Below are 72,089 nucleotides of genomic sequence, written 5' to 3'. Positions count from 1 at the left end.
GAACTCTCACACAGCCTAATGCACACTGCATTTTATGTATATATGCACACCATTGTTACACCCACACATGGATGTCCAGAGGCAGAATAAATACAGCTGGAGGGCCAAACAAGAAGATACAATGTCACTTCCCTACCTCATATAAGGAATTGAGAGGAAAGATAACCCCAACCAAGACAAAAGAATTAATACAAAAAAAGCCCTCCTAAAATAATAAGCAATTGTACAGGGAGGAAGGGAAGTCCTGCATGCGTTGTTACTTGTGTAAGGGAACAAAACCAGAAGTTGTTTTAAGTGAACAAATGTTTTATTTAGTACAAGATACTTCAGTCTTTTTACCCAGGCTTTCCCTGACTCGAAAGATCAGACCCTGGTTCTGTTTCCCCCAGATTTTGGATTTTATTTGTTCTTACGCTTTTGTTTGCTTCTTGACTCTGTATTTTACTTTTCGATGCCATAGGTATTGCTTTTATGTTGCTTACAGTGCTGCTTTTCTTGAAAAAGAGGCGCCTCCTTTGCTCTCTTAGAATGGCAACGGTACCCACCTGAGAGATGCTGGAACTGAGTTCCAGTGAGTTCCAGCTGGAAAAACCCTGCACACACACACACACAGTTGTACCTTCACTTACTTATCCCTCTGGATACTTAATCTTTGCGATGTGAATGTAGCAAACCCGGAAGTACAGTATTTTCTCAGGTTTTGCTGCGCGCGCATGCGCAGAAGTACTAAACTGCACTGTGCACATGCGCAGAAGTGGTCCTCCGGTTGTGAATTCCTCAGGATGCAGCCGGACCTGTGTGTATGTGTGTGAGAGACATTACAATATTAAGCCATTTGTAAATATTTTAAAATAAATGAATTTCCACTGCTTTGCCACTGTCAGTCAGATTTACTGCTGCTGAAATGAGGTTTAACAAGTCCTCTTGCTCCAAATCTCCATTTTTCCTGTCAACAATGGATCCTAGAGCCAACTTTGGATCCTTCTGTATGGTGTGAGCAGTAATCTTTTGACACTTCCTGGCTGATAAAGTATATTTTGCCACTCTTCTGCACTCGGATCACATTACCTGTGCCACTACTGATGGCTTTGATGGAAGTGGGAATACACTGCTCTTAAAAAACCCACATAAACTTAGTGGCCTACATGATGTGGAACTTTAGACATCATTGATGCTGTATGGCAGGCTAATATAGGGTAGCAGGAACCACATCCCAAAGGTTTGAACTGGGTTGACATGTAAAGTGTTGATTCGCTCATATTTATAGATCACTTTCCCACTCAAGACCTTCAAAGTGGTTTATAAAGTAAAGAAAGGGTCAGGCCCAAAAACAGCAATAAAATGTCCCAATAAGACTCTGCAAATATAAATAAGCACAAACAGCAGCAGCAGGAGATTATTTCAAAGCAAAGCAACAGCAAATAAAAACAGTCAAGCTCTTTGGGGTAAAAAAATAAATAAATCGCGCAAGATTGTAAAGCTTTCGCACATTTCCAAATCTTACATACACGGCAGTGGCTACAAAAACAATACAGACTGCTGCGACCAAACAGCAGTTTAAATATATTTTAAACTAGTTTGCAAAGAGAGCTGTGCTATGAATAAAGTGTCGTGCACAATTTTTTTTTTTTAAAAAAAGATAATAAAACCCAGTCTAGTCAGGACGGGAATGTGATTAAGGAGAATAACAACCCTTGGCTTGGATTCAAAGAACCACGCAACTGTGGTTCTGTGTACTCAGTGGGCCTTTGGATTTATATTTCTCAAAGAACACACATAGCAAACTCGAAACCAGGAATGGAAGCAAAGTTGCATTCGGCTCACATTTAAAGGCAAACTTACCTAATGTGCACTTTTTGAAACAAGATATGAACTGAAACACAGCGGTCTTTTAAGAACTTTAAATTCATAAGAGGAGGGCAATAGCCCATCAAGTCCAACATCCTGTCTCTCAGCAGCCAATCAGATGCCTGCATCAAACCAGTACACAGAACCTGAGTGCAACATCACTCTCCCCTCCTGGTTTGGAGCAAGTGGTATTCCAAAGTTTATTGCCTCCAACTGTGGAGACAGAAGCATAACCATCACGGTTAATAGTCACTGATAACTTTATCCTCCATCTAAACTGGTGGGTATCACCAATTCTGGAAGTGAATCCCATAGTTTAACTACGTTGGAGGATGGATGGCGGCTAATGGATTGAGGTTGAATCCTGACAAGACAGAAGTACAGTTTTGGGGGGGACAGAGGGCGGGCAGGTGTGGAAGACTCCCTGGTCCTGAATGGGGTAACTGTGACCCTGAAGGACCAGGTGTGCAGCCTGGGAGTCATTTTGGACTCACAGCTGTCCATGGAGGAGCAGGTCAATTCTGTATCCAGGGCAGCTGTTTACCAACTCCCCCTGGTACACAGGCTGAGACCCTACCTGCCCGCGGACTGTCTCGCCAGAGTGGTGCATGCTCTAGTTATCTCCCGCTTGGACTACTGCAATGCGCTCTATGTGGGGCTACCTTTGAAGGTGACCTGGAAACTACAACTAATCCACAATGCGGCAGCTAGACTGGTGACTGGGGGCGGCCGCCGAGACCACATAACACCGGTCTTGAAAGACCTACATTGGCTCCCAGTATGTTTCTGGGCACAATTCAAAGTGTTGGTGTCGACCATTAAAGCCCTAAACGGCCTCGGCCCAGTATACCTGAAGGAGCGTCTCCACCCCCATTGTTCTGCCCGGATGCTGAGGTCCAGCGCCGAGGGCCTTCCGGCGGTTCCCTCATTGTGAGAAGCAAAGCTACAGGGAACCAGGCAGAGGGCCTTCTCAATAGTGATGTCCGCCCTGTGGAACGCCCTCCCATCAGATGTCAAAGAGATAAACAACTACCTGACATTCAGAAGACATCTTAAGGCAGCCCTGTTCAGGGAAGTTTTTAATGTGTGACATTTTAGTGTATTTTTGGTCTCTGTGGAAGCCACCCAGAGTGGCTGGGGAAACCGGGGTACAAATAATAAATTATTATTATTATTATTATTATTATTATTATTATTATTATTATTATTAGTGCTGTGTGCAGACGTACTTCTCATGGATGCCTTAGCTGAGATTCCTGCACAGGGCAGAATTTAGGTTTGATGAGGCCCTAAGCTACTGAAGGCAATGGGGCCCTTTATATGTCCAGCTGTCCTTTGTCAACAACAAATTGCTGCTGTTTTTTGTGTTGAATATATGCTATATGGTAATTTATGGACCTAATAGGTCCGTACACCACACAAAACACTGTTGCTCTAGGTTTTATTTTATTTGTTTTTTTATCTTATATTTTGGAAATGTACATCCAGTTTTTGTCCCCTTTAATCTTTTTTTTGGGGGGGGGGGCAAGAGAGTGGAGCCCTAAGCTATAACTTGCTTAGCTTATAGGTAAATCCGGCACTGTTCCTGCATTACAGGGGTTTGGACTAGATGGCCCATGGATCCCTTCCAACTCTATGATTCTTTTTTTAAAAAAATCTTCCCCAAATCTTCCAATGAATCTAAAACTTCACTGGATGTCCCTAAATTCTAATTTATTGGGGGGGGGGTTGCTTTGCAAAAATGTATATATTGGGCAAAACTGCACACAAGCGTGTCTGTATCCAGAGAAATTCACACTAAAATGCTGGTGCATTTGCATGGGGTGTTGTTGGGGTTTTTTTTTGGGGGGGGGGAATACACAGAAATGTGGAGAAGTGAAGTTGAGATTGGAAAAATAAGAAATTTGGAGAAACTGAAATTGACATAATTGCCCCCCCCCTTGCTTGAAACATAGGTGAGTTTCAAATTCAGTTTAGTGACATGGTGCAATGACCTGCCATTCAAAGGGAGGAAAGGCAAAAGCTCATTGGGCATATTTAAGCCAAATAGCCCCCCCCCCCCAGCCTTAAGCAGCAGTAAAATCAGAGGGCTGGAAACCACCAAAAACCATCTAGTCCAGCTTCCTGCCAAAAAGCAGGACCACACCAGCAATGCAAACTGGACCATCGTGTGCTAAAAACAGGTAGCAGGTACACCACGGAAAGCTACCGGGGGAGCAAACAGTTCCAGATAACTCATGGGCCAAGCCACATGTTGCAAGACAAAATAAAACAGGGTTGCCAGATGGGGAGAAAGCAGGCTCTTCGCTTCAGATATGTAAAACCGGGCAGGGTGCATTCGAGTTCAAGATTTCACAGAGGAAACGCTCCTGAGAAGTGATTCCAAGCAGTTCCTTGTTAGCTGTGGCATTCCTTGGCGACCAGAGACGAAGAAGAAGAGTTTGGATTTGATATCCTGCTTTATCACTACCCAAAGGAGTCTCAAAGCGGCTAACATTCTCCTTTCCCTTCCTCCCCCACAACAAACACTCTGTGAGGTGAGTGAGGCTGAGAGACTTCAGAGAAGTGTGACTAGCCCAAGGAAACCCAGCAGCTGCATGTGGAGGAAAGGAACACTTTTCACTGATGGCTCCTTTTATTATTTTTATTATTTATTGCTATTTTGTTAGTCACTTTCTCTCTCTCTCTCTCTCTCTCTCTCTCTCTCTCTCTCACACACACACACACACACACACACACACAGAGAGAGAGAGAGAGAGAGAGAGAGAGAGAGAGAGAGAGGGGGGGGGAAGGGAGAGAGAAACTCAATGTGACTTACTAAAATAAACAGTAAAAGCAGGGATAAAAGCAAGGATAAAAGAACTTTAAACACACAACTAACACACATAGATATATACTATAGGGAGTCTAATTCAAGAAAAGTTGCCAATACCACCTGCCTGGTTTTGGATCAGGCTGGTCAGTCCATCCTGCCCCCCTCACATTCTCTCATGCTAAAGACCTCTTTATTCTCAATGGACTATTCCATTGAGCCATTTATTTAAAATACTGACATTTGTAATCTCAGCCTGAAAATTTATATAAAGCAAAACGAGATTGTGGTGAAAACGTTTTCTGTGGTGCAAAATGACAGGTATGTTTTAGCAAAGGAATACTATTTTTTAAAAGGAGCCCAAAAAAATCGGTAACATTTACCCACATGGCTGCAGTTAAAGCAAACCTTTTTGACCACCCTGCTTCTCCACCCAACCCTGCATTTTAGTGAAAAGCAAAGGGAACAGTGCATTCAGAAAATATCAGGATTCACCCCACTTAAAGGATTTTAACATTGAAACACAACTAAGCAGGGTAGTTCATGTTCAGATTAGAAATGCCCCCGCTTTGTTGCTCTTTGCAGTTACTTTTACTACAAGAGCAAGATGGATTTGCAGCCTGAAAAAGGAAGATTAGCCTTTAGAACTGCAAGATAAAATTCAAATTTGTAACACTTCATTTAACAGAGTATGAGCCCCAGGAGAGAAGAATAGGAAGGCCAGAGGGAACAATACACCTGGCCCTGCCGCTTCAGGTAAAAATACATTTGCTGGTTTTGCCTCTGTGTTAAGAGTGGCCGGTGGGTTTATTTAACTCATTTGAAATTAATCGGGGGGCTCTGTGGAATAACATTGATTCAATCAGCCATCTTTTAGAGTGAATTAGAGGAGTGAATGCCATGAATATGTAAATCTGAAGTGATTAAGGGATTGAATTCTGCTTCTAAAAATGGAATAAAAACAGCCTGCAAATCTTTACCTAGGCAAGCCATGGCTGGGAGTTGCAACACCCGAGGCCTGTCGGGGCTGTGATAATTTCACTTCATTAAGTTCTAGGTATAAATAGAAGAGTATTTTCTCTGTGCGCCACCTTTGCTAGGCATAGTCAGAAAACACAGGGGTTATTGATTCCCTTGCACGGCTTCTGTGGGGAATACAACAGACGTCAAAGCAAGGCCAGCCCCACACCTTGTACCTGTTTGCTCAGACAGCAGCCAAAGACAATTAATTTCTGTCAAATAAATGCCAGTTTTTCCGCTCTCAGCCCCCCAGTATTTTAAAAGGGGGAAGGAGCTAGATGCAAGAATTAAGGCAGTCGGTTAACTAAGGTGTATTGTGTACATACTTTAATTCATCATTTGCCTCAGAGTATTTGTCTGAATAAAGGGACGTGGGTGGCGCTGTGGGTTAAAGCACAGAGCCTAGGACTTGCCGATCAGAAGGTTGGCGGTTCGAATCCCTGTGACGGGGTGAGCTCCCATTGCTCGGCCCCTGCTCCTGCCAACTAGCAGTTCGAAAGCACGTCAAAGTGCAAGTAGATAAATAGGTACCGCTCCAGTGGGAAGGTAAACGGTATTTCCGTGCACTGCTCTGGTTCGCCAGAAGCGGCTTAGTCATGCTAGCCACATAATCTGGAAGCTGTATGCCGGCTCCCTCGGCCAATAAAGCGAGATGAGCGCTGCAACCCCAGAGTCGGACACGACTGGACCTAATGGTCAGGGGTCCCTTTACCTTTACCTATTTGTCTGAATAAAAATGCCTTCCATCACTTCTGGAAAAGACACAGGCCTAGATGCCCTTAATTCTGGATACAACTAATGAATGTGGTGGGGAAGAGTGAGGTCACATTTTGTCTCCCACCTGATTTCCATGCATTGATTGGGTCTTCTTTTTTACATAAAACTCATCATATAACTCTAGAACCTCCAGCAAATTCTCAGCGGCCCCCAAATTGGGGGCTACAGTTGTTGTTTTTAAGGTTAATTCATACATCCATCTCAAGACTTCATCATCAAGTCATGCATGCGTAGGCTAACTAAGGCCCGAGGGACGGATCTGGCCCAATCACCTTCTAAATCTGGCCCACAGACAGTCCGGGAATCAGAGTGTTTTTATATGAGTAGAATGTGTCCTTTTATTTAAGATGCATCTCTGGGTTATTTGTGGGGCATAGGAATGTGTTCATTCCCCCCCCCAAAAAAAAAATATAGTCCAGCCCCCCACAAGGTCTGAGGGGCAGTGGACCGGCCCCCTGCTGAAAAAGTTTGCTGACCCCAGATCAATAGTTTATTTGCATGTCTGAAACAGCTATCACAGACCAGTCACAAAGTTTCATATCACAGACGCTTCAGACAGCATGCTTTTCAGTTAAAGCTACTAAGAACACTCATCTAACATTTAGACAAGGAATAAATCAGCATATATCTTCAGAACTAGTCATTCAGTGGACAGGATCAGACACCAACCAACAGATTTAACTAAGAAATATGAAACAGAGAAACATTTTTTTTTCATTGTTTGGAACCAATATTATCAGCTCTTAAATATACCCTCAAAATATTTGTCAAGTGTAATGCTCAAATATTTATGTATTGGCCAGGAAAGAAAGCTTCCATCACTTATGGGATTCACAAAGCAGCTCACAGTCTCTGTTATTATAAAACCAGTAAGATAAACTATCTAACTACCCAGGGACTCTGGAAGAGGGAGAGCAAAGGGTACATACCCCTCTTATTTATGTATCACCTTTTGCATATGTCTTGAGGTGATTTACACACATACCATACAAACAGTTACAAACAGTTTGAAAAACAGGACAAAAGGCAACTGAAGCAAATAATAATAATAATAATAATAATAATAATAATAATAATAATAATAAATAAACCTTTTCATGCCTGTTGTCTTTGTCCATGGAGTTTTCTTGGCAGGGATACTGGAGTGGCTTGCCGGTTCCTGCTCCAGGTGGATCACGTTTGGTCAAAACTCTCCACTATGACCTGTCCATCTTGGGTGGCCCTGCACAGCATAGCTCATAGCTTCTCTGAGTTATTCAAAGATTGAGGACACAAGGAGAAGGGGACGACAGAGGACGAGATGGTTGGACAGTGTTTTCGAAGCTACCAGCATGAGTTTGACCAAACTGCAGGAGGCAGTGAAAGACAGAAGTGCCTAGTATGCTCTGGTCCATAGGGTCATGAAGAGTCGGACACATGCCTTCAATTATTTCTGGAAAGTATGGATTTTGGGTGTTTGTTGTATCTTGGTGAGAATGCAGACACACGCAAAGCCCCACTGAAAGTTACTGTGACGTGGGGCCATTTCTTCCCATCACTGCAGTACTAGAATGGGAGAGTTCTTTCCTGCTTCATTTCTTCCTGCTGCCATGCTGCTGTTAAAGGTGTAGAAGCCTTCTCTGATAATGACTTGGCAACAGTCATATGATGATGTCACAAATTGTCAGGGACTGGGCAGAGGAGGAATGGTGGAGACCGCCTCCCGGGCCTGACCCTTCCAGAGAAGAAGAAGACAGTTCAGAATTACAACGGGGGTTTGAGGGAGATCACAGCTCAGAGGCAGATGAGGAGGAAAGCTGGGAAATAATGGGAGAGGAGAAAGAAGAAGCACTGGGGGGGGGCAGCTGATGAACACAGTGTCTTTAGAAAGCATTCCAGACCCCCCCCTCTCCCAGAACCCGGCAGGCAGTGAAAGTAGGAGAGCAGAGAGCTCAGATGCAGAGGTCACATCTCAATACCCATAGTGATGGCGCATAATGGGAGAGAGGGAGGGGGTGGAGACTCACTCGGAGCAACGCCATTGTGACGTTAACATGTGAGAGTGCTGGAGGTGAAATAGTTAAACAGGTTACCCATTCAGAACCCAGGGGTTGGAGTCAGAGGGACTATAAAACCAGCTCTGGGAGGGGTGAAGGGAGGAGTTCATTGGGAGTTGGGTGGTTGGTTGGAGTGGGAGTGAATTGGGATAGAGTCTGTGGGTAGGTTGAGTTAGTGTAGTGAAATAAGCTGAGTCAGGAACAGTTAGGAACTAGGAAGACAAGTAAATATCTGAGAGGTGGTTTAATGAATGAGAGCAGGTAGAGGAAGTTATAGGTCTGGATAGGCAACCCATGGTTGTATTGGACCGATACCATTTATGAAACCACATGCTTGTTAAACTGCAATAAATAAACAGAAGTTTATGTTCCAATTTAACCCTGACTGGACTCAGTATTGTACCAGGTAGGGCCTGGGTGATGGCAGTGAGAAATAAAGTGGTGGCACAGGGATCAATAGACGGTGAAATGTCCAGGGACCCTGTGTGATCGCCACAGCCATTACTCCAAGTGTCTGCATTTCTAAGCCTCTCTCTGTGAATATTGAATAAAAAGCATTGGTAAGAACTTTCCTTGTCTTATATGTTCCTGGCAACCTACCATGGGGGTTGGATCTTCTGACACCTGCCAGAAATACCAGAGAGGGTATAAATGGTGCTAACTGTGGCCGTAGGGCAACATAACTGTCTTGTACAACTCCCGTTCTTCCCTATTTTATCCGTTCTCCATTCATTCTGACAACTACCGCCTCACATTGCTGCATGCATCACCTCTTCTTCATCCTCCATATACACCCCTTCAATAAATTATAAAGGCATGACTAACCTGACCAACCCAAATCAACACAGGGCGTACATGTAAGCGAGACTCAATATGCTACCATCAGCAGTGCTACAGGGGAGAGTCTAGAAAACACCACTCACAGAGAGACTATGTTCCTGTGGACAGTGTCATAGGACTCAGCTACATTAGTAAAGAAAAAGCGCTTTAGATGTGTTATAACACTGTGACACTGGATGGCGCCGTGGAGTTCTATCTTTCAGCAAAGTGATTTCCAATTATGAGGTTTACAGTGCGTTTTCCTGTAACATTTTTTGGGGGATGTATATAAGCCATATATAAGCAGTTGTACATGTTATTTTGCATTGCCCCTTGAACCAGACAATTTGATCCAAGTTCATTAATCAGTGGGTTGTTAGCAGGGAGTGGCAGTCAGACAAATGCAAGGTCGCCTTCCTAATGTTTACCCAGGATGGGGATGAGATGAGGAAAGTGGCCAGGTTTCTACATGCACAATGAGGATCCATGAATGTTATAAAACAGTATTTTAATTGTTAGATGCGGATTTTGCTGAGTGATTTTATTGTACAGAACCTTTTGGAATTTTGTCTACGTGCCAATAAACGTTAGGAATTGAGATAAAGGCATGGGAGACAGGGGTTGGAATCCCTATTTGCCCTGAAGCTCACTTGGGCCACTCACTGCCTCTCAGCTTTACCTACCTCACAGGGTTGTTGTGAGGATAAAATAAGGAGGGGAGGACTATGCATGCCACCTATGAGGGTAGAGCTGTGGTCTAAACCACTGAGCCTCTTGGGCTTGCTGATCAGAAGGTCAGCAGTTCGAGTCTGCATGGCGGGGTGAGCTCCCATTGCTCTGTCCCAGCTCCTGCCAACCTAGCAGTTCGAAAGCACACCAGGGCAAGTAGATAAATAGGTAAGGTAAAGGCAAGGTAAGGTAAACAGTGTTTCCGTGCACTCTGGCTTCCATCAGGGTGTTCCATTGTGCAATAAGCGGTTTAATCAAGCTGGCCACATGACCCAGAAAGCTGTTTGAGGACAAATGCTGGCTCCCTTGGCCTGAAAGTGAGATGAGCACCGCAACCCCAGAGTCGCCTTTGACTGGACTTAACTGTCCAGGGGTCCTCAACCTTTACCTTTACCACCTATGAGCTCCTTGGAGGAAAAGATGGGACATAAATGTAATAACAATACAAAACAAAAAACAAAGCAAGCAAAATAGGGAGAGAGATTACAAGCATTGGGTGCTTGCACATCCTGACCTTTGAATGAAGAACCTGCATCACATGTCACAAATATAGTGGAAGTGAACCTAGTGGGCACCTTGCTAAAGAGTCATCTAAGACTAAATTCTAGCTCTTGAATCTGCTCTCATCTACAGGAATTCTCAAGGAGTACAACCAACACAACATAACCTTCTTGGCACAAAAATGGGAGGAGATTTCTTTCTTTCTGGATGGTTCCTTTCCAAACTGCTTTCTGGATGGTGTAATGGAGAACCAAAACTGCTGTGTATGTTCGGGAACAGATTTGCTTCAGACTCTTTAATTCCCCCTCCGCCTGCCCCTCCCCACCCTCCTCTGCACAACAATCTGGCTTAGAAATACTATATGTACAACCTTTCTCCTTGATGGCTGATAAATGGTTTCACCATTCTTTAAAGGTTGGGAAAAAGCAGCTACAGAAATAACAACTTAATATATTCCAGATTAGGCAGCATGCTATATTTGTAATAAAGACTCGTGTCCAGCATGGGTTGGCAGATTGCTCTTATGAACAATTATCCAAATAGCTATTAGGATATGATTGCACTCATTTCCAGGCAGTGCAGAATTGCCAGAGCTGAGCTTGGCTGGTGGCTGGATTTTGGTTTGACTTTTGGAGAAAACCACAAGAATTTGTCAGTCATCTTGGCTGTCAGGGAGGCTCCTTGTCTTGAGGCTGTGCTCTTTTTCCTCTTTTAGTTGAAAAGGCAAAGATGTTTCTGATTTGGTTTCAATTTGTGTGCGATTCCAATTACACCGGGAGGGAAGAGAGAAGCCTCTCCTCCCCAAGCGCTGCCTTCTTGATAAGGCTTATCCCCCATAATAAGAAGCAAAATGCATAAGGAAACTAATATAACTAACAGTAGTTGTAAATGAATACAGACAGACAACAAGAATTGTATAAGCACAAGGACTTATTTGTTTATGGATATACTATGGACAAATATGGAAAATGAATAACAATATACAAAATGGAAGAAAATAATGTGATGAAATTATATGTGATATTAAAAAAAACCAGAAGGAAGGAGGGAAGTCAGCTCTGAAGAGCAAGTGTAAATGTAAAATGTAATACAATATGTGTATGTTGAGTATCTAATTGAAAAACTAATAAAGATTATTTGGGGGGGAGATAAGGCTTATCCCCACATACACACACACCAAGGCCTGAAAATAAAGGGGGTGGGAATAGATACATGGCTGCAGGCTATTTATCTAACAAATGTCTAATCATGCCCTCTGACCATAAACAAAAAACCTGCTTGGCCCCATAGTGACCAGCTTTTCTCGTACAGCCATACCTCGGAAGTCAAATGCCTTGTGAGTCAAATGTTTTGGCTCCCGAATGTTGCAAACCTGGAAGTGAGTGTTCCGGTTTGCGAATGTTCTTTGGAATCTTCCTGCAGCCAATTGGAAGCTGCGCCTTGGTTTTTGAATGTGTTGGAAGTTGAGCAGACTTCCAGAATGGATTCCGTTGGACTTCTGAGATATGACTGAAAGCGCCAAGTGAGTGGGTTCTGTGAAACTGGCAACTGGAAACTGGAAACTGGAAAACCATGGTATCGTCACAAAGTGTACGCCCACTTTAGCCTCATCCCAAGGCTTGCTGCAAAGGCACCCCAACAGTAGAAAGAGTGGGATTCTCTGAGTTCTTCATATGTTTTCTCCATAATATCAGTCTGTATCTGCTTATCCCAAGGTTGTGATTGTACCCCAACCATAAGACCAGCTGGGAGAAACACCGAGTGCATAACCCCCCCCCCCAAAAAAAATTAAAATTGCTTCAAGATGAGAAAAGAAGCATGGGATTTCTCAGGTGTGGGCAACCCTCACGGCCTAAGGATGCCATGCATTGTTATAGCACAAAGCCACGTCCAGCCCAGGTTGGTAATAAATGCACATTTTGGTCACTAGAATGGCAGATGCGATTCAGGTTTTCTCTTTTGAGCAGACTCGAGCTGGGCTCACCTCCGAGGACTTTTCCAGGGGACTGAATAATGGAGAGTGTTTCTGTGTGGAAATTAGCTTTGTTGGCCCCCTTCCAAAGCAATGACTACACCAAGAATGGCTGAGGCATATCCTACCAGTGGAGCATAAAATTGCTTCAAGGCTAATAGCGGTAACACCTTGCTGAAGAAAACACTGTAATTAGCCATAAAGCAGCGCTTGTGCCCAATAGGCCTCTTGTACACCCCCCCCAAAAAACAGTCTCTCCCTCCCCCTTCCCATCAGACACATATTAACATCACCCTTGCATGGGAGCGTATGCCTGGGTGTTGGGAAGGGAGAAGGAGAGAGCAGTTTGCACACACACACAAGGGCAATCCCCATGATAATGATGAATGTGCCATAGTTGGCATAAACTGCAACACACACCAGTGTGAGGTCCCTTGATCATTCCAGTCCCCAACCTCGCTACCTGCCGACAGTCTCCCCAACACCACGTGTATATTTTTAGCGTTTTTATTTTCTTGGAAAATATATATAAACTCCGCCATTAGAAAGTGTGTTTAAACAAATGAAATGGAGCTAGCAGGTGGACAAAAAGTCCTAAAACACTTTCCACAGAATAGAAAGGCTTTTTATTATTATTATTTTAAAGTAAATGTAAACTGCTCCATTACTGGAGAGGGGAAGAGAAGCAGAGGGTGGGGGGAACCCTCCTTGTAGAATATAAATGTCATTTTCCATACCTCACAATCAGACCCATTTCAGGCTCTGCAAATGCATCAAGTGTCAAGGTTCAGCAATGCATTCAGGTGGTTTTTGTGTGTGTGTGTGGACAATCTCATTTCTCCTAGTCTCTCAAGTTAACTCCCTCAAGATCGCCAAGGGGAAACGGCACTCAGACAGACACCGTGATTCCCAATGACTGTTCTCCTGCCTCCAAAAGTGGAGGTAAAACATAGACATCATGTTTAGTAACTGTTGATGTGGCAGCCCTTCTAGGAATATAGCTTGAACCTCAAAATGGAAACTTGCAGTCTGGTGACTAACCCCTGCCCCGCGTTAATTGGTAATGGAAGGCAGTGTATGCAGACCTAGTACTCTATTACTGAACTATGATCTCTCCACCCTCCTTTCTGTTACAACGCTTGAAATTGTTGCTCCCTTTAATTTTTATCCAATCTGTCCAAAAAGCAAGACAAATAAGAATATAAGATGGATGTCAAATTATAACATTACTCAGTTTCTTCAAGGACAGGCAAGAGTTTCTTAATAGAATATATTCTTCATGCTGGTGGCATAGCAGTACCAACAAGTAAAAATTTATAAAATCATTACATATTTATAGGAATACTCTATTCATATATGTCTACTGAGAGTAATTGTCACACAGCAAACCCACTCAAAAATTTTACATTTCTCATTCCCTAACTGCTACATGCTCATTTCTTGATAATCTGCCTTTGACCATATTAAGCAAATTCTCTTTGGATGAATTCTCCTTTTCTCTGAAATGGATTTTAAAAAACAAAATGAAACACCAGTAACAAATCATGTAATGGATAAGCGCTTGTTCTCAACAACGTCGAGCAAAATTGTGGTTTGGTGGGTCTCCACACTCCTCCTAGCAGATGACATAATGAGGACACAGAGATCCAGAAAAAGAGAATCTAAGTATACCACACGCATATTTTTTTTTAATTGAACATTTAGTAATGATTTGTAGGAAAAATATTAAAGTGATATATTAAAGGTTGCTGGCATGCGCAGACAAATTGAAAGCACTTTTAAACAAACAGGGTGAAAATGCTTGGTTTTTTGGCTGGTGTGGTTTCTCCGGGTCTCGTCTTATTTCCAGGAGAATGTGGTTTGGGAGCCCCAGCCTGCTGCTGGCATTCCAGTTCAGCCTTTGCCTGCCACAGCTAGATTGAGTTTGCTGTTTCTGGATCTGAAAGTTGAACAGGATGCCGGTGCCTCAGGTAGGAGATGTTTTAACAGAAAGGAAGTAACCCCACCACCACCGACACACACACACACACACACACAGCCCTACTCCAGCCTCTAAACCTTATTTCCTTCCAGAATAAGAATTTCATGGTCAGGACTTGGCGAGTCGGCAGCATGGACAGCTTTTGTCAGATGGGCATGAAGTAGACATGTCAGATGTCTTTCTGGAGCTCATAAGCTGACACGGTAGGGAAATGAAATGAGCCCCGATGCAGCCCAAGTCGAAGCATGCTATTTGAGAAGTGTAAATTGAGGTTTCTAGGTAATTTGGAAGTGGCTCTGTGTATTTCCTTGCACATCTGGTGAAACAGCAAAATGACAAAAGGCCATGCAGAGGGCCTTCTTGGTAGTGGCACCCACCCTGTGGAACGCCCTCCCATCAGATGTCAAGGAGATGAGTAACTATATAACCTTTAGAAGACATAGGAAGGCAGCCCTGTATAGGGAAGCTTTTTAATGTGTAATGTTTTGTTATTATATATGTTGGAAGCTGCCAACAGTGGCCAGGAAACCCAGTCAGGTGGGTGGGATATAAATGATAAAATGATGGTGACGATGATGTCTGTGTTTTTCTCTCGGACCAAAGGTGGATTGAGGAGAATGCAGCCGATTCGGTTGCAGTGGGTGTGGAGGCATGTGGGCGCTGCAGGGGGCATCACAACTGGGATGTAGAATGGAAGACAAGAGGTGGGGGAGCCGTGAATTATGGCATTGCACAGGGTGCCACTGAAATTTGAGACCCCAAGGTCCACAATTGTTTGGACTCAGCTATAAGGTCATCTACAACTTACGAATATCCTTTGTGGATCAGAACTAAGGTCCATCTATTCTTGCACCCTGATCCCAGGAGTGGCCTGCTATATGTGTCCTGAAAGTTCCCGAGAAGGGCAGTAAGTCAACAGCCTTCACTCCACTATTCTTCTGCTTCCCGCTACCGCCAACTGGTATTCACGAGCCATTGATAGTTCTATCCTTTGTCTATTCCCCATTTAAAGCTGCTGAACACTATCTGTGTTTTATATCAGTGAATTCCATAAGCTAATGGCGAGTTTTGGGATAGATTGATCAGTCTGTTAATTGTAAATAGAAGTCATTATTCGCTTTTTGTGTGAAACAAATCTATATTTCATATATAGGAACATTTGTTTCTCAAAACTACAAGAGAACCTGAAATACCTTAGTAATCTCCACAAACAGAGCCTAATCTCATTTAATATCAATATCTCCATAAATCTTCTTAACCCTCCCCAGTCCTGTTCAACTCTCTTTCCATGCATGTAAGCACATAAATCATATTACTTTGGAGATCTGTGGATTGCCAGCCAAATAGTAACACCAAATAAATTAACTCCTATTGGATATCAGCAGCCCTGTGTGATTAATGGCTGCCTATGTGAACAAGGTCTAGGTAGCATTTTTATTCCGTCGTCTCCAACTAATTTCTACTCAGCGTAGACCCACTAACATTAATGGGCCTAGGTTAGTCATGCCTATTAATTTCAATGGGTCTACTTTGATTATAACTCACACTGGATACAACCCACTGTATTTAGTTTGATTGAATAATGTTCAAAATTAGCACACAGCCTAATTTCTTTAAAAAGAATTTTTGTGTTAGTGACACATTGTTCTTTATCAGTCAACTTAAACATATATTTATATATCTTTTTTAAAAACTAAAACTGCATTTGAAAAGAACTTCCATCCTTTTTCGAATAGTATGTTGGGAGGACAAATAGGCCTTTTTGCAGAAGGGCCCCCAAACTTAAAATTCCTGTCATCCAGCAGATATTCCAAATGTAGTATTAGAATGACACTTGGGAAATGATGGTTCGGTGAAAACATTCCCTTTTAGTTCACTGGGTTTATATGAATAGGGTCCAATCACATTGGGATTGAGAGTGATTGGTTCTTTTTGGTATATCGTCTCCTTAAAATGCAGAAAGCTGTGTTGGAGTCCTCAAGTTGGTCAACGCAAACTTTTTGTTGGCTGGGTACCAAATTAGGGACAACACCATACTCCTTCCACCAGTGTTATGCTTCATTTTCATCCAAGCTGTCCACAGAATATTAGATATTCTGGTGTGGTTATTTAATAAGGCAAGGAAGACAAGGAGCCCTTTAAGGCAAAAGTAAAACAATCTCTATTTTCTCTTCAGGAGATTTTTTGGCAAGCAGAAAAAGATGGGAAGGAGGCAATATTAAAATGGGGGGAGGGAGTGGACAAGAAACAAAAGGTAGAGCATTCGGTCTGACCAAATAGGTATAATTAGGTTTTAGTTTTAGCCCTTGAGGAACCCTGAGGAAGTTTGTGGCATCCCGGCCTGCATGCATCTTAAGTAGGAGATCATATAACTTGAAGGCAACAGTGGAAAGAAAATATATCCATTTAAAGGTAAAAGGGTTATGGGGTCGGATTCTGGTCTCATGTACACTGCTGTAAGACTAACATTCATTGAAGAACCTAAGTAATTCCATGTTCTTGCATGCTAAGTGCGGGGGGCAGGAGGTAGTCCACAATATATGTTTAAAAACATAAGCCGAAAGCTGACAAGGCTACCAGATTCAGTTCAGAATAATGCCGTCTGTAGCAAGTATCTCTCCCCACCCCAGCAGTACTCAAAATCTGAGAAAAGAGAAAACAGAGCAGGGTACATCACAATGGGCTGTACATTCAATGCTCCCATTTGCGGAAGAATCTTTCATCTAGGAAGGTTTCTACTAATCGAAGAGGAAGTGGAGGACTTTTGCCACCTTCCATGCTGTTCTGAAGGATCTGTAATCTTCTGGATAGCGAAGCTTCAACAAGAAGGGGGAATCAGCAAAACAAACCCTTCCGCTCCTTTTCTGTTATTGGTGGTGTCCACTGCATCAAATATCCTTCTGACAGATGAGCACAGTTGGATTCAACACAATGTATTTGCTGGGTGATACCATTGCTTATTATTTGATGATCAATGGGGTGATTAAGTGTAATATATAGCCTCTCTTACTCAAATGTCAACCCCCACCTACTGTCCGCTCTGGACTTGATATACCCTGTTTATGCAAATCAGACTCTGATGACCGAAGTGTAGTGGGATAACTGTTTCAGCTGGATCTATTGCCCTAAAGGAAGAAAGGTCCATTCCAACCCACAATCAGGCCAGCATAGAATGGTAAGGTCTAACACCCTCAATTATGAGACAACAAGGCCCTGAGTTCCCAGCACTCCTGGAGATCTCAATTCAGCAGCTGTCAGAAAGCTAAAGAGAAAGAGGGTACTAAGAATCACTGGGTCAGCAGAGGTTGCCATAAGACATGGGGCATGGGGAAAGAGACAACTTAAGCCAATGGAACAAGGCAGTGTTATTGTGGAGACTCTACATTTGTTAAAAATCAAGGGGATGGCCACCTATGAAATTTGGGTGAACAAACTAAAATTAACAACAGGTCTTAGGTTGATGCAGGAAGCAAACAACAGAATGCAATGGAGAAAAATTGGAGAGGCGTATATACAGAGATGGATGTCCAGACCTCCTGGATGAAACTTGTGGACCACAATTTGGAAACCTATGATTTAGCCAATACCCATCATCAACATTTGCATAGGAGATTTCTGGAGGAGCATTTTGGTGTGCTGATTCATTTCAGCTTTTAACCAAGGGCTGAGAAATACTTGGAGGGCTCAGCTGGTTAGAGCATGGTGCCGATAACACCAAGGTTACAGGTTTGATCCCCGTATGGGACAGCTACACACTCTTGCATTGCAGGAGGGAGTGGCCTAGATGATTCTCAGGGTCCCTTCCAACTCTACAATTCTATTATTCATATTGAAAAAATCCTGGGCGCGTCAGTTTTTGCTAAACAAAAATTTCTCAGTGCCAAAGAGCTATGCCCTTAACACTCACTGCTGTGGAACAGCTACAAGCAGGTGCAAATTCCCTGACATCCGTCTTTGATATAGTTATTGGCATTGGCCAGAAAAACAATAGATATAAGAGTAAATCTCTTGACAAAGGCAGCCTTGTCCAACCATTGTGTATGGCACATAAACCCCTTTTTTGGCTTCCACTAAATAGACTTATTATCTGCCCAATCTTAATACCAACACACTTTAAGCACCCCTTTGCTTAGAATGCAGAGGGTACCCTACACCCACATCCTGCCTTTATGAAAAGACTTAAAACTATCCACTTACACTAAAATATTTTGTTCAGTTCTGCTGTACCCTCAAATGGTCTCTTGCAGAGGGGTCACATTTCCCTTGAATTCAGTACATTTATGACCATCACCACCCATTTGGGATTTGGGCCTTTCAGAATGTTCTTGGCATCTTGAAACTTTTAACCTAGATTGCTCCCCAAATTTCGTTCCTGACTGCCATTTGGGCAGCTTTTGAGGAACAATAACCCCCTTTGCACCTTGACACCTTTTCAGTTTCGGAAACAGAGTGGGCAGAGTGGGATGAAATACACCATTTTTCTTTTGTGTGTTTTTTGTTTTTTCTCTGTTGAAAAAACAGAGAAAAAACTGAAAAAAGAAAAATTACAAACATCAACTTCAACATCCATATTCTAACATAAACCTATTACATAATGAACGAAATTAAACTATACCTAATTACTCTAAACTTCTCTTTGCTGTATACAAATACAACACAGTTAGAAATTTTATATTAAAGCTTTTATATTATAAATAATATTTCAAGTTCCCCTTCACCCATGTGTGATCTCATTATTTCTTTTTTACTTCTTCTGTCTTGTTGTGTTGGTATAATTTCATCATTGTTCAGCTGATTCTTTTATTATTTCCTTGCTTACCCCTGCACGTTTTACACGTTATCTATTAATATTCCAGTTCCGGAACCATATTTTTTCATATATTCCTTCACTCCCTCCCACTCTTTAATTATTCTCTGATTTGAATGGCCTCTAAGAGTTGCCATCAATTTTGCCATTTCCAGAAACTCACAGAGTTTAGAAATACACCATTTTTCATTGCCCCTTTGAGCTTGTCTGGAAGAGAGACCTACCTCTGTCCCTAACTGCATGCAAAGTGAACAGATCTAAATCTAAAAATCTGGCAGGTGGGTAATGAAGAGTCTCCCTGCTCCATTTTAATTTCAGCATGCTTGGTTGCAATCCTGAATAGAGACTAAAACTTTCCCTGATAGCTGTCGGTGAGTTTAAAACCACAAGGCCCACAAGCATATGGTTTAGATCAGGTTTTGCTCTTTCCCCTCCCTTTTTACCAGGATTTCTGTCTCTCCTTTAGATGCTTATTCCCGCTGTGGATCCCCCCAGGGTGCTTCCAAATGATCAGTATTTCACAGGAGGGACTCAAGCATAATACTGGAACTAGGAATGGGAAAACCAAAATCAGTTTCGATTCCTCATTTTTCCAATCTTGAATTCTGTTCTCCTTATTTCTGCAGCAATTCACAAATGTGCTAATATACATATTTTTGGAAGCAAAAATTCCTAATATAATGCATTTCTATATGTTGTTTCCACCAATTTCCGTGTACACTTTTCCCGAATACATGAATTCGTGTGCACATTAGTTGGAGAACTGCGTAGCAAAATTCACAGAATCGCGAATTTTGAAAGAGGGCAGTCCTTTAATTCGTGTATTGGTTCAATTAATATGAATTAGGTAGTTCCTCATGAAAATACAGATCAAATCATTTGTTCACCCCACACTTTTCAATGCATCACTTTTAAACCGCAAAAGGTCCAATCCTTTGAAAAAAGTGGGTTGCTGTTCTAGGCCAGGGCAACAGAGTCTTTTACTCTAACAGCACAAACCTAAAGTTCTGGTATTCCCTCAAATTCCCCCTGCAAAATAGTGACAGTCTGTAGTCTGGCTTGCACAAGCTTGGTGCAAGCAAATCAGGATGCTCGCTGAATAAATGAGTGGACCAGAGGCAGAGACATGGGGTGGGGGGATAAGGGTGGCCCTGGGCACAACATGACAGGCTCTCTGCTGAGCTTCTGCCTCCCTCTAGAGTTGTGAGGAGGCAAGCCACACCCATGCTGGGACTTCTTTGAACATCTTAACAGGGCTTATGTTTCGGTTATTTATGCTGCTGCTGCTGGTGGTGTGTGTGTGTGTGTTTTGTTTTGTTTTTTACTATTACTTTTGATAAGATCTAGGCCAGGGGTTGGCAACGTGTGGTCCATGGGCCGGATGTGGCCCACGAAGACCGTTTTACCGACCCACAAGCCACCCCCGAACCAAGCCACCCACTTGGTGAGTCCCCTGCACACTGCACTAAACCAACACAGCATGGCATGGGGACTCACTGAGCAGCACTGGAAATCGCGTCTGCGCATGCGCAGATACCGGAAATCGCTTCTGTGCATGTCCAGACACTGAAAATTGCTTCTGCACAGAGGCGATTTTCAGCATCTGGGCATGCGCAGAAGCAATTTCTGGTGCCACGGACATGCACAGAGGCGATTTCCGGCATTGCGCTGCACCAGTCTGGCTCACGGACAATTTCTGTGGGAGTGATCTGGCCCATGGCCGGTAAACCTTGCTGACCCCTGATCTAGGCTGTTAAATTGAGTTCTGTATTACTGTTGCTCTAGGATGGTTTTAATTCCCCCCAGCCCCCGAAAAATGTTATAAAGAATAACAACCATAAAGAACAGCGCTAAGTCACCTGTTGTATCTCAATATTGTACAGAGCGCTGAAATATCAAAAGTGTAGAATAAGATGCTTTCTTTGGTGGGTTTGAACCTGTGACATTTTTTCCAGAGTGTTATTCTCTTTGAATTTTTATTTTTGTAAAGACAGTTGGGACATTTTTTTTAAAAAAAGTAAATAAATATGTTTAAATACACATTGTTAAATGGGATTGTCAATTCATCCAGGACAAAAATGATTTCTTATTTACTGCATCTCTCTATCTTCTAGTTAGGAATAAGTGACCATAAAATCTGTTCTATGTGTGAAACCACAATATATTCCCCTCTTCTGTCATTAAAAGCCACTTGCAGCATAAATGGGAAGGAGGAAGAGGAGAAAAGCGGGAAAGAAACAGCCATAAGATTATATGCCATCTGTTTCCTTCCCAGCAAAGATTCTTTCTCTCTTTCCTTTTTAAAGGAACTTTATTTTATTTTTATAGGAAAATTGAAGCGGCTTCTAATGTTACTGCCCCTTAAAGTCCTATATAATCGCAGCATAATTTATATTAAGAAAAAGAGTCCATAATGTCTGAGACTCACAGTAGTAGTCACAAAGTTAATGAAGTGAGCATGAGACAAGGAAGAGTGGGACACAGGCTAGGCACAGATTTGGGGGAAATGGCCTTGGCAACCTCTGAGCTGAGTAGAAGCTCTTACATCTCCCCGTTAAGCTCCTTGGCTCGGCATCAAGACTTGAGTTCTGCTGAGCTGTTCGCCAGAGTTACAAACTCAGTTGAGTTACTCTGTGCACTTCCACACAACTGGCCACGTAGGCTTCCATGTTCTATGCTAGGAATTTGTCTGTATCTACTTACTGGCGTTTATTTATCAAAGCCAGACTAAATGTATTTTCTCGGAAGTTCTAATTTCAGACTGAGAGGCATCCCCTATAAGAATAGGCTTTGTTTGAGAGCCAGTGTGGTGTAGTGGTTAAGAGCAGTAAACCCGTAATCTGGGGAACCGGGTTCGCGTCTCCGCTCCTCCACATGCAGCTGCTGGGTGACCTTGGGCCAGTCACACTTCTTTGAAGTCTCTCAGCCCCACTCACCTCACAGAGTGTTTGTTGTGGGGGAAGGAAGGGAAAGGAGAATGTTAGCCGCTTTGAGACTTCTTCGGGTAGTGATAAAGCGAAATATCAAATCCAAACTCTCTCTCTTATGTTCCCAGGACATTGATTGTGTGAAGCATATCCTACTGCATTGTGGGCAATATGAGCAAGCAAGGGATCAACTGATCAAACCCCTACTGGAAAATCTGCTGGGAAAATCTGAAGCCTCCCGTATTAAATATCTTTTGGAACACAGGTCAAATGATATTACACAGGCCGTGGCAAAGTTTCTTTCAGAGGTTATAAGAAACAAAGATCATTATGCTCTAGATAAAACAAAATGACTGCCTTAGTTTCTTCCATCTGTCTGTCTGGTCATTTTAACTGTACAGTGGTACCTCGGGTTACAGACACTTCAGATTACAGACGCTTCAGGTTACAGACTCCGCTGACCCAGAAATAGTACCTTGGGTTAAGAACTTTGCTACAGGATGAGAATTGAAATTGTGCCGCCGCGGTGCGGCAGCAGTGGGAGGCCCCACTAGCTAAAGTGGTATCTCAAGTTAAGAACAATTTCAGGTTAAGAACAGGCCTCCAAAATGAATTAAGTTCTTAACCTGAGATACCACTATATCTAATTTTGAAATTGTTTTGTGGGTCTTTGGACCACAACAAAATTTTGATTTGATGCTAGCAGATTTACTATTTGCCTTCTAGAGTTTCACTGAAAATGTCCGTGCCTTGCTCTGCAATGGTCAGCAGCAGATGAAATAGTTGTGCGTTAGTTCATTCCAAGCAGAAAACATCCTCGGTCTCAACCACCCATTCAGATGCTGGCTTGACAAGGAACACTGAGAAGCCACATTCCGGGTGCTACTGCCCCTGCCAAATATTTAAGCAGGCAAGCGCGGTCAGCTTAGCAGGCAAGGTCATGTAAGGTGGGAGAGGAAGTGTGCTTCATTTGAAGAAGAAAAAGAAAGGCCAGTGCTCCAGGAATTTGCATGCTCTGTGCTGAAGTGCAACCACAGTAATCCGCGCTGTGCCGGGAGAACTTTCTGTCATTGCTTAGTGGTGACAAAAATGCAGATACCTTTCTTTTATAATAAATATATATATTTTTAATGAGCTTTTAACACAAAATTTGACATTATTCAATTCACTAATATAATATAACATAATATATAGGGACGCGGGTGGCGCTGTGGGTTAAAGCCTCAGCACCTAGGGCTTGCCGATCGAAAGGTCGGTGGTTCGAATCCCCGCGGCGGGGTGCGCTCCAGTTGCTCGGTCCCAGCGCCTGCCAACCTAGCAGTTCGAAAGCACCCCCAGGTGCAAGTAGATAAATAGGGACCGCTTACTGGCGGGAAGGTAAACGGCATTTCCGTGTGCTGCGCTGGCTCACCAGATGCAGCTTTGTCACGCTGGCCACGTGACCCAGAAGTGTCTCCGGACAGCGCTGGCCCCTGGCCTCTTAAGTGAGATGGGCGCACAACCCCAGAGTCTGTCAAGACTGGCCCGTACGGGCAGGGGTACCTTTACCTATACCTATAATATAATATAATATAATATAATATAATATAATATAATATAATTTCATTATAACATTTGACTTCCCACCCACACGTCCGTGATGTTCCTGTTGTATTCCTTTATCTGATGCCAAAATTGCCATTGATTTTCTGTTGCATTGTAACTTATATTACATTCATTGATAGGGCATATCCTCCAACCTTATATTCTCTGGGGCTGAACCCAGGAACTTAAAACAGATGCTGACTTCAGGTGAGCCCTAGCACAAAGGAAGCCCAGGAGAAGAAGCATATTGAGTTTGGGAGGAGGTGAAGCTTATTCCAGACTCTCTTCAAGACAACCCAGAACCCCAGCAGATCAAATGATGTCTAAGTATTAATAATAATAATAACAACAACAACAACAACAACAACAACAACAACAACAACAACAACAACAACAATTTATTATTTATACCCTGCCCATCTAGCTGGGTTTCCTCAGCCACTCTGGGCGGCTTCCAACAAAATATTAAAATACAATAGTCCTTCAGATATTAAAAGCTTCCCTAAACAGGGCTACCTTCAGATGTCTTCTAAAAACATGGTAGTTGTTTTTTCCTTTGACATCTGGTGAGAGGGCATTCCACAGGGCAGGTGCCACTACCAAGAAGGCCCTCTGCCTGGTTCCCTGTAACTTCGCTTCTCACAGTGGCAGAACTGCCAGAAGGCCCTCGGCGCTGGACCTCAATGTCCGGGTTGAATGATGAGGGTAAAGAAGCTCCTTCAGGTATACTGGAACGAGGCTGTTTAGGACTTTAAAGGTCAGCACCAACACTTTGAATTGTGCTCGGAAACATACTGGGAGCCAATGTAGGTCTTTCATGACTGGTGTTATGTGGTCTCGGTGGCCGCTCCCAGGCACCAGTCTAGCTGCTGCATTCTGGATTAGCTGTAGTTTCCAGGTCACCTTCAAAGGTAGCCCCACGTAGAGCACATTGCAGTAGTCCAAGTGGGAGATAACTAGAGCATGCACCACTCTGGAAAGACAGTCTGTGGGCAGGTAGGGTCTCAACCTCTTTACCAGATGGAGCTAGTTTGATAGGCAGGGTGGTGTGATAGGTGCAGCTTTTACCTTGCAGTAAGTAGCCAATTGCTTTTTAAAGCTCTGCTCAGCCACGAAACATCATCCTCATGGGGCATTCTGTCCCAAACAAGAAGGGAACGCTCCTAGGTAGGTTCTGCTTGAAACAGCAGTGATGCTTCTTCCCATATAAAGCTATAGCTAAGACCCAAGAATCAGGCTGCACAGTTGACTGGCAGCACTCACCCAATCTCTGGTCTAGCGTGGCAATGATGTTTACTAGCAGAGCGGGAGAGGAGACGGTGAGGGCAGGGCAGGGCAGTGCAAATGCACCAGCAGAGCCAACTCAGCACTCTTGCTTGTGTGTTCGCACTGCACTGGTCTCACAACTGCCCCTCTCTACTTCCCAATAAGCAGCAGCAATACAAGCAACCAGAGGGATCATTTGGGGATGGACCCATGGTTTTAACGTCAGAGCACACATGTTTTGCATGTTGAATGTCCCTGGTTTAAACCCTGACATCTCCAGGTGGACTTGGAATAATTCCTGCTGGAGACCTGGATATTGTAGACAATATTGAGCCAGGAGGACCCAATGTTCTGCACAAGGGAGCTTTGTAAGAATCAGTGTGGGGTTTTGCAGTGGTGTGGAGCAGGAAACTGACATGAGGATTAGGCCTGACACACATCATGGCTGCAGCCTTCAAAACCTCTCAGTGTGAACTGGCTTAAAATTGGCTTCAACGTGAGTGGATTTCAGGACTCCAGCCAGTTTTGATAATCTAGGTGGAAGCAGGCTCAATAGTCCTTTAAAGTTATATTCAATAGATTGAAGTCTGCAAAGCCCATAGCAATAAACTTTCTAACACTCTATTCTTACCGTGAATGCTCTCATTTGTTACAAAAGTCATCACATCACAGATATTTCAGTCACACCATGGTTAACCTCCATCTTGTCTTTATTGTGTTGTGGTCAAACATTGCAATCAGCATGAATCATGAGCTTCAGATCATGACACTTCCTTTTTAAAACATTGGGGAGAAAAGGATACCCAAACTTGGTTGAAATCTTGAAATGTTCTGTTTCCATTAGCATGTTTCAGCTGGAAATAGAGCTTCAGATGTTTGGGATTATCATCTGACTTTTGATGAGTATTTTTCTCTGACAGGCTATTTCTGCTGGGGTTTAACAGCTGTGACAAATTATGCATAGGAAAAGCTTCAGGTATTAGGTTTATACACAACCACACCAAAAAAAGAAGAAGGTTTTATGGCTGATATTAAATGGGGAGAAGAAAGTGATTATATTTTACAAAGGATGGTAATGAAAATGATTCATTATTTCAGTATCTATTCAGGATCAAATAATGGCATAATTTGGAAGACAAAAAAAACCCTTGAGTTTATGCAGTCAGGATGATACAAATGGTAATAGTCTATAAATGTTCATATGGATGATAAGGATCTCTAGTTTGATCAGAGGAAAGGATCCCTCAGATTTTGTTTTTTTTTTTTTTTAATGGCATTTTAAACAAGACAAATCAGACCTGTCTACAGGTCTGATTTGTGAGTTGTAATAGGTCAGAATTTGGGATTTACTCATACATAGATTCCTCGCTTACAGCTCCAGTTCTCAGTAATACCTAATTGAAAATTTATTTTCCTTCACCAATGCATTAGATTTAGCTAAGGATGACTCTAAGGTCCACCCCTTCCTTGCACTGCTCCAGAGCTGCATCACTTAGCAACCCACCATTTTCTTGACTTTTGGGATACCTTCAAATCTCATTCTGCAATTGTCTGTTGTCCAACATGCAGGGCTAGAATTTTGTGCCTCTGCTCTTATCCCCATTCATCATGGGCTATTTGGAGTGTAATCCTGGCTGGATTGGTTCTACTTTAGATCAAGAAGGTGTTAAATTCAACCGTCTAACAAGTCTGCATTTGGGGAGTGTGCAAAAGAAGTTGGGAGTTTTGCAATGAGTTCTTGTCTTCTGCAAAGGGGCAGTATCTCATTTATGGCACCGCACAAACCTCAGGGCACACAAATCAAGGAAAACAGATGACCTTGAACAGCTCAGACAAACATTTGACTCTAGGTTACAGCTGACTGAAATCCTGAGGTCTCGCTGGCATCAGTCCAGTTCAAAAACAGCTCCAGCCACCCCATATTTTACAACATTGTAAAGCCCATATTGTTTGAAACTTATCAAAGTATTTTTTTTTAACACACAAGCTGGCAGCTGTCCAAAACCATCTCAAATGGTCCAAAACTATCAGCAGCCACCCACCTTCCTGTCCATTACCATCTGATTAATGGCATTCCACCACTGGGGTCCACCATTAAGAATATCTGTGCTGTGGGGCTTCTACCTAAATAAGAACACTGAGACTTGTAAATTGTCTGTATGGCTTGCAGCTGTGTTTTATATAGAGGTGTCTCCTTTATGCTGCAGTGACTGCAGGAAAGGCGGGGAGGTGTGTCTCTTGTTCTGCAAAGTGAAGACATCCACACACTTGACCAAAAGCTTTAATTAAGCAATATAAAGCAGCGGTTCCCAATTAGGGGTTCAGGGACCACTGGGGGTCCGCGGAACACACACAGGGGGTCCGTTGCCCCATCCCATGTCTCCCTCTTAACAATTTTTTGTCATTTTTGCATGGTAATGTCACAATTTTTATGGTTTGTTTTTTAGTATACCTAAAATACTCTGCTTATTAGGGGCTACCCCACATCTTGTTCAAAAAATTGCTTTGCAGAGGTAACTACCATAGAGCCATCAAAAATTTCAAAAGTAGGGGGTCTGTGGCTTGGCTTTTGAAAAATAGGGGGTCCTCAGTAATTAGTTAATTGGAAACCACTGATATAAAGCATCAGAAGGTACTACTTTGGTCAGATGATGGTTAAGGTATGAAATCTATCCATCTAGCATATAATTCAGATCCCTATAATTTATCATTTGGCTTCCAAACATTTTCTGGCAATATGGTTTCTATAGTTGTGTCAGGGATGATAACCTGTTTTCCCTCACTGAATTTTCTAGATTAATTGCCTTTCATAATTCATGTACCTTCAGAGAAAACACAGCGCATTTTAATCTAAATACATATTGCTAAGGCAATGCTTTTACCAGTCATGTAAACTGCATCCTTTAATTTTATATGGAATGGCTTTCTATATAGGGTGGGCATCAGTAAGCCGACATTAATGTGTTTGTACTCTGAATATTATGATCGTAATCTTGGGCAACTCCATAAGGAAACGAAACTAGCCCTTTGTGGTTTGTATTGTTGCAGTTGCTGTGCCTTTTCACTCTCTGCTAATAACTAATCTGCACTGCTGTTACTACATACAGTGTTGCCCCGCAAGACGAATGCCTCGCAAGACGGAAAACTCGCTAGACGAAAGAGTTTTCCATTTTGGAGGTGCTTCGCAAAACAAATTTCCTATGGGCTTGCTTCGCAAGACGAAAATGTCTTGCGAGTTCCTGCGGGGTTTTTTTCCTTTCCCCCCTTTTTCTAAGCCGCTAAGCCGCTTATCCGCTAAGCCGCTAAGCCGCTAAGCCGCTAAAAGCCGCTAATAGCGCTAATCTGCTAATCCGTCAATTGGCTTGCTTCGCAAGACGAAAAAACCGCTAGACGAAGAGACTCGCAGAACGGATTCTTTTCGTCTTGCGAGGCACCACTGTATTGCCTCTTTAAATTGCTATAAGCCAACTTGGGCAACTTTTTGAAAGATGGAGGTAGAAACAAACAAACAAACAAACAAACAAACATGTTTCGGGGGAGAGGGGAGAATCCTGAAAAGGGGTGTGCCTCCATTGCAGAACAGATGAAAATTTGAACTGAATGGGACCCCCTTGGTTCAATTTTCATTTGGTTTTTGAAATCAAAGCGAAATGAATGGATACCAGTAGGGTTCATCTTTATTACCCCAGTGGTACCCATTCACCATACATTCATGGTTCAGGAAACTGTAAGCATGGTGAGACTATCTTTCCCTGGGCTTGGAAGTGTTTTGGGTGCTCCTACAGGAAATTCCTGCCATTCTGGAGAAAGAATAGTGACTGCCCATGAAGGATGGCATCACCAAAACTGGGAGATATAAATTGGTCTCTTGGCAAAGAGACAGACACCAAAATCAGTACCACTGCCATCATAAGTGGTGGCAAATAGAATAGAAGAAAGAGAAGTGGAGATAAGGAATGAACATTATTAGTATGGTTCAAGGACATACCTTTGCCAGGCAAAAGCACTTCAGTTGGGTGCAGAGCAGGGCTAGTCAAGGATTTGACCTGAGAAAAACCCACAAGGACCAGACACTGAGGCTTGGATGGTGAATTTGGCCCTTCGACTTGAGGTTTCCCACCTCAAGGTTTTCAACATATGCTACTGTAGGGAGGTCAACTGAATTGGCTATATCATTCATCATAGTTTGTTCTTTGAGGTAAATATATGAATGTAGATTGTACATCTCTACAGATAATTGGATTTCAAATTTTCTGTACCATGGGTAAATTTTTTTTTTTTACTTCTGTGGGATGGTACAGAACGAGTTTTATATAGTAGTGACTCATCTTTTTAGCAGATTTTTCCCCCTGCTTAATTTGTTTTAAGGGCTTAATCCAAGAAACTCTGACTAAGTCGGCCCTGCCACGTCCCAAATGTAGCAGGGATTCCTCACAGCTTTTGATGCAAACGGAGACTACTAATTCACCTCAGAAATAGCAAGAAATTGCTATTCGTGGGTTGACACACTACGCAACGATGACCTTGGCTGGGGCTACCCAAACAAAATGGTCCCCAGCTCATGAAGTTGATGCCATTGTGGTAAACAGAGCCAGTGCCAACAGGGCAATGTTTCAGTATCCCCTGGCACAGGAAAGACAGCTAGGCAGCGGCACTTTGCTCACAAGCTATATTTCGTAATGGCAGTCTGGCAACCTTTGCGTTTGACAGTCCTGTTCTGTGTGTCAAGGTGGTTTTCCACATACACTACTTCTCTCCCCCTCAGCAGTATATGTGGTCATTCAAAATGAGTTGCAATAAACCATAATTAGATAATAAGGATAGGTCTGAAACAGAGAAGCTAGATAGTTTGTAGTTCTGGCTAATGTGAGGAACTTCAGATTCTATAGACTGGTGCTGGTTTATTAAATTGGTAAAGAGTCTGTCTCTGCTGGGAAGGAAGAATTAAGATAATGGCAGGGTAGAGTGACAATGTACTGCTAGGATTTTGACAATACCATGGTCCCACCACACTTTTGCCACAGTGATAACATTTGTGTATCAATTCATATCATAAAAACAGCTCGACTAGTTTTAGAAACAGTGCAAAAGGCAACAGAAAACAGGTTTTAAAATAGCAAAAATAGAGCACCTAAGGCAGAAGCCTTTTCACCCAGCTTGAAAAGGTTGTTGAAACAAAAATGCAGTTGACTGTTTGTGGAAAGTACAGATTGTAGGCAGCTGCTGCACAAAACAGAGGTACCACACTGAAAGCTGTGGTAATCCTCAGCACCTGTATGAAGCCACCTGGTGTGATTATTAGGAATTTGGGGGCAAAATGTCATCAGTATGCTGATGACCCACTGCTGTAGCCAAGTGAGGACATGCATGATCTGGTCCATTGTCTGGGCACAGCTGTGGACCACATGAGGGCCAATAAATTGAGCTGGAGCCCTGGGAAGATGGAGGCACTTGGGTGGGTGTTTCACAGAGCACCCAGAGACACAGTGCTTCCTCAGCTATCCTCTGGTCACGTGGGATCTCCCAGTATATTTACCGTCCAGTTATCAGGAGGATGCATCACACTGGAAGCCTGTTCACTGGATGGAATTATTTTAATGATTTTGTCAGGGTCAATCCTAAGATCCTTGAAAATGTGTCCTAGGGTTAAGGAAAAAGAAGGGACTTTTTACCACATGTGGTGGGATTGTAGTAAAATTCAATCAATCAATTCCTTTATTCGACCGATAGTCAGAAATAAAACACAGAAATAAAACACAATACAGAATTATGAACTAAAACATCATAGGGGTACATGAATAAGGTAGGGCCACAGCACTAAACCTCTCACAGATAACCCACATCAAGGCATTCAATTGTACGTTTCCGACGCTTGAGTGCCAGGAAAAGGAACTTAGCCACTGACAAGGTTGTTCTCCTAGAAGACCCATTTAGCAGACATGCTGTCTGCTTTCCTCTTTGTCGGGGACTAAGCTGGGGTAAGCATGGGGTTATAAGACACTGTCTCAGTAGTAAAATTTAAAAAATCTGGGAAATGATATACAATGAGTTGAAGAAAATGTTCCAATTAGCATTTGTAAAAAAAAAGCCTGAAGCATTCTTGTTAGGGATTGTAGGAAAAGACCTGCCAAGGAAGCTGAAGAATATTTTCATGTATGCGACAATGATGACAAGAGTCTTAATAGCACAAGGATGGAAGAACGAAGAAATCCCGACCAAAGAACTGTGGCAAGAGAAATTGATGGACTATGTGGAACTGGCGAAATTGACACACAAATTGCGTGAGAAGGACAACTGTGACTTTAAAGAAGAATGGGAACCTTTTACAAAGTACCTAAAGAAACAACAAAATGAACTGGACTCCTTGGCAGATTTTGAATAAACATACACAAATTTATTATTGGTAACATATAGATAGACAAATTAAGGATCTTTACAATTCATAATATGCAGAGAACAACATGTGCTGAGAAAACAGAGAGAGGAGCTGCGGGAAGTCTGGGGTGGGTGGGTCTTTTTCTTTTTGGGGGGAGGGGAAAATAGGGGGGAAATGAAGATGATGTGTTTTTGATAAATTTGAAATAAATAAATAAATGTTGAAATTTCTAATATGGCCCTCCATGTTAAGATTATCGAGGGTTTTGTGTAAATGTACATAGCAGGGTGCAAAGAAGAAAATCCCCCCAGAACTGAAGGAACTACAGCAAATTGTGCATCCACGGTAAAGGTAAAGGACCCCTAGTAAAGAATCTTGCTTTCAGGCCGAGGGAGCTGGTGTTTGTCCACAGACAGCTTTCCGAGTCATGTGGCCAGCATGACTAAACTATGGAACAACAGAAGAGGCACAATGCTTCAGGCCAACATCAGAAATAAGACCAGGAGATCTGGAGGTCCAAAAACTTGGGCGAAATCTAGAAGAGGATGATTTAAGAAGGCTCCTAGCCATGGAAAACAGAGGTGGGGTATTTATATCTGAAGAGTTCCAGCAGAGGTCAAACTAAGGGAGTCTGGAGACTGGGAGAAGCTCCAGCCCTTCTTACTATCTTATTTTGAAGGAGTTCATGAACAAGGAATTTGAGATGGCTATCTTTCATTTATCAGAAAATTGCTATTTTCTTTGTGGACTACTCCCTCTCCTGCATTCACATTGTGGGTATTACTTGCTGGAGCATGTTATGGTCTCTTCTAACCATTTCATAACTACCAAATAAATACACTTTTAGCAATACCCTTCCATCTGGCTTCTCTCCAATATTCAGAGTTCTCTTCTCTCCTGGCATCAGTAATGGAGATATTACATCCCCGGGGGCTACATCTGAGTGGCCTTTAAGACAGATGATGAATAAAACAACTGTGTTTGAAGCGGCAATAAATTAATTGTTCCATTTTATATGGCCAAGCGGACTAGCTAGAGAATTGGGAATGGAATGCAAGTGTGAAAGACAGTTTGGGAAGCATGTTTGAAAAAGACAGGGAATAATGAAGAAACATAGACATCGATAACAAACAGAATATCTGGGTGGGGGGCAAGGGAGTACAGGTGAAGATTTAATGAAGCACTATTCTTAATAATAGGCAGTAGCATCTATATGTTCTGGGATTTTTATCTAAAACTTTTGACAATGGTTGCTCTGAGGGTGTTCTACTATCCAGAGATAGACAGGATCTTTTCAACTATGTGCTTTTTGTGATTTAAAATGGCTGATTGGGTGAACGTTTTAATTGATAGTACTTATGCTGAGCCACTGGTCATATTGGGCTACAGTGGTACCTTGGTTCTCAAACTTAATCTGTTCCAGAATCCGTTCCAAAACCAAAGTGTTCCAAAACCAAGGCACACTTTCCCATAGAAAGTAATGCAAAACGGATTAATCTGTTCCAGGCTTTTAAAAACAATCCCTAAAACAGCAATTTAACATGGATTTTACTATCTGAGACTGATCCATAAAATGAAAGCAATAAACAATCAATCAATCAGTAGCTGAACTGGGTTCCACACAGTTATAAATACAAAACAAAAAGAGCCGCATAAACAAAAAATGCAAAATAAATAGCAAAAGCAGACAGACCTCAGCATAACACTCAAAACGGAAGTGTAACACTCAAAACGGAGCACGTTCGGCTTCCGAAAATAGTTCACAAACTGGAACACTTACTTCTAGGTTTGCAATGTTTGGGCTCCAAGTTGTTTGAGTATCAAGGTGTTTGAGAACCAAGGTACCATTGTACAATGATCACTAACTAGGTTAATCTGTTTTGGTCCCACACGTTATTATACTAGATGTGAGGATTGGAATGCTTGTCTCCATTCAAAAACCGATGTCTGGCTCCACAACAGTAACAGGAGTTAGGATGACTGGAACTGGGATGTGACAACCTGTGGAATATAAGGAAAGGGGAGTTTGCTGTATGCTGGCCCTGGAACTACACACTACTTGCAACAAGATAACATTTGTGTCCTAATCATTGAGATTCACTAAGCAATTCAGCAGGGGGAAATATGGGCACGAGCACTATTCTATCATTTTGTTCTTCATATGATTGATATTAAGCACTCTGTCCAGGTACATCTGTCCACATTTTGAATGGAAGTGTGTCAGGCAGAGGCAGTCTTGTAAATCTGCCAAATTCTTTCTCTGTCATATGTTTGTTTCATTGCCCATCTGCAATATACCTATGCATGTGGGAACATGCTTGCGCATAGATAGACACAGTGCAGATGTGCTGACTGGACACACGTGGTATGTGGTAGGGGGTGGATCCTGTTTTCTCCCTCTACCCGTCATACACGCATTCAGGAGGAGAAAACCAAACATCTGAAAAGTGCTTCAGCATATGTCACTCTGAACATCCTTGATAAGTTGGAAATGCAGCCCAGAAATATTCATTCAGCCAACCAATCAACAAACCTTTTCACCTTTTTCATGTTGAGTGCAGAAGTCTCCTTCTATATATATATTTTTTACAACCTAAGGAGATGAAATGACATACAGCTCCATTAAAAAGAACAATCTTGGGTGGAGTTAAAAGTTGCTACAGGAGTTTCAGTCCATCCAACTAACTGCAGACAATATACTGTTGCTATAAAAACCAGAAGCTGATTTATTTTCCGGCACTGAGCAGTTGCTTAGATAGCACGTGAGATTCATTTTGTCAGCACATTGGAATATTCCTTCTACTGTTCTCCCTATTCCACCCCCATTGGAGGCAATGGTACATTCCAGGAGTGCCAGTGTAGAGGAAGTAACATTTTAAAGTCCAGAGGGTTGGACAATGCAGAGTTTGTTTGCTGAAGGAACAAGTCTGACTTGTCTGGGACAATTATGTCTCCAAAGAAAAATATGCAAGGAGAACCACAGCTTGACCGTGAATCCTGCCCCTAGTTTGCCGTGCCACGTACAATGATTTTGAAAAGGTTTCTGCCACTTGTTGTGTTGTTTTAATTCTAATCAAGGTTGGGTGCATGCTCGTTAAGGCACGTGACCTGACAAGTTCTCATTAACATTTGCTTTCTTTGGGAAGAAAAGAAAAAGGGTCTCTTTTGTAGCTTTGAAAAGCATGTCCGTCTCCTTCTGCTGCTGCTGTCCCTGTTTCCAAGTTGCTTCAAGAGAGGTAAGAGATCAACATTGGGGAAAACAAACAAGGGGGGAAACATTGGGGGAAACAAAAGTGCCGCAAATCCTGAGCTGCTCTTAACAAATCTTGTTAGCAAAAGGAAACAGGACAGCTCAGTTTGTACAGAGAAATCAAACAGGCAGGTGCATGATGCTTCAGATGCACATTTAATTGCCAGAAATCAAGAGGTTAGATACAGGTTAGTGGGTTGAACTAGGGCCATGTTTATTGTGATTAAATCCACAGAGGCAACATGATAGTGCAGGAAAATAAAGTTTGCAGGATCACATGCGTAGGGGGGCTCTGCCCAGGGGGGAGGGCAGTGGTTCTAACAGCCGCTATCCCTAAGCCACACCTGTTAATGTTTGTGGGAAGGGCCAACAATTCCAGCTGGGTGAGACATGTTTGCTTCAGAGGCACACTGTACCTTGCTCATGGGCCCCAGAGCCCTGAGGAGAAAGTCTTGTGAAATGCCATTCACGCTCAAAGATGTCGTAAGGTGCTCAGTGAACCTACTCTCTGTTCAGTTTCCCACACCTTCCTGCCAAAAACATGACCTGGCATTTTATCCTTGTAGATCCTCTTTTGTACGCGTTACAGTGGTACCTCGGGTTAAGTACTTAATTCGTTTCGGAGGCCCGTACTTAACCTGAAACTGTTCTTAACCAGAAGCACCACTTTAGCTAATGGGGCCTCCTGCTGCCACCGCGCTGCCAGAGCACGATTTCTGTTCTCATCCTGAAGCAAAGTTCTTAACCTGAAGCACTATTTCTGGGTTATCAGAGGCTGTAACCTGAAGCGTATGTAACCTGAAGCATATGTAACCTGAGGTACCACTGTACTTGGCTGCATTACAAAATTCAGAGAGGTGTGAATTTTGAAAGATGGTTTTTTTTTGTTTCGAAAAGTGCAAATTTAGCAGGGCCACCTACTATTGTGAAATGAAATAAATTTCTGCCCCATCATTGGGACCTACAAAAGGGTCACCCACTGGTTGATTTTGAAAGTAAGACAGCCTGAAGTCCATCTCAGTGACAGTAGATGAAGTAACTGAATCCACCCCACATCTAAAAATCCAAATTGCTTAACTTTGAGACCAGCAAAGTTAGTAAATAAATGCATGAAGGAGGATGAAAACCCAGTATAACAAGCTAGACATGTATCAGAAACTGTTAGGGAAGCTGAATAATGATGTCGTAATTCTGACAGCCAGGAATAATGTAGGTTCAAAAGTTTACTTTTTGGGACAGCTTCACACTGTGCTTATTTCAGTGGATCTTTTTCGTCTTTACCTCATTGTGATAGATCTCCACACTGATGATAGTGGCGGGGCTAACAGTAGCAGCAGCAGCTGCTGCATATTTTGGACAAGCTGGCCAAAGCAAACTGTACGTTTTTAAGAGAGAACACAAGAATAATGGTAACAAGGGATCACCAATGAATGTAACCGCAGCACAATCCTACAGTACAATGAGGAATTCCAAGCAGTTGTGTTTATGATTGCAGCACTTATCTGTATTGCTGATAATAAGGGACTTTATGGTAATGGACACAATGAAGCTTTTAGAAGTCATCAGCTTCTAAAGTGTAGCCCTGGTGTGGTTGTGTGTGGATGCAAAAGAAAGGGAGGGAGGGAGGGAGAGGGAAATAGGTTTTGTCTGGCATTTACTAAGCTCCTTGGATTTTAAAGAGAGGAAGCAAAGACAGAGGAAGGAAAGGAATAGAAGATTGAGGTCATGCGACTGAAAGGGAACAGGATTTTAAAGGAATAAATAAAGTGTAGGAATTGGGCAGGTACTTTCTAGAGCATTCTTCCCATACCTGATCCTTCCAGAGGCTTTGCACCCTTTTCCTTGTCCAATGATCATGAATGATGGGAGTTATATCCTAGCATCATCTGAATATCAGGTTGAGGAAGGCTTGAGAAGAATGAAAAGAAAGGTGAGAGGCTGGATTTTGAGTGGTAGTGATGGGGAAGAATAATATATTTGATTCCAAGCAATCAGCCATAGATTTGGCTGCAGGTCCCTTAGATGATAATTAAAAACCAAAGCAATCTCTACATTTTTTAAAAAAAGCTCAATAATATGTTAAAACTTCCATCACCTAGTGATGAGATGAATATTGCAAAATAACCATCTCTCTATTTGGCTCTGCAAAAACAACTCCTCACTTTCAACAGACATTTGTTGGCTAATTCTTAATATATCGGCAGAAACAAAGTCCTCCTCCCCAAAGGAGTGTAATTTTACTGGTGTTAGCCACCCTGAGCCCGGCTCTGGCTGGGGAGGGTGGGGTATAAATATTTTTTTAAAAAAACCCTTTACTTACTCCACCTTTACTGGAGGTGAATCTACAACTTTGCTCCTGCCATGATTCTGTCTCTGAATGATGGCATGGCATGCTACACTTGCTTAGACAGAGGTCATTGCTTTGTTCCACCCAAAATCAGATTTTTTTTTTGGCAGGATCCTTTTTCCTACAAAGTTTCCAAAAGTATAATGATTACTATTATTATTATTTCTCTATGGAAAAGCAGAAAAAAAGTGGAGCGAAACATGTAATGCAGCAAACCTGCCGGTAATTTTCCAAAGGGAATGGGAAAGGTCTGTCAACTCACAAGCAAAGCACACACTTCAAAACTTGCAATGGCGGTGTAAGATGACAGGCCCTAAAGGTTGTGAAACACTTTGTTACAGGTGATCAGAAGTTTTGCTCCTTTCATAAGAGCTTTATTCACAGATCTTGACTTAAAAGGCTTGCAACTCTAGTAAATATATTCAGCGTTTCCACGTTCACAGTTCTGCTTAACATAACATCCAGAGCCCTTGCGACTTCATCCTATATGTCTAGACCAGTGATGGCCAAACTTGGCCCTCCAGCTGTTTTGGGACTACAACTCCCATCATCCCTAGCTAACAGGAACAGTAGTCAGGGATGATGGGAATTGTAGTCCCAAAACAGCTGGAGGGCCAAGTTTGGCCATCACTGGTCTCGAAGCACTGATATCCAAACTCTTAAGAGTGTACCAGAGCTGCATGTGAGCAGGGATTTCCTTTTAAATTCCTGAGATTTCTACATTTTGGAGGTTTAACTTATGCTTTATGTTCTGCATACAGTTGCGGACACGATCCGTTCCAGGGTGCCACTTGCACCCTAAAAAGTCCGCAACTAGAGCAGTGATTATGTGCAAGCATAGAGCGCAATAGAGCACTTCTGCGCATATGTGAAGCATGCAGAACACTTCTGTGCACACATGCGCAACAAAACTCGGAAGTATACACTTATGGATTTGCGACGTTCGCAAGCTGAAAAGATGTGACATGAACCTAATGCAACACGAGGTATGACTGTGCTGTATACTTTATTGTTGAAAACTGCTTTGAGTCCAAATAGTGGAAAACAGGATTATTATTATTTTTTAGTAATAAAAATAATATAGTGTGCACTGCACTCTACAAAGCACAAGAGGGCAGGTTGAAGGGCTTGCAACACATAATACAACAGAGGGGAGCCAACTGTGGAAGGGGAGAGTAGTAGAATGAGTTGTGGATTCGGAAAGAGTATACATTTATTTCGAAATATTTTGCTGTATTCACAGAGGGAACCTCTCAATGCACAGCACTCCAGACAATCTCATCAAGGCACCAAAAGTGGTAAAATTCTGAGTCATTTTACTTGCTTTTGTTTTTCCTATATTTCATAATACTTTTATGTATGTCAATTGTAATTTGGGCCGTAAGCCCCCAAACCACTTCCTCCTGAAGTCGGAAGTGGCTATGTCACAGAGCACATGTCAGAGGACATGTCACGCAAGTCACATGACAATGTCACAGAGGAAAGATGGGAATAGCTGCGAGTGAGCTCAAAGCAAGGAGTCTTGAAGATCTACATGAAGGAAATTCTAATTCGTGCTCCCAAAGTTACCCTACATTTTAGATTAGGCCCAGCACCAATCTGCACTTCAAATGCACTCTACATCTTTCGGCAGGTCAAACTCAGCGGTGCTAACTTGGGTGAAATATTGAGGGGACCCAAGTCAGTCCCACCCTGCATAATCAATCACATGGCACAGTGCATGCACACCATTTGAATGGCAATGAGGGGGTCATTAACTTTTTTTTAAAAAAACAAACAAACCCTGAATGTATGGCAGCCCTACTCAAATATTTTATTGAGGGAGCTGAAGAGACACTGGCCCCTGGAAGTTGGCTCCTATTCCAGACATGCATCCATACCCCACATATTTCTCTCAGCTTCATCAAGCTGTAGAGGTTCTAAATATTTTTGTTGACTATATCTAGGCTCAGTTTTGGGAAAACTGAACATTTAAGAGAATCAGAAAAGGTATATACATCTTCCGTTCCACCCTATGCAGCAATAAACAATATTCCATACCAAACATTTGTCATAATTCATCTCACATAATCAAATATACAATTCATCTCATGTGCTTAAATAAAATGCTCCAAAATAAAATACGTTTAGTAAAACTAAATTCAGGAAAATACAACGCACTACACCCTACAGAAGCAGGTGAAACATACAGAGAGAGTGAAAAAAATGAACCACTTCAATATATCTTACACATTTAATTACTCTAATCATTTCCTTAAAATATGTTATACTTTCTCTCTCTCTCTCTCTCTCTTTATGTGATACTTTTAATTTTGAAGAATAAACCACCTATAGTCAAAAATTTGGTTCCATTGTACAGTGGTGCTTAATCCAAATGAGATCATTTACATTTATACTATCATTTCAGAAAGCTGGATTGGATTTGTTCTTCCAAAATAATGTGGAATTAAGTGCTGCCCGCAAACACATTCAAAGAAAAAAAAAATGTTTTATTTTATTTTGTTATTTCAGAAATGAGATACTTTTCAAATGTTCTCAGAATGAATTTGGCAGTAGAGATGCATACTGTGACCATTCTTTGTAGACAAAAAAATGACCAGAGTTTGTTTTTTCTTTCTTTCTTTCTTTCTTTCTTTCTTTCTTTCTTTCTTTCTTTCTTTCTTTCTTTCTTTCTTTCTTTCTCTCTCTCTCTCTCTCTCTCTCTCTCTCTCTCTCTCTCTCTTTCTCTCTCCTTTTTTCTTTTTAAAAGTCTCTGTGACATCTGCTGGAAATACTACCAGCAAATGGATCATGTATTCCATTGCTTGGAAAGATGCAATTAGGTTCTGCAGGTTTGAAAAATAAACTCTAGTCTAAACTGTGTTGTCATGGAACCACTGGTCTGATTTTCAATTGGATAATTCAAGGTTTAATTATGGCTCCCGTGCTTATTCTGTTGAAACTGCCTTCCGGATATGATGGCTGTGATTTTTCAAAGCCGACTCCGAGGGATTTGGAGTGCCAGTTTCCATTAAAATTAATGGCAGCTGGGCACTGAACTTTCCTTAGGATGTACTTGAAAACCTCAACCTACATAGTCATCATTGCACAAGAAGAACAGTCGCACTTTGCCAGACTAATGGTTCATTCAACCCAACATCTCTGACATGGCCTAGAGAACCAGACTTCCTTGGATATAGAAAAGAAATATATGGCACTATCAGATTGCACCTTTCTCAATTGGCCATTTCTGCTGGCCATTTAACACATTTCACGAAACAAGAATGCCCATAAACATTATTCTTGAAGCACACCACATGAAGGCTAAGCCTCACAGAAATAATTTGGGATAATGCCACTGGCACACTGCTAAGCAAGTGGGTAGCTTTGGCAAGTAAAATGTAATAATTTCAAGGATTCCCCTCCCCTCAAGAAAAATAGGTGTGCAATTGTAAATATGTAAGAGGGAAATTCCATTTATATATATATATATATATATGCAGGTTTTGGTGTCCTCGGGTGTCTTCCCGTGTAAAAGTTGGGGTGTCTAGGCGACGTTTCGACGAGGTCTCACTCGTCATCTTCAGGCTGGTGCTTTCGGCTTCTTGTTACTGGAACAGAGCAGGATCTCAGTGTTTGAGTTCCTATAAATACTGTTGAGGGGGTGTGGTGTATAGCCTCCAATGTTCTGGGCAGAGAGGAAGTTCCCAGGCTAGTGTGCCTTTTCTTCTTTTGTTCCTTAATTACTTGAGGGATATCTTGAGTGATTTCTTGAGTGATATCCTGAGTACCACTTAGGTGGGTCATTAGGTGTGGATTAGTTGCTAAAGTCTTTGTGTCTTGACCTCTTGAACTTTGTGAAGAGTTTTTCTGAGAAGATGGCTGTACTGCACTTAGTTGTGCTCTGGCTTGGCTTCGTGTATAGGGGCGAGCTGTGGTTTTGTGGCCTGTGTCAGCCAGATCTGTGTAGGGATTGCAGGGGGGTGCAGCATCCGGAGGTGCCACCATGGTTTGGCTACTGGATGGTGTCTGTAATTTATCTGTGGAGAGGGTCTGGGTTTGGGTCTAGTGTGGTTGATTGGTGATAGCGTTCTGTGTGCCTCTGGATCTGGTGTCAGTTTTTGTGGGGAGGGCTAATTTCCAGATGTCTGGCAAGCGGGATGTGTCGTCACGCTTGTTCATGTTGTGAGGGTGTTTCTCTATCTCGATGGCTTCCATGATTATTCTCTTGTGGTGATGTTCCATGTTAAAGAGCAATTTGGAATCTGCAAAATTAATTTCGTGTCCTGTTTCTTTCATGTGTTGGAAAAGAGAGGAAGTTTTTTCTTCTTTTTTGACGGCATTCTTGTGTTCTGCGATACGTGCATTTATTCGTCTGTTTGTTTGTCCAATGTACGTGGCTGGGCATTGGACAAACATTGGACAAACAAACAGACGAATAAATGCACGTATCGCAGAACACAAGAATGCCGTCAAAAAAGAAGAAAAAACTTCCTCTCTTTTCCAACACATGAAAGAAACAGGACACGAAATTAATTTTGCAGATTCCAAATTGCTCTTTAACATGGAACATCACCACAAGAGAATAATCATGGAAGCCATCGAGATAGAGAAACACCCTCACAACATGAACAAGCGTGACGACACATCCCGCTTGCCAGACATCTGGAAATTAGCCCTCCCCACAAAAACTGACACCAGATCCAGAGGCACACAGAACGCTATCACCAATCAACCACACCAGACCCAAACCCAGACCCTCTCCACAGATAAATTACAGACACCATCCAGTAGCCAAACCATGGTGGCACCTCCGGATGCTGCACCCCCCTGCAATCCCTACACAGATCTGGCTGACACAGGCCACAAAACCACAGCTCGCCCCTATACACGAAGCCAAGCCAGAGCACAACTAAGTGCAGTACAGCCATCTTCTCAGAAAAACTCTTCACAAAGTTCAAGAGGTCAAGACACAAAGACTTTAGCAACTAATCCACACCTAATGACCCACCTAAGTGGTACTCAGGATATCACTCAAGAAATCACTCAAGATATCCCTCAAGTAATTAAGGAACAAAAGAAGAAAAGGCACACTAGCCTGGGAACTTCCTCTCTGCCCAGAACATTGGAGGCTATACACCACACCCCCTCAACAGTATTTATAGGAACTCAAACACTGAGATCCTGCTCTGTTCCAGTAACAAGAAGCCGAAAGCACCAGCCTGAAGATGACGAGTGAGACCTCGTCGAAACGTCGCCTAGACACCCCAACTTTTACACGGGAAGACACCCGAGGACACCAAAACCTGCATTCCTGTACCCGTGAAAATCTACGAAAGCATATATATATATATATATATATATATATATATATATATATATGTACTTCAGTGCACAAGGAATGGGAACAAGATAATCTCTGTAAATTTGTTTGTACTGATCCATCTTATGTACTTAATTCTTGTTAGTTTCAGGAATCATATTTAAATATTGTTGTGGTTTCCATATTTCTTTTACCCCCTAACATAACACACTAACCAGAAGTTTCTATGGGCTTCCATCTTTCTAGTTCTTTTCAACAAAGAGAAACCCTTTGCTGTGAAACTGGTCAATGTGCCTGAGATTGACACACTATTTACTGACATCGCTGAGACTTTCAACAAGCAGCAATGCCACTGCATGGCTATCCGGAAAACCATCCGGGACCTCAAAGACACCTATTGCTGTTCGCCCGCAAGCAGTCTTTCTGTATGCATAGAGAAGATACAGCAAGAGCATAGTAAGTTAGTGGGAAAAATGATGCTGAAGAATATAGTGTGTGAAAATGGAGAAGGTCAAGCCCTCCATTTTAGCATTGTTGGTTTATGCGTGAACCTGAGGTGATTTGTTCAGTCTTTGTTCCTGGGGTTGCCCAGCAGCTCTTCATCTGGTTGGTAAGAGATGTCAGGACCTGATCCTATGTAAGCATCAATAGGAACATTACCATATGTTTTAATGATGGTACAAGATTAAGAACTGGGTTCCCAAATGCATGTCTGAGTAAAGGAACCCTGGATGGTTAAGTCCAGTCAAAGTGGACTATGGGGTTGTGGCGCTCATGTTGCTTTCAGGCCAAGGGAGCTGGTGTTTGTCCACAGACAGCTTTCCAGGTCATGCGGCCAGCATGACTAAACCGCTTCTGGTGCAATGGGACACCATGACGGAAACCAGAGCGCACGGAAATGCCGTTTACCTTCCCACTGCAGCTGTACCTATTCATTTACTTGCACTGGTGTGCTTTCGAATTGCTAGGTTGGCAGGAGCTGGGACAAAGCAACGAAAGCTCACCCCATCGCAGGGGTTCAAACCGCTGACCTTCTGATCAGCAAGCCCAAGATGCTCAGTGGTTTAGACCACAGTGCCACCTGCGTCCCAGATATCATATTTGCAGAGCCCAGATATCATAGCAATAGGCTGTTTTATGATACACTGAAGCCCTTTTCACATGTTACTCATGTGTAGAGGGCAAGCAGCCCAAGTTTTATGGGAAATGCCCATAAAAACCCATGATTAAAAAAAATACTGCTGCCTTCCTCAGCACTTCTAATATTGCATAGCTTTAGCAAACACAGGAATCAAAAGTTTTGTGTCTCTTTTGTAGGAAATATATACCTTTTTATGAATTCAGCAATTTCCGTTTTAAACCATCTTTGGCATGTTCAGAATAATGTTTGCAGCTGGTATCCTTCTCTATGTATGCAGACTCCGCACATGATTTACAACCAGAATTGGTCAAGGTTCAAAATCCTGTGGGGAGCTGCATGCATACAGAGGGCTCTCTGCTGCAGATCTTAATCTGAACAAGGTATAGGGACCCCTGACCATTAGGTCCAGTCGTGGATGACTCTGGGGTTGTGGTGCTCATCTTGCTTTACTGGCCGAGGGAGCCGGTGTACAGCTTCCAGGTCATGTGGCTGGCATGACTAGGCCGCTTCTGGTGAACCAGAGCAGCGCACGGAAACGCCATTTACCTTCCTGCCTATTTATCTACTTGCAATTTGACATGCTTTCGAACTGCTAGGTTGGCAGGAGCAGGGACCGAGCAACAGGAGCTCACCCCATTGCGGGGATTCGAACCACCACCTTCTGATCGACAAATTCTAGGCTCTGTGGTTTAACCCACAGCGCCAGGAGGAACATGACTTTGCAGGCAGGGCTGAAGTAGCAAGGGACATGTAAAGAGGCTAGCATGTCACCCTATTCTAGCACCCTGTCAAAGCATAGAATAGGAAGATTGGGGACAGAGTTATGCAAGGGGCAAAGCTATGCAAGAAACCCATGAGGAGGTGGAACATAACTGCAGAGATACAGTTATATATTCATGCACCTGGTCCATCATAAAGAAGGACATTTATATACGTTGTAGCATCAAAATATCACATCATGACACAATTCTCTTATTTCTGATACCATGTTGCATTTGGCTCAATGGCCAGGAGACTGTGGATGTTTACCTTAAGATAAATTCTGCACCAGCCTCTCCATCAGGTTCAAATAAAGAGAAGTTGTTGTCCTTTGAGTGGGCTGTTTGTTAGCATCACATTCCCAATGAGATGCGGGTGCCAGTGTGGTCTAAACCACCAATTGTGAGGTTGGCAGTTTGAATCCGTGGGGTGGGGTGAGCTCCTGTTGCTCTGTCCCAGCTCCTGTCAACCTAGATGTTCGAAAGCATACCAGCGCTAGTAGATAAATAAGTACTGCTGCAGAGGGAAGGTAAATGGCATTTCCTTGCACTCTGTCTTCCATCACGGTGCTAGAAGCTGTTTAGTCATGCTGGCCACATGACCCAGAAAGCTGTTTGTGGACAAACACTAGCTCCCTTAGCCTGATAGCGAAAATGAGCACTGTACCCCATAGTCAAATTTAATTTAACTGTCCAGGGGTCTTTTTCCTTTACCTCTACCTACATTCCAAATGCCATCCAAAATTAGTTTGACCATTTCTTATGCTGGAAGCCGCCCAGAGTGGCTGGGGCAACCCAGTCAGATGGGCATGGTACAAATAATAAAATGATGATGATTTGTGCTACTCTTAGGTAGCAATGTAAGGTGGAAGCAAAGATAGCAGACATGATCTCTCAGCGGCAATTCAATCTTTAGGTAACAGTCAGCCCAATCCTAAAATTAGCATCCATGCTGTGCATGGGATTCAGCTTATTTATCCTAAAAACCATTGTAAACAGTTAAAATCATTCGCAGGATTAGAATAACACTTGTAGTTTAATGGTGAATTTTGGACACAATGAAGCGGTAAAAGATCTGACATTGTGCTAATGTTGTTGAATGTTCTGTCAGCTACCAGGCAGATATACTGATCCTGCTGTTTAGAACTGGGGGTGGGGGGTCATATGTGCAGAAATTTAGCTTTAAGGCTCCTTTTCAGGAGAAACTTGGCTGGATTAATTAATTCAGCTTCCTTCTTTTCTGCCTCTGTAAGTTATCAAGATGCTAAGGATTGTAGGTTTATTTTTTCCTGTTGAATAACCTATTGACTGGGTTGCACATTACATGGCGATGCTGTATCCAGGAGGGCATTATATTATTTCCCCACTCTTTAGATTTTGACTTCCTGTGTATTACCTCTTCACATGCCTTTAAATCCAATCCTTCCTATGTAATGCCAGCCTTCTAAACTCATGCCAAAAGCTCAACAATGCCCTCTTCAGAAAGAAGAGCCAAGCGTTTGTGAAACTAACAATGAGAGAGACAAGAGGGCAATGTGAAAAGAGATTAGATCAGAATTCGTTAGAGAGACTTACCCAATACCTGATAGTTTTGTGTTGAATGAATAGCAGGAAAAAGCCATGGGATTATGGGTCAAATTCACCAGAGTGGCTTCAATGAAGAGCATGCCAATGGGGTTATGCCAGGGATTTGTTTCTTACAAGAAAGTGGCATGGATAATCTTGGCTTAATATTGCCAAATGACTGTATTACAGCTCACATGCACACAGACATATATGTAGGTATAAAACCGGGTCTCTGATAAGTAAAGTGGAAATAATCAGATTTCATGACATGGCAATATCTTTGACAGCTGGCCACTGTTAGAAGCTTTGCTGCTTGAAGGGTTTAGCTTTCTTGGGACTAACACAATTAGCCTTCTTTCTTGGACTTACGTCAAGTTGGAGCTTAACCACTGCTTTGTCTTTCAGGTGCTTGCAATGTGCAGGTGCATATGGAGGGATACAGGTTCTGGCTGGATGCAAAGGAGGAAAAGGTCCCTGAGAAACTGGAGTGGGCTAAGCAGCAGGTGGGGGAGCTGAACCGTGCCACCAAAGGAGTCATCAGCATGGAAACGAAGCTTCAGGAAATGATCTCCTCGGTGCTTCAGAACCAGGAGTCATTGGTGGAGAGAGTAAAAGTTGCCAACTCCGAATACCTAGACCGGATACGGCTAGAAGGGAACCTGAGAGAAAATATTGAGAAAACAAGCCGGGCCAAACAGTTTTCCAAGGAGTTCAGAGAAGAAGCCAATAGTGTGCTTAGGGAAATGTCCAAATCAGCGGGGCTGACCTTGTAAAATGAAACGAGAAGGAACCTGTTCTATTCTGCCTTTTTCACCACAAAGATGAATTCAGGCGATTGCGACAGATACTTAAGATGAAAAAAAAAATTGCACAGAAGTTAAAAGTGACCACAAGGTTTCTACAAGAGGGAGCTGATGTAACCATGTGCCAGAAAATAACCAGAGATGTGCCATAGAGTTGTTCTCCAGAACCTCCCAATAAATTAGTGGCAAGAATGAAGAAGCACATCACTTCTGGTTAGGTGTCTCTTTCCACATATTTGTATCATAATTGATATGGAAATATTTAGCTCATAGCACAGTGATCCATGCAGTCTTTAAAGTCAGCCCTGAAAATTGAGAACAGTGGATAGCTAGAGTAAGGAAGCTGGAATGACTTTTTCTTTTTCTTTTAAATGGTATATTTTGTCAATGTCTTCTTATTTACTCTGACTTGCAAATAAATGCTTTTTCTTGGTTTATCTGCTCTTTGAGCTTGTTAGGTATTCAAGCTCAAAGTTATATCAAATGCTTTGATGTTCTGTGTGTCAGTGGTCTAAGAAAGGGATAGGCAACCATTGCTACCTGGAGAAGGCAAAATTTCCTGCGGTGTCATCTGTTGGGGTCTGCATGCTGGGGGTGCATGGGATCAGAGTCAAAAAAGTGGGCACGGACAGCCCCCCTGTTCTCTCTCTCCCAGTGCCGGATTTACATATAAGCTAAACAAGCTATAGCTTAGGGCCCCACTCTTTTGGGGGCCCCAAAAAAAATTAAAGAAAAAACTGGGTGTACATTTCAAAAATATAAGACAAAAATGGCTTTAGATACCTATTAGGTCCATAAATTACGATATAGCATATATTCAACACAAAAAACAGTGACAATTTGCTGTTGACAAAGGACAGCTGGACATATAAAGGGCCCCATTACCTTCAGTAGCTTAGGGCCTCATCAAACCTAAATCCGGCCCTGCTCTCTCTCTTATTTGTTGTGAAGTGGACTGCCAGGAGATGGTTGATCACTCTTCCAAGAGGTCTGAACTAGGTGCTAGCAGAGGTCTTTCAACATTAAGCCAAGGGCTGCATGAGATTTCACTGAGGGCTGTGTGCGACCCTCAGAACAAAGGATGTATCATCCTTGATCTAAGAGGACTTTGTATAGTCCTGCAGAAAAAGACACCACACCAAAAGGATAATGTGATCCCAGATCTGTGTCTATGGCGTGCCTTACCAATTAATACTTCTGAATATGGCTCACTGGAGGTCAACACCCCCAAGAGAATTTGGTGTACACATTTGGCTCTGGCCACTATCAGCAAGACCCCATAGAACAGGATGCTCCACGTGAGCACTGAGGAGGTGAAAATCAGCTACAGAGATTAGATATAGTGTTTTCATCTCATCTGAGCTAAAACTATTCAGTTTTTAAATGAACATTTTCAGCAGTGCCGAGAACTGCTTACCCAGTTTTGCTATATTTCAGCAAATGGTCTCTCATTCTCTAGCATTGCCCCTCATTTGCCTTCTCTTTCAATAGCCCTCAAAGCACAATACTTATGTCGTTGTTGTTTAGTCGTTTAGTCGTGTCCGACTCTTCGTGTCCCGTGGACCAGAGCACACCAGGCACTCCTGTCTTCCACTGCCTCCCGCAGTTTGGGCAAACTCATGTTAATAGCTTCAAGAACACTATCCAACCATCTTGTCCTCTGTCGTCCCCTTCTCCTTGTGCCCTCAATCTTTCCCAACATCAGGGTCTTTTCCAGGGAGTCTTCTCTTACCAAGATTCATGGTTCTTACATTCCAGGTTCCTATGCAATATTTTTCTTTACAGCATTGGACTTTCCTTTCGCTTCCAGGCATATCCGCAACTGAGCGACCTTTCAGCTTTGGCCCAGCCGCTTCATCAGCTCTGAATCTACTTGTACTTGTCCTCCGCTCTTCCCCGGTAGCATGTCGGACGCCTTCCGACCTGAGGGGCTCATCTTCCAGCGACATAACTTTTATATGCCTGTTGTCTTTGTCCATGGAGTTTTCTTGGCAGTGATACAGGAGTGGCTTGCCAGTTCCTACTCCAGGTGGATCACGTTTGGTCAAAACTCTCCACTATGACCTGTCCATCTTGGGTGGCCCTGCACGGCATAGCTCATAGCTTCTCTGAGTTATTCAAGCCCCTTCGCCATGGAAAGGCAGTGATCCATGAAGGAGCACAATAATTATAAAGAACAAAATTAATTAACATTAGTGTTGAGGCAAAATCCCTTCCTCACTGCATCACCACCACTGCATTTGTTTTATTTTGAAATCTTTAAGATAATATTTTAGTTTTCTGTTATGTTGCTTTGACTGTATACTCTATATTTGACTTTCTTCAGATTGTTTTATTTATGTTTTATTGATTTAATATGCTGTAAACTGCTTTGAGATTTTTCTTAGAACTATAAAACGGTATAGAAATTAAATAAATAAAATTGAGAGCTGCAAATTTAGAAGGCAATTTGGCACCTTGTGGGGAAACAATGAGGCCCTTTTCCCTTTGCATTGTACACAATTTTACTACACAGTAAAATTCATAATGGAACAGCAGAATCCTGTGCGAGTCTACTGACAGTTCAGTGGGATTTACGCCCAGGTAAGTCTGAGGCTGTAGTCATAACTGTGCCCTGATATTTTTGCCTTTGGGTGGTGGTGGTTAGGGTGGCATGGAAAGGAGAACTGATGAGGGGAGCTCTACCATGGCCATGACGGCTTGGCCTGGATGGGAGCTGGAGTTCAACAACATACAGAGGGCTCCAGGTTGGATAACCCTGGCATAGAGAATGTTCTTTTATGCCAAAGGGAGCTATCTCCCTCTGCCCCCTACCACATGGAAGCTGAATAGCTGGGCAGGGGATGTTCTGCAGTGTTTGCACACAAGTACAATACATTTAATGGGATGTCTTGTGAGCCATTAGTCTTCAGTGTCTGAGAGTTTTACACAGCCAAAGAAGTCTATAATTACACACCACAAACCTCACCCTTATTCCGTGTTTGACTCAGTCCAGTTTGCCCAGGCATTTCTAAATGTACATGTATATACCTCATGGAATACATTAACTTTCTCATTCTGGCTTTCTTTAAGGAACAAAATACTCTCAAACCTAAATGTGGAACTTGATTATCTAGTTAAAGTAAGCCTTATTGAGGGCTGCTTCTAAAATGAGTTTCACCATACATGTTATTTTTCAAAAATACGTATCAAAACATGGGTGTAACATGGCCAAGTATATGTTTTTGTTAAGTGTGGATAGTCCAAGCTTTTAAAATAACCCAGAGCCAAGGCATTGTGATTGTCTTGGGGTGCCTGTACTTTGACAGTCAGTACTTGGTGAAAGACAATCAAGCACATACAGTGGTACCTCGGGTTACAGACGCTTCAGGTTACAGACTCCGCAAACCCAGAAATAGTACCTCGGTTAAGAACTTTGCTTCAAGATGAGAACAGAAATTGCGCAGCAGTGGCACGGCAGTAACGGGAGGCTCCATTAGCTAAAGTGGTGCTTCAGGTTAAGAACAGTTTCAGGTTAAGAACGGACCTCCAGAACATATTAAATACCACTGTATTGCACTCTGCCACCAAAGTACAACAAACACCAAAATTCATCTCTGAAATTCATCTTTTTTGTCAGGTGACATGGAAACGAATTTAAAAGTATTTGATGAATGAATGATTAATAGGAATAGGTGATCAGCAGCCTGCAAGCATATCAGGATGAATTCTCATTGTCATCTGAACACCTCATAAGTGTATCAGAACAAATGTTCAATAAAGATCGGACATAGTCTAACACAAGCCTCATGAAAGCAAATCAGAATGAATGCTAAATAGTTTGTCTGGAGGACAAAGGATAGTGCAGGATGCATACCGATGCCTGCCCAGATAACTCCAGGAACGCCAAAATCCAGGAAGAAATTTGGATGTAAAAGCTTCCAAGCCTTCCATGACAACAAATTCATGTGCAACAGCATTTCCACCCCCAAATACGTCCCCCAAAAAATCTCTGATAAATATATCATTTCTGTTGCTGAACAGATCACTATCCCACACAGGTCAAACATTGAATGATTTACTCTTTGTAGCTCTTCCTTTAACATCATAACACAACATACAATGATGTCATCCTCAAAACATTCATGAAGGAAGTATGCTGTTTTTATTTTTAACCATGTCAATCTGTTCTGGGCATGCATCACTCTTCTTCTTTATATTTTCTGTGTACGTTGGTGTTCCCATGACCAACGAGTCTGACTCAGAAGTCCTTCAGGCCCTGGTGTTTCCCAGTCCTTCGAGGAAAAAAAGATTGCATGAAAATATCTGGATCCCATCTTGAGGTCATTCAGGACGACGTGTCCTTCAGACCCTGCTTGGCCTAATTAGTTATCCTTCAGGCAGTTCCTACTTAAAAAGTCAAGAAGAACCTTCTCTGTACCCTCTTAACCCTCCCTTTTAAGCATGAGCTTTCCAGGCCTCACCCCTCTGCTTTCACACCATGATGAACAGACATGATCTTGCGTAGCAGCTGTCCACCCAGAAGCTCCCAGGCCAGCAGCTTATTATTTGGCAAGGCCAGAGAGCCAAAGCCCATAAACCAGAGGAGGCTGGAACAGTTTCCCATATATACCGCCAAGAAGCAAGAAGCATGTGACACAGCCCGCCCCTTCATTGTGACTGTGGTGTTAAGTCTTCCAGAAAAGGAAATGTTTATGAGACAGAGAGAAACAAAGGAGGGAACTTGCAAGACTGTGTTCCATGTAGGTCAGCTTTTCTTAGAAAACTTAGAAGGATTTAGCCCCAGTACCCAAAGCAGTGCCCCCAAACCCTGGTGCCATTTTACTGCCTGGTATTTGATAGTTACTCTGTGTGGCAAAACGGAACCCAGCATATTTGTTCTACACCTTTAAACTGCTTTAACAGTCATTCAGTTTCCCAAGGGAATGCTGGGAGCAGCCGCTCGCTGAGGGGCTGCCTAGGGATCTGTAATAAAATTCTCAAACTGCTTTTCCCAGGATTCTTTGGAAAGAACCATGACACTTACAGAGCCAGCCTGCACGTGCCTGTAAGTCACACTGAGCTTTATACTAAGTCCCACATAAGTGGGTTTAGGGCTGCAGTCTTGCAACACAGTCCTATGCATTGCCTACACAGAAATAAGCCCCACTGAGGGTTTGGTAACAAGAATAATGCTCCATGATCACTGCAGATGGTGACAGTAGTCACGAAATTAAAAGACGCCTGCTTCTTGGGAAGAAAGCAATGACAAACCTAGACAGCATCTTAAAAAGCAGAGACATCACCTTGCCAACAAAGGTCCGTATAATTAAAGCTATGGTTTTCCCAGTTGTGATGTATGGAAGCGAGAGCTGGACCATAAAGAAGGCTGATCGCCGAAGAATTGATGCTTTTGAATTATGGTGCTGGAGGAGACTCTTGAGAGTCCCATGGACTGCAAAAATATCAAACCTCTCCATTCTTAAGGAAATCAGCCTTGAGTGCTCACTGGAAGGACAGATCCTGAAGCTGAGGCTCCAATACTTTGGCCACCTCATGAGAAGAGAAGACTCCCTGGAAAAGACCCTGATGTTGGGAAAGATGGAGGGCACAAGGAGAAGGGGATGACAGAGGACGAGATGGTTGGACAGTGTTCTCGAAGCTACTAGCATGAGTTTGACTAAACTGCAGGAGGCAGTAGAAGACAGGAATGCCTGGTGTGCTCTGGTCCATGGGGTCACGAAGAGTCGGACACGACTAAACGACTAAACAACAACAACAACATAATGCAGCAACCAAGGATAAGAGCAAAAGCATCAGTGAGGGAAGGATGGGAAGTAAAAAAGAAATATATATGCAAATGGTATGCTGTCTGTGAAGTAAATCTGTTAAATTTTTTGAAACTTAATAAAAAATCAATTCTTAAAAAGAAAAATAAGCCCGAGTTCAATGGGGCTTGCAGTCAAGGGTGTATATCAGAGACGGGGAACCTGACGCTGAGGGCCCAAATGCAGCTCTCAAAAGTCTTAACCCTTTCCTCAGGCCGCACACCTTCTTGAGCTGCACCCCTCAGCAGGCCTGATTTGTACCTTTCTTGGGTGTTCGTGCCTGACTGGAATTTGTCCTTGAGCACTGATAAATTTGTGTCTTGCTTGCTTAGATGGTGGGCAGAATGAATGTGTGAAGGAACTAGCCTGCTGCACAAAGGCAAAAATTGTGTTTATTGCCCCACCCAACTTGGATTCATTTCAGCAGCAATAAGAAATTATTAATTATTATTATTTGCATATTAATATATCTACTATGTAAGCCCCATGCCACTAGAGCAGTGATATTTCCAGGGCGGTTTACAAGGAAGAACGTTAAAGATAAGGTATCAGCATATAAAATAATACATGAAAATAAAAAAGGGAAAATAAAGATGTCTTACCTTCTTCCCTGAATCAAGACAGCTTACAAATAACAATTACAGATGTCCTTGGCCTGGCCTGGTCTGGTCTTGAAAGCAGCAAAAAATAATAATCATGGAAGTAGGAGCCGAGAGCACTATGCTTCCAATGGCCCAATCAAGACCAGAAAACAATTGGCCTCTCTCACACTATGACATCACAATAGGATTGTCCCATCAGAATACTCCTCCCCAAATATAATAATCCAATTACCCAGGGAAATATAGAGCATCCTATTGCCTAAGCCTCTTGAGATATTTTGCATCAGGGGTAGCCAACAAGGTGCCTTCCAGATGTTTCAGACTACAACTATTTATCAGCCATACTCAGCAAGGCCAGTGGTCAGGGATGCTGGGAATTGGAGCCCAAAACATCTGAAGAGCACCACATTGGCTACCCATGAGGTAAACATTTCAACTGAGTGAGCTGGACTCTTAGGTTGTTGTCCTTATGTTCCTTTATTTAGCCCTGACATTGATTCCTTAATATTGTAGAAAATTGTTTAATGTGGAGGCATTAATAACAGCCATTTGCCATAACTGCCTTTAAAGCTTTCATAGCCTTGCCTAGCCATTATTATTATTATTATTATTATTATTATTATTATTTTATTACTTGTACCCTGCTCATCTGGCTGAGTTGCCCTAATCACTCTACATAGCTTCCAACACATATAAAAGCATAATATAACATCAGAAATTACAAAAAAAAACCTTCCCTAAACAGGACTGCCTTCAGATGTCTTCTAAAAGTCACATAGTTGTTTATTTCCTTGACATCTGTTAGGAGGGCGTTCCACAGGGCAGGTGATACTACCGAGATGGTCCTCTGCCTGGTTCCCTGTAACCTCACTTCTTGCAGTGAGAGAACCACCAGAAGTTCCTCGCAGGTGGACCTCAGTGTCCTGGCCAAACAATGGGTGTGGAGGCGCTCCTTCAGGATCACTTAGGGTCACTTGAGTTGCCATTCCACTTGTTTACCTTTACCATGAGTGAAGAAAGTGTCTTATTTAGAGGAGTCAGTCACTCACAGATGTCCTCTTTCTGAATGAAGTTCATGATGTTTACATGATGACAATTTCTGTCTAACCAACATTCCTTCAACTCTGATGCCCCTAGTGGCAAAAGCCTGATAGGCCAATGATGAAGCTAAATTCTTACTATTTGCCTAAGTCAGAACAATAAAGCCAGGGGTCTCTTCAGACAATAAGTCAAATAAGATTATGATTTATTAAAAAAAAATTGGCTGAGCTTCCTTCCTCCCATATGATTAAGAAACAATAATACAAAGCTTTTTCAAGAGCTCCAAAAGCAGAGAAGGGGCTATGGTTAAGTGATATATTTCAGGCCTGCGACTGAGCATGGTGTAAGTTACTTTTGCCACTGCTGACTGTTTATTATGTTTGTCTGGTTGCCTGGGGAACCAGCTCACGCCGTTTCACTCATTTTATAATGTTCCTGTAAATGTTAGGTAGGGCCGGGATTTATTATGCACTGTCAACACCTCAAATGGAACGCGCCGCTGAGCTCCACTGACTTGGCAACGTGCCGGTGCTTAGTCCCCATTTATTTCTTTAAAAAAAACAACAACCCAAAAACTTTCTGCGTCCAGATTTTTACGCAAGCAACCCAGTGTTTGTGTATGTTTCTGTTTGCTTGTGTACATCTCTCCAACAATAAATATAACCTGTAAGCTTCTCAGTGAAGTTGGCTGCCGGAGAAGAACTGGTGTAGAAGTGGTTGGGCATTTGTGTCAAGGGAACAACTGAGTTAGCAAGCAACCAACTCAGCCAATTGCTGTTGGGTGGAATCAGTGACTTGTTATTTGTGAGAGGTAAATTTTTAGGGGAGGGAGGCGTGGGGATCTGTTTACTGAGAGTGTTTCTCATCCCTAAGCCGTATGACCCCATCGTCACCAACCCAACAGCCCTCTGTTGCCTTGGGAGATGAGTAATGAAAATTATCAAGGCTGGAGCGTGCTGCTTTTCATTTCCTTCGTCTGTCCCGAGCATGACAGAGCATATTTGACTGCAAATTAGCTGGCATAAGGCACAATAGATGTCTTTGGGAAAACAGGACAATTGAGCTGGGGTAAATAAAGGGAAACAGGGTGAGATCGTTGCCATCTTAAATTCAGTTGGTGTCTTGCCATGGAACAGAACCACAATATTCAATTTCTGCATTGTTTGCAGAAGTTCAGCTTGGCACCAAATGTTGTCTGATAGCACTCTGCTGATTTTTTATCTCTCTATATGCTGATGTACCACTTTGCTTTAGAAAAAGTATTCAAAACCATAGATCAGTTTACATGGGGGTACTTTTTTGTTTGTTTTTGTGAGCAGGTAGCATGTCAGTTCTGTCCCTTAAGTGGCATGTGACTTATTCTTATACTCCCATAAGTAAATGTGGGTGGTTTGGATATCACTTATAGACCTGAGTTGTAGAAATTAAGGCTAGAATAACCTAAAATAAGGCTAGCAACTCCTATACTGAGGTTTGTGCAATATATCCCTTTCATATAAACCTATGCCACACAGCAGAAAACAATTATTTAGACATCAGCTTCATTTACAGATGAAGAGATATGGATTTGCGGGGGACCCTCCTAAACCCTAGAAATCAATAAATGGCAGGATTATTATTAATTGGGGTAGGGATGAAAGTACAAACTGCAGAACTGTGCCAGGGAAGGAATGCCTGGGCTGGCTTATGCAAACCAGCCTGGCCAGCCTAGCAAAGAGCAAATCTGTTAACATGACAAAAAGGGGTTGATGGGCTTTCTGAAAAGAATCCTTTGGCCTGGGAAAACAGGCATTGCCAAGATGATGGAGTATATGTTTGACATGGCAGGAAAAGAGAGTTTTTCAGCAAGGAGTTCTGGGAAGAAGATGAGGAGAGAAAAGACAGGGATCCATCTTGGGAAGGATGGCTGAAGGCTGGCTGGCTGAGATACCTTGGATCCCAAGGCTGCAGTGCTGTGGGGGATGAGCCCCTCTGGAAATGGCCATGCTGTGAGATCTGAACTCTGACAGTGAAAATAGTTGAATAAACCATATTTCTATAAGCTATGACAGTCTCCGCTATGTTTCAATTCTTCCAAGGAGCACAGACTCTGGCTGAGTGCCTGGAATCTTGCAAAGAGTGGGGGTGGCACCCAGTTTTTTGTAACAATACAAACACACACACACACATACACACACACACACAGAGAGAGAGAGAGAGAGAGAGAGAGAGAGAGAGAGAGAGAAAGAGAGAACATATATGAACACACATATACACACATAGCTGATGGCAACAAAGAATGACTTTACAGCCCAGCAGCCTTTCTAATCAATCTGTCTTTCAGCATAGGAGGCAACCACAGCAGCAAGACTATGTCAGCAAAATCACAGCTGCTCCTTTTAATTGCCTCCTAATTTGACTCTCTAGAGCTGGCTAATTTGAACAGTTCACCTCTAGAATCCTGTGAGGTCTCCGATGCTAATTGATTTTGTCTTGCTTAATCAGAGCCGCAAAAAGCAGACCTCATTTATGCTGACTGTTTTCTAAGCTGAGTTCTGGCAGTGGGTGATAGAATGGAAAGAAAACACACACACACAAACCCGAATGGGGAGGGGGAGACCATCAAAGCACTTGTTGGCCAAAATCTGATTAAAATTGCAAGAAGCCAAGGCTCGGTGCTGAAAGGTGAGATTCCACTATATATTATATAAATATATAGCTTTATAGCCCTCCAAATGCGTTATGAGGAGACCTCAAATGACTTTGCGAAGCCTTGGTATATTATATGCATGAAACATTAAAAAAGCAAGCTTTCAGACTTGTACCACTGTTTTAAAATGTGGCTTTTCAAACATTTCCCTTTCTTTCTTGTGCTCAGTGTCAAGATAAGATTTAATGGAAAAACAATAAAACATTCTTCATATACATAAGAAAAAAGGGAGAAGTATAAATCAAGCAATGGGGTATTTCAATTTCTTTTCTTTTCTTTTTTCTTAAAAAAAAACAATTTAGTTTACATAGTTATAATTTAGGGCACATTCTGTTATTCTAGATCCGTAAGCTATATGTATTCATATCTCTGGAAGTGGTAGGACAAGAAGCAGAACAAGGTGTGCACATTTGACTCTGTAATACCCTCAGTAATATTCACAGTCCTATAGTTTTCTTTATTTATTTATGTGTAGCGCCACAAACACTGACATGGCCGTTTAACCACTCTCTATTGGCAGGCAACCCCTCCCAAAGTTGTCCATCCCATGTCCGATAAAGGGTGTTGCATAGGAGCCATCTTTGGATGTTATCTGACACATTCTACATCAGGCATAGGCAAACTCAGCCCTCCAGATGTTTTGGGACTACCATTCCCATCATCCCTGACCACTGGTCCTGTTAGCTAGGGATCATGGGAGTTGTAGTCCCAAAACATTTGGAGGGCTGAGTTTGCCTATGCCTGTTCTACATCTCCCAGAATCATGGGTTCCCACTTGTTTGGGAACCCTCCATGGATACACAAGGTCATCTGCTGCCAAAGCACACTTAATACATGCAGAAGGGTAAGAGGATTCACAAGGCGGGGATATTATGTACATCTCCACATGTGCTCTCTTCAGGTGTGCAGAGAGCTAATGTCATACCTCTTATATCTTGCATACAACTGACACAAGCAACTTGGATTACCAAGATATCCAAATGACAAATTGCTTATACAGTGGACTCTCGGATTGCGAACGTGATCTGTGTGGGATGCACATTCGCAACCCACAGCGTTCGCAACCTGCACCTGTGGGTTGCAATTCGGCGCGTCTGCGCATGCACAAAGCACGATTTAGTGCTTCTGAGCATGCGCGACCACTGAAACCTGGAAGTAACCTGTTCCAGTACTTCTACTTTCTAATAATAATTTATTTATACCTCACCCATCTGACTGGGTTTCCCTAGCCACTTTGGGCGGCTTCCAACAAAAGAGTAAAAATACATTAAACATCAGTCATTAAAAACTTCCTTAAACAGGGCTGCCTTCAGATGTCTTCTAAATGTCAGATAGTTATTTCTTTGACATCTGATGGGAGGGCGTTCCACAGGGCAGGAGCCACTACCGAGAAGGCCCTCTGCCTGGTTGGCAAGGAACTTGGCAAAGAGCAATAACAGTTATGTTGTTATGCAGACAACCCTGCTAGCTATCAAGCGTATGGTGCAGAATGTCTCATGGATGGCTATCTGCCTGCTAGACAGAATTCTTGGGGTGTGCTTGATACAATTTGCTCCTGGCCGGCAGGAAATGAGTTTGTTCCTTTAAGACAGTGCTTCTCAAAGGGTGTGGTGTACCACACTGGGGTGGCAGGAGAGGATGACAAGTGCAGCAGGAAGATTCAAGGACAAATCAACATTTAAACATTTCAGTGTAGTGTAGTATAGCGTAATATAATCAAAATATCCTTTTTTACTTGCAAAACATATTTTCAAAATAAGCATTGCTAGGAGTTTTTGGTTCCCTCTCCCCTACCCAATGTATTTCAAATCAATGAAATATTTAAAGTAGATGAATAAATGAAGAAATTAAGTTAATTTGGATATGCAGAAGATATTAAAAATAAATTTAAGGAACCACAGAAAGAGGGGGAAGGAAGTCAAGTTTTGAAATGTTAAATTGACTGTGAAATTATTGAAATATATAAACCTGAAAATCATCAATAATTTGGTGTGGCATGAGCAAATTTTTATTCTGAAAAAAAAAGTTTGAGAACCACTGCTTTAAGGCCAAGGTAGCTGAACTGGGAAAGCTGTGAGAGGCAGAGAAGTTTATTGAATAAGATTTCAGGGACACGATAGGGGCATCCCACTCCCAGAGTGACAGCTCTTCTTTTGCTCTGGATAATGAGGGCCTGGAGGAAAGGGGGAGGGTTTAAGGAAGAAGGAAATGATCCCTTAGAATGGGCCCATTCCTTGGGAGAAAGACAAATGATTTTTTTGTAGTGAGACTGCTCCTCTTGATAGTTGACATTCCAGTCATTAAGGATATGGGCAGGTGGGTTTGTGAAGGGTGTACAGATCACATAGGGAAAACGGTTAAGTGCATGCAAGTTTATGATACTTTCACCCCAAATGTTTCATACCCAGGTGTTTGCAGGATGAGGGCTTATAGCAAATTTTGCTGGGCCTTTTGACAGCTGCAAAATTCTACTGTCAGCCATCGACTTGCTGAAATTGTGGGGTCTTTTTTAAAGTTAGAAACAGGCCATAAGCCTGAAAAGATTTATAGGTTCATTTAAAAATATTTATCATTTTAAATGCAGCTGTGATGCCATTGACCGCAGATAGACTGGTAAACTACTTAGAAAGAGAGACACATTACATAAAACAATATATCTAGATAGGTTTAAAGAGCTTTTGTCATGCATGGTCTACCTTCGAAACATATTTTACCAAATCCCCATTTATTTTCTTTCTAGTTCTTCTCTTTACTTCCTTTCCCATCATTTCTACTCACCAAGGCACTTGTGTAAATAGAGGTATTCCCTCTTACAAATAATGATCTCCTAGTATCGCTGTCAGTTACTGCTTTGTCTCATTAGGCAGGATACTCTTGACACTGCTGTAGAGATAAGGCACTCGCTTGCATAAATATGAAGCATTTGAAATCCACTTGCCAAGTATAAAAGTCTGGTTGGGATATAGACAAAAGGTAGAACTGGAAATCCACTGGGTAGATCTCTGGGTGATGTGAAATATTTAGAAGAGAAGAAGAGTTTGGATTTGATATCCTGCTTTATCACTACCCGAAGGAGTCTCAAAGCGACTAACATTCTCCTTTCCCTTCCTCCCCCACAACAAACACTCTGTGAGGTGAGTGGGGCTGAGAGACTTGAGAGAAGTGTGACTGGCCCAAGGTCACCCAGCAGCTGCATGTGGAGGAGCGGGGACGCGAACCCGGTGCACCAGATTACGGATCTACTGCTCTTAACCACTACACCACACTGGCTCTAGAGCTACAATACCCCTCACAGAGCTATGTGAGGGGTAAACTATAGTTCCCAGGGGCTTTAAAGGCATGGTGTGCACCCAGCCTTAAGGTCTACTCCACAGGCATACTCAGAAGTCCTATAGAAATTAATGGGTCTTAATCCCAGGTATATGTACTTACTTCAAACATGGCAGATGGAACTCAAAGGGACTTACCGGTACTCCAAGTGGGCCTGAATATAATTCTACTGGAAGTTGCCATCCGATTTCCCCTAAAATAAACAGAAAAGTGAAAATTCTCCCTGGTGTCTTTTCCCTTCATGTTTCACTATCCTGACATCTACTGGCTACAATTTTGAGATACAGTGGTACCTCTGGTTGCAAACGGGATCCATTCTGGAGGCCTGTTCGCAACATGAAAAGAGCACAACCCACAACAGCGAGTCTGTGCATGGGCAGGTTGAGATTCGCCGATTCTGCGTATGCGCGTGATGTCATTTTGTGCATCTGCGCATGCGTGAGGGGCAAAACCCAGAAGTAACCCTTTCCGGTACTTCCGGGTCACCGCGGGACGTAACCTGAAAGAACATAACATGTAGCGGACGTAACATGAGGGATGACTGTACATTCTCCCAGTGCTATTTTTCTAGAAAAAGAGGTGCCTTAATTCACCATGAACACCTCCCTTGTTTCCTTGGAATAATAATAATAATAATAATAATAATAATAATAATAATAATAATAATAATAATATAATAATAATAATAATAATAATAATAATAATAATAATAATAATAATAATAATTTATTTATACCCCACCCATCTGGCTGGGCTTCCCCAGCCACTCTGGGCAGCTTCCAAAAAAATATTAAAATACTGTAATACATCAAACATTAAAAGCTTCCCTAAACAGGGCCGCCTTCAGATGTCTTCTAAAAGTCTGGTAGTTGTTGTTCTCTTTGACATCTGGTGGGAGGGCGTTCCACAGGGAGGGCCCACTACCGAGAAGGCCCTCTGCCTGGTTCCCTGTAACTTGGCTTCTCGCAGTGAGGGAACCGCCAGAAGGCCCTCAGTGCTGGACCTCAGTGTCCAGGCAAAACAATGGGGGTGGAGACGCTCCTTCAGATATACTGGACCGAGGCCGTTTAGGGCTTTAAAGGTCAGTGGCACCCACCTGAGAGGGGCCAGAATGAGTTCTGGCGAGTTCCAGCTGAAGGTAAAACCACAATCCTTCTCTGAACTTAAAAAATGGATGGATAGGCAGGATATATGGGTGCAGTTGGCATGGTCCCATCCTTCTGCACTTGAAAGAAATGTCAGGAACAAGGAAGTGATGGAAGGGAAAGCAAATTCCAGCCTGCGATTAGAATGCCTTGGCATTGACATTATAGCTTCTTTAGGCCTACATAGAAGAAGCACATGATTAACTTGTGAGCCTTTTAAATGGATAGCATGGATAAAGGATAGATCTGGCTATTGCACTGTAGGTATGCCACCTTGTTTCTAGGTTTAGCTGACAGAGCAATTCCTTTAGATGTTTGAGATGAAAGCCAGGCAGCCTCTTCTTCAGGATAGCTGAGCCCTAACAGCTTTATCCACTGCAGACAATGCAAAAGCTCGCAAAACCACATATCATATACTTCCAGCACAGTATGGTAGCCCCAAATAGCCATGTTTTATTAAGCTTGCCCAGTGAAATAGAAAATGACTTAACATTAGCCCTCAAGGTGGGGAATGGCAGAGTCAGACAGTGGCTTAGAGGTTACACATCAATCTTCTAGGAAGTTTCTTGGGTTTTTCTCCCCTCCTGTTGGTCATTTTCATATTCTTTTCATTATTTCCCTTTCTCAAATCCTTAGAATACATTAAGCTTTTGCTCAGGAAAGCTGAAAGTTTTTGAAGCTAGGCATTATAAGGGATGCGTTGGCAGACAAGCTGTTTCGTTCATCATTCAAACTTCCATTTTCTCTTCCATTTTTGTTTGCATTTATTTCACAGTGTTCTACTACATCCCATATTTTATTTAACACATGCACACACCTACCTGCCAAATGAGAGTATGTACAGATACTGATATGCAAATATCTAAGACTGAATGAAGACGGGTATGAAACGAAATCAGGATAAAATGTGAAGTGTGAGGGGATTACCAACCTTCCACTCCTGGAAATCCTTGATCCTGCATCGTTTTTTGAATTCTTGTCTCCCGACTCCAGAATAAAGACATATGGCTTAAATTAAGAGCCACAACTTTATTAAATCACAAAGGAAGGATGTCCCAGAGCTTGCACAGTGGTACTTTGGGTTACAAACACCTCGGGTTACAGACACTTCAGGTTACAAACTCCACTAACCCAGAAGTAGTACCTTGGGTTGAGAAGAAGAAGAAGAAGAAGAAGAGTTTGGATTTGATATCCCGCCTTTCACTCCCCTTCAGGAGTCTCAAAGCGGCTAACATTCTCCTTTCCCTTCCTCCCCCACAACAAACACTCTGTGAGGTGAGTGGGGCTGAGAGACTTCACAGAAGTGTGACTGGCCCAAGGTCACCCAGCAGCTGCATGTGGAAGAGCGGAGCCGCGAACCCGGTTCCCCAGATTAGGAGACTACCGCTCTTAACCACTACACCACACTTTGCCCCAGGATGAGAACAAAAATCGTGTGGCAGTTGCGCGGCAGTAGCAGGAGGCCCCATTAGCAAAAGTGCACCTCAGGTTAAGAATGGTTTCAGGTTAAGAACGGACCTCCAGAATGAATTAAGTTCATAACCCGAGGTACCACTGTATACTTAAACCCCTCCCCCTTATTGGACAGTGTGGGTTACTTAGACTTATAAGATGGAAGGTAGGAGACCAGATCTTCTACTGTCTATCTTCCTAAAGAACAACTCTACCCTGTTACACAGCATCAGCTGATCTAAGACTCACTCTGGCTCCTTTTATGCTGAGGGACCAGTCCACTTTGTTATTTCCCTCTGTCAGTCAGAAAGCTCTGAGGGTAAATGAAGCTGTCGGGATCTAAGGGGTTCCCTTCCCAGATCCCTTTAACCCAGCAAGCTGCGAGAGGTTGGTTTGTCAACCTGTCCCACTTCACTACTGTTATACCTAAGAGTGCTTTCCAGTGTACCTGCACCTGGCTGTTAGGATCATTTGACAAACTTTGCATCTCTCCCCAGAACATGACAGTGCAGAATGGGGACACCTTCCCCAAACTATCAAGGGAAAGGAGCTCACACTTGCTTCGTTGTCCTAAATGGCAGGTGGCAATACCTGGCTGTTCTGTGGAGAAGTAGGTAACCTACCACTTCCTCCTCAAACTGAGACTAGTAGAAATGTTCAAATTCACCCTGAGTCCTGACCGGTCCTATCATTGGATAGCCTGAAGAATGCCAGTGTGGATAGCCTCACCCCAACAGTCTCATTCTGCAGCCTGGCAAGGGTCGTGGGCAAAGCTGGACTCACCCACAACCTGGAGGTTGGAATGTGTTGTCATTTCCCCAAACTGTCTCAACAGACAATAGCTATTCCTGGTTATTGAAACAGAAAGGCTGAGCTGACTCCAGAAAACGTAAATGGGACAAGAATGAAATGAAAGCATCACCTCCAACCAATAGATGGTTTTATTTAATGGGCTTTGAGCGTAGCTAAGGTTCTGTATCTTGCCTAATTGGAAGTTACAAGATTGTTCGGGTGTTTATTGTTTGAAGGGGGAGGAAAGGGAGAAATACCCAGAGAATCCAGTTGCCTTAAAGCATCCGGGATTACTTCAAACTAGCCTTTCAAAGCTTCCCTTTTAAGCTGGAATAGGATGCATAGGAGAATAACATCTGCCAAGATCACTTTGATTTTCAACTTAGTGGTACATCCCAGTGAGCAGGAATCCCAATTAAAACCAAGCAATGGTGGGCTGCTAAACAAAACTTCAAGCCATGGTTTATGAGGAAGGTGTGTGCCATTTGTTACAAACCAGGATTCCCAGTATGCACATCGTACTAAGCCAAAATTATTTAAAACTTGAAGAAGCCTCTTGACCGCAGGAGGAGAGGCAAAAGGAGCATACAAACTTTGCTCAGGATTGTTGATGTAAGTTGTGTACAAGTCAGCCCTATAACTCTGTCAGAAAAGGACACCACCATTACCTTCCATTTTTTTAAAAAAAAAGGAATCATCAAACTTTCCTAGGCTACTTATCTAATTTGTGAGCTGCTTCTTCAATTTTCTCTCTGTTTAACCTGAATCCTGTAGTTTAAACCTAATCCAGGTATAAAAAAAAGTAAGTGTCTCATTAGCAAGAGCAATTCTGAAACTGAAAAGCCTTGCTCTGATTTTTGTAATCTGCAAGATCTCCTAATGTTGCTTTAATGACGTTTCCTTCTACGCCACTTCACTCTGGTGTTCACTGTTTAAAAAGGTAGCAATTATATGATAACTGTAGGCAACATGGACTGTGTCTCATTACCGCTCATTTTGGAGGTGCCAAATCGATGTGGGACGCCGTCATTATTATGGCTTAAAGTTGGCTAAGGTCACCCTGGTTCATCTGTTTTTTACATTGGTAGCCTTCTCCTTATTACTTGCCAAACAAACCTTTTTATTTTTGCACACGTTTATGTTGATTTTGTGGTTTCTGAAATTGGATTCTGGCTCCTACAGGCCTATGTTTCCACAGCAACTACAGGTCTTATCTGCTACTGCTGTTTGGCAGACAGACAACAAGGCCTTTGAGTTTACTTCTCTCTCCGTCTCTCTTATTTTTAATGTACTTTTTCGTCTTGAGTTTTTTATTTTTACTTTTCCTCACGCATGTCATTTAAAAATCACATAATTAATTGAGTACATCCTGTGCCACATAGGGTTGTCATGGCTTTGAAGCCACAACAGAACATTTTATAGAGCCACGGGTGCCATTTTCCCTCAAAAAAACACAGCACCTGGCGCCAGTACGAAAGCTTGTGGAATTTAGCATATCCTACTCCAGGTATGATAAAGAAAACCTGGCGCAGTCTTGTTTGTTTTTACTAATTTCCTTTCCAAACTGCCTCTTCAACATATACGAAAGACGCAGGGAGTAAAAGTTTGTTATTTTCTATCCAACGTTAACTCCCCTGCACCCACCCCATTACCTCAAACCAGCTCATACTGCTTCTTCATTTGTGGTAAGTTTTTGTTTCTTTCGTTCTTTCCTTTTTTGATTTTTTCTCCTTCTGTGAAGTGTGGTCTGATTTAGCATCATGTAGCTTGGAGCTGTTACTGATCTTGCAGCAGCAGCAGCAGCAGCAAGCGGAAAAACCAACAAGGGGGGAAAAACACACCATTGACAGGCTCCATTAAAAGTTAAGAACAATAAATGATCTCATCACCTTCTTAAATACAGAAAGATGGAAGGGGGAAAATACAATCCTTTACTTCAGTGAGTGAATGAGTCTGTTGGGACAGGTATAGTAGAAGGCATTTCCAATGGCACCAGTAAGGAAGAGCTATTTTGCTGAGTTGAAACGGTTATGTCTCTCAGTAGATAAAAAAGGGGATATTTATTAGATGGAATGAGGGAGCAAAGACAGTTGAGGAAATCTACAGAAAGGATAGAGGGTTGGATAGCCGTGTAATCTGTATGAAGGATGAGTTACATTTTTCTAATCCTTTGGTATATTGACTGTTCCACAGGATTTTGTTTTAGTCTCTTAGGGCATAAGTAATAACGAACAAAGTTATCATGTGTTGACATGAGACCCAGATGTTGTGAGTCTAGGATTGTTTTACCACTATGAAGTCAGGTACTCAAAGTCTACTATGGAGTCTTCAGCACTAGCTGTGAACTTTCATGTCCTCATTAATTTCAAAGATGTCCTGGGAGAAGACAATGTATATCTTTTGGAATCAAGATTCGTAAGCCATACATAAGAGAACTGCAAAATGCAAATGACATACATCCTCGTTGTAATGATCCCCATTCCTGTATTACTACACTTAAATGTGCTGTGCAAAGATTGCAGCGGACGTGTCTCTCTCATCTATTCTTCAGGAATGGTCTGAAGGCACATGAGACTACTAATTAGCTGAAATGGTTTTGGTGATCCATTGTTCTTGCTCTTTTTGTGATTATGTTTTTGTATCTTGTTAGACATTATTGTGAATGGTGTGGGTATTGTTTGGTTCTGTTGAATATTTCCTAATGAGATGCTTTCATCAACTTATTGATTTTGTTGTATTTTGTTAACTTAGTGAATTGTGTGATCGAAAACAATTTTCATGTTGCGGATCACCTTGAGATCACATAATTTACTATGGAAAAAAGGCAGCATACAATAATGTTATTGATTATGAAGCTAAGCAGGGGGTGGTCTGGTCAACGGCTAGATGGGAGATTGTCTGAGAACCATATGTATGTAGACTTGAACTCTGTTATAGAAGAAAGGCAGGGTATAAAAAATAATATAAATAGACTTCCGGGTCGGCGCCATCGCCGAATGGCGGGCTCCTTCCGAGCTCCGGAGGGAGCCTGCTCGGCAGGGGCTGGGTCCTACCGCACCGGCGATGCGGGGACCCTCAAAAACCACGGCCAGAGTGAGGCCGTGGACATGGAGACTCGGCTGGCACCGTTAGCGCCATCCCGGCTCGTGAAGAGCCTTTTTAAAGGCTACGGATCGGGCGCCGGGGAGAAGCGTGGTGCTTTGAGTTCTCTGCTATCCCTGCCGAGCGCAGCCGCAAGCCATCCGGCGGAGAGCGCTGGCTTCTTCTATTGAAAATCTGGACCTAAAAGAACCCGTGAGTAATTGGACTATGGATTAAAAAAAAGAGGGATAAATTTTTAAAAATCTGGAGCGAACGGGGGAGGTGGAAAAAAGGAAGTCAGCCTACCCCTCAATTGTAGAAGAGCTAAAACAAAGGATTTAACGACTAAGATCGAGCGTATCTTTATCTTCATGAATTGGCAACTTTGCGAGGGAAAATTATAAGTCTGTGCTGGAGGAGAAAAGTGGAATTTGTATAAAAAAAAACAACCCCCCCCCCCGAATCCCTGGAGCGATCCGTGAAACTACCTGGGAAAGAGCATCGGGAGTTTTGACAGCTGTCAAAGGCTGTCAAAATGGAAGAATAAAGCAGGGACTTCGCTTTGAGGACTTTGCCGGTTAAATTGTATATAAATTGTTTCAAATAAGGATTTATAAACTAGTTGGACTAATGGATTTGATTTGGAAGGGAACTCAGTTACTGCGATCCACCTAGAGGAGCTGAGCGACACTGCATGTGTTTTTTTCAGGAAACCTGAACAGTTGTAACTTTTAATCTCCTGGGAACTGCAGAAATGGAACATTGTTTTGTCTACAGAGGGCTACAAACTACAGGAAACAATGGACTTTTCAGTTGGAAAACGAAAGGGACATGACGCTTTGCTTCTGAACAACAAGCCTCTGCAGAAAATAAGAAGGTCATGGAAAAAGAACATTTTTGCGGGAAAATAGGGAAATAGAAGGAAGAGAGAGAATGACAAGAATATGGAAACATCATGAACTGGACAGAGTTGGGAACATTTGGGACATTCAGATTTGACAAGCTTATGGAAATTAAATGGGAGTTTTTTACTCCTGGATAGAAAAATCTGGAGAGAAAAAATGGGCCCCTTTTTGAGACAGACTCCTTCCAAGATTGGACATTTGTAATTAAATATGACTGGCAAACTATTAGAGGGATATGGATGAAGCGGGTAGGCACCTCAGGAAGACACTAGGAGGAAGGGATAGAAGGAACACAACAGGGAAAGGGGGGAGGGAAATTTGGAATCCAAAGGTTGTAAAATTATTTTCTATCTTTATATCTTTTTTTCTTTCTTTATAAAATTTTGAAAGGGGGAACTCGTGGAAGGGAAAAAATCGATCTTAGGGGATGGGAATTTGGAAAAATTGGGTTATTGATGCTAAGTGAGTTATGGGATAAAAACTTGTTGAACTTAATTGCTTATTCGGAAGATTTGGAACACAACTGGGGGTGGGAAGGGGAAGTCCTGGTTTTGGTTTTGGAAGAAAGTGTATGAATTGGATCTAATTTGTTTTTAATTTGGAAAACTTTAATAAAAATTATATTAAAAAAATAAATAAAAAATAATATAAATAATGGGTTACAATGTAACAGAATATAAAAGGAAGAAGGCATGGTGAAGGAAGGAGAAAATAAGCAAATTCAGATACTGTATCAGTGATTACCTCCAACCAGAATGCAATATGACATAATGGGAGCAATATTACAGTGAAAGGCATAGATTGACCTTTTTGGAAAGGTAGCAGCTTGTGGATATATATACAGTGGTACCTCGGGTTACATACGCTTCAGGTTACAGAAGTTTCGGGTTACAGACTCCACTAACCCATAAATAGTACCTTGGGTTAAGAACTTTGCTTCAGGATGAGAACAGAAATCGTGCTCCGGTGGCGCGGCAGCAGCAGGAGGCCCCATTAGCTTAAAGTGGTGCTTCAGGTTAAGAACAGTTTCAGGTTAAGAACGGACCTCCGGAACGAATTATGTACTTAACCCGAGGTACCACTGTATATTTTAAAAGCATCATGTGATGTTAATAAGGTTTTCTGCCAAATACAGTATGTATCCCACCCCTTCTGATGAATGTTCAGCCTATATCATTTATAAGCAGACAACCATATGTATGTGTTGTTGAGCAGATGCTAAAAGTTCAGCTGGTCATTTTGACTTTTCAGAAAGTTCCATGGTGTGTATGTGTGAGAGAGAGATCTAAAAATGTCCCTTCACATGTGCTGATTTAATGGGGGGGGGGGATATGCTTCAAACTATCATCTAGAACTATGGAAAAGGGGGAATTAGGTTAAATGAGGCAGGTGACTGACTGTGTCCAATCTGAATGAAATAATAACAGATAAGATGTAGAGATACCTGGTCAACTGTACTGTATGGTCATTCCGTCTGTGTGAGAGGCAGAGTAAGAACAGTTATGAACATGTGTGGCTATATGGGGAAACAGGAATGTATGTGTGTAGCACTTCCTGTTTCTACATTTCTAGATTGTGTTTTTCTGTTGTGAACCAGCCTGGGATCTTCAGAGGAAGGGCAACATACAAATGTAATGATGATGATGATTTTTTAGGTGTTCCTCATATTCTTCATGGTGAGATATGCAAGCCCACAGTGTTGTGGTAATGATGTACACGGGGAAGAAATACTTGTGTTTCCTATTCCCCCCTGAATGAATCTTCAAATATCCAAAGATGCTCTAACAGCAAAAGAGAATCTATGAAGGTCTGAGAAGGAAAAGACCCAAGATGGAACATACTCAGTGGGGCAAAAAAAACAAAAAAAAAAACCCAAACCAAGCAAAAAAACACTCCACAAACTACTCATTTATTGAAAATTCTAGAAATTACCCAGATAAAGTCTACTCAGTGTATTCTAGGTTCAAAGTATCCACTTAATGATCCCTACAGAACCAATAATGTATTAAATTAAATTTCTAAACAATAAAACCTATCTCTTTCTTCACATCAAGAGTTTAAGCAATTGTTACAATAACATTGATTTTCGCATCCGTTTGGGGGAAAATCTTAGGCATTTTGAAAGTGCTTGTGGAATGCTCTATTGAATAAAATAAACTGCTCTCTTGTGCTCTGATTTCTGGTCTGCTTCTTGCCCTTTTTAGTTCTTATACTGTTTAGGTACCTTTCACTTTCCTTCATTCCCTTCCTATGTTATGTTTTACATAAAGCACCATTTCATTATAAATGTATAGAGTCAAACAGTTCAGAAAACGTGGTTTCCATCCTGAAGAAATTTCTGCACATTTGCCTAGGTTTTTTATTCTAACATGACACCCCCGCTTCTCCCCCCCCCCCAGCAAATGCTGGAAATATTCATAAAATCAGGAGTTTTAGACCATATTTATTTGGAAACACTGATATGTATTTTGGCTTCAAAACAAAACGTTTCCCGAAACATTGACACAAATTAATTCCTTTGAAAACAAAACAAAACAAAAAATCTATTTTGAATTGTCATTTCAAATTGCAGGAGTTAAAATGCCATTGTGCAGCCAAGTGCTAATCCAAAATGGCTAAATGTTGGCATCAAGGTGGGCGCAGCATCCTTAGCAGGAGCGGACGTGGTGAAGCCTGTGACCAGTGTAAGTGAGCTGGAAGTCTTGTAAATGGTTGGCAAAGTTATGCACTCTCTGCCTCCTATGAAAGGCACTATTCATGTCAAAGGAAGGGATTTTTTCCCTCCCCAAAGAAAAAAAAATGGTATTAGGTTTGGATGATATTGAACACTCAACCAGCACTTTTTCAACTGTTAGGGTTGGTCAGGCTAACCCAATACTCTTTGGTGTTCTGGTGATGAAGCCGTCCTTAACTTTATTATAGTCTCTTCCCAAGTACAGTGGCACCTCTGGTTATGGATTTAATTCATTTTGGGGTGCTGTGTACACCCCGAAATATCCATAACTAGAGGCACTGCTTCTGCGTACGCACACGGCACGGAAAGTGCTTCTGCACATGTGTGAGCGGCGAAACCCGGAAGTATACACTTCCAGGTTTGCCGTGGCCGTAACCCGAAGATTCCATAACCTGGAGGTTACTCAACATGAGGTACCACTGTACAACCACCATATGGGCCAATGCTTTAACAGCAGAAGACAGAAAATTTCGCCAATTAAGGAGATGCCATCTCAGTGTTATCAAGGAACCTTAGGCAACATACACAACATGTTTACATCTTCCATATCCCCTATAAAGATAAAAGCAAGGATGCTATCTGAATTACAGGTGTTTGTAATGATTCATATAAAATCTTCCTGGAGTTATAATAAACTTAAAAAACAGACTTTTTATTATTATTCCAGGCGAACTCATAAATGGACAGAGCAATCCTAATTGGGACCAGGGCTGAGTAGAGTAGCAAAACTACTTCCACATCTGAACCCCTGCCAGTTTCTGCTGGTGTGGATATAAGGTGGTGAATTTTTCTACCCATTTTTGCTCAACATTATCCAGGGCTGGTGGAGCTGAGGGAGTCAAGGACCAAACCCCTTTTGGGAACTACGGGTCTTGGAATTCCACAGACTCAAAGCTTCTGATGCTCTTAAAACAACCTGTTTCAGGGCTTTCTGCTGGGGGTAGCTTACTGCCCACTTAGATGGAGGTCAACCCTCTTGCCACTGTAGAACACCACCCACCATCCCAATCATTGGTACTCCCAGTGCTTTCTTCTGGGTGTACTCAGAAGTAGCAGCACCTTTTTTCCTAGAAGCCAAGCAATGGGTGTGCCATTGTCAGTGCAGAGCACATGTTGAAAACTATACCTTCCTCTGTAATCATAGGCATAACCTGTGTTAAATCTTAGCCCCATTCCTCTGCCATCAACATGGAGGGTAGGATTGCAGACTGACAAGTCTAATTTGTATTCGTACCTGCCTTTTTTTTAAAAAAAAAAAAAGGGTTTGCTTGATGAGTAATCTGTTCTCTGGTTCTGCCGTTCTGTTTTGTAATAATTAGGGTCGCGCCGGGCTCCCACAGCTTGCGGAGAGCTGCGCTAAGCCCGCAGTGGGAGCATGCGGGGCTGAGGGAGGGGGAAGCCCGAGCTTCGGCATAGTTCTGGGAGCTTGCAGGGCTGGGGGCAGGGGAAGCCCGCCTCCAGCCTCCAAACCACGTCGGAGGCAGGGGAAGCCTGCGCCTCCCCGCTGTCCCCCGAGCTTGCGGGGCTGGCGGCAGGGAGAAGCAGGCTTCTCCCCACCGCCAGCCTCCAAACCAGGTCGGGGGACAGCGGAATGGTGGCGTTCCACCTCCCCGCTGTCCCCCGAGCTTGTGGGGCTGGCGGTGGGGCTCTCCTGAAGCCTGGAGAGTGAGAGGGGTCGGTGCGCACCGACCCCTCTCGCTCTCCAGGCTTCAGCTAAAGCCTGCATTCGCCCCATAGGATGCATACACATTTCCCCTTCATTTTTGGAGGGGAAAAAGTGTGTCCTATAGGGCGAAAAATACGGTATATTTTATCAGCTTCAAAATAAGGTGTCATCTTCAGGTCTGTCCTTGGAAAAAGCCACAAGGTGCAAGAAATCCCAGTGTAAA

At 42.5% G+C, this 72,089-nt stretch overlaps 1 protein-coding gene across 3 annotated transcripts; it reads left to right on the top strand.

The window, feature by feature from the left end:
• Positions 1–34,381: 34,381 nt before the first annotated feature.
• On the top strand, positions 34,382–47,059 carry LOC309363500 (uncharacterized protein). 3 transcript variants are annotated; one of them, XM_081899894.1, is made up of 4 exons: positions 34,382–34,691; positions 38,296–38,350; positions 42,601–42,810; positions 46,225–47,059. In XM_081899894.1, exons 1-4 carry the CDS (start codon positions 34,638–34,640, stop codon positions 46,590–46,592), a joined length of 687 nt encoding a protein of 228 aa, XP_081756020.1. In that variant the 5' UTR covers positions 34,382–34,637; the 3' UTR covers positions 46,593–47,059. The 3 variants fall into 3 exon arrangements, with proteins under 3 accessions (XP_081756020.1, XP_081756019.1, XP_081756021.1); XM_081899893.1 differs by lacking the exon at positions 34,382–34,691 and adding an exon at positions 35,842–36,082; XM_081899895.1 differs by lacking the exons at positions 34,382–34,691; positions 38,296–38,350 and adding an exon at positions 39,850–39,883.
• The last annotated feature ends 25,030 nt before the right edge of the window (positions 47,060–72,089 follow it).

Source organism: Podarcis melisellensis, assembly GCF_964234715.1.
Source record: "Podarcis melisellensis genome assembly, chromosome: 2".
Lineage (NCBI taxonomy): Eukaryota > Metazoa > Chordata > Lepidosauria > Squamata > Lacertidae > Podarcis > Podarcis melisellensis.
The sequence above is the reverse complement of the archived record's forward strand: the minus strand, read 5'-3'. Positions and strand labels throughout refer to the sequence as shown.

Bases quoted from the DNA above. Each gene is read 5' to 3' on its own strand.
- LOC309363500 (XM_081899893.1), top strand. From the start codon at position 35,852: ATGTATCAGAAACTGTTAGGGAAGCTGAATAATGATGTCGTAATTCTG. The intron at 36,083-38,295 runs GTACGTTTTTAA...CTGTATTCACAG, and splicing joins CAAGCTGGCCAAAGCAAACT to AGGGAACCTCTCAATGCACA. The intron at 42,811-46,224 runs GTAAGTTAGTGG...TTTGTCTTTCAG, and splicing joins GAAGATACAGCAAGAGCATA to GTGCTTGCAATGTGCAGGTG.